This window comes from Lactuca sativa, chromosome 6 (assembly GCF_002870075.4).
Source record: "Lactuca sativa cultivar Salinas chromosome 6, Lsat_Salinas_v11, whole genome shotgun sequence".
Classification (NCBI taxonomy): domain Eukaryota; kingdom Viridiplantae; phylum Streptophyta; class Magnoliopsida; order Asterales; family Asteraceae; genus Lactuca; species Lactuca sativa.
The window spans coordinates 47,995,448-48,067,536 of NC_056628.2; the positions used below are offsets into that span (position 1 = coordinate 47,995,448).

The 72,089-nt window shown below is 37.1% G+C and overlaps 2 protein-coding genes, 1 long non-coding RNA gene and 1 pseudogene across 9 annotated transcripts; 2 read left to right on the top strand and 2 right to left on the bottom strand.

The window, feature by feature from the left end:
- Positions 1–6,105: 6,105 nt before the first annotated feature.
- On the bottom strand, positions 6,106–13,856 carry LOC111909352 (uncharacterized). 5 transcript variants are annotated; one of them, XR_006184205.2, is made up of 8 exons: positions 11,298–13,856; positions 9,522–9,614; positions 8,359–8,488; positions 8,033–8,268; positions 7,612–7,938; positions 7,467–7,550; positions 7,204–7,376; positions 6,106–6,377 (listed from the first exon to the last, which is right to left on the bottom strand). XR_006184205.2 is itself a non-coding variant. In XM_042895727.1 (6 exons), exons 4-6 carry the CDS (start codon positions 7,915–7,917, stop codon positions 6,264–6,266), a joined length of 504 nt encoding a protein of 167 aa, XP_042751661.1. In that variant the 5' UTR covers positions 7,918–8,268; positions 8,359–8,488; positions 9,522–9,614; positions 9,738–10,238; the 3' UTR covers positions 6,106–6,263. The 5 variants fall into 5 exon arrangements, 2 of the variants coding, with proteins under 2 accessions (XP_042751661.1, XP_042751660.1); XR_002856182.3 differs by having other exon boundaries at positions 7,612–8,268; XR_006184206.2 differs by lacking the exon at positions 7,204–7,376 and having other exon boundaries at positions 7,612–8,268.
- Positions 13,857–18,370: 4,514 nt separating this feature from the next.
- Positions 18,371–19,245, top strand: LOC111909326 (callose synthase 10-like; annotated as a pseudogene).
- Positions 19,246–19,894: 649 nt separating this feature from the next.
- LOC122194568 (uncharacterized) lies at positions 19,895–21,344 on the top strand. The gene is made up of 4 exons (XR_006183882.2): positions 19,895–20,132; positions 20,241–20,334; positions 20,743–20,801; positions 20,985–21,344. It is a non-coding gene; the product is annotated as an uncharacterized LOC122194568 (long non-coding RNA).
- Positions 21,345–53,537: 32,193 nt separating this feature from the next.
- On the bottom strand, positions 53,538–57,877 carry LOC111909325 (uncharacterized). 3 transcript variants are annotated; one of them, XR_008224737.1, is made up of 3 exons: positions 55,441–57,877; positions 54,356–54,450; positions 53,538–54,054 (listed from the first exon to the last, which is right to left on the bottom strand). XR_008224737.1 is itself a non-coding variant. In XM_023905131.3 (2 exons), exons 1-2 carry the CDS (start codon positions 57,713–57,715, stop codon positions 54,446–54,448), a joined length of 2,280 nt encoding a protein of 759 aa, XP_023760899.2. In that variant the 5' UTR covers positions 57,716–57,877; the 3' UTR covers positions 53,538–54,445. The 3 variants fall into 3 exon arrangements, 1 of the variants encoding a protein (XP_023760899.2); XR_008224736.1 differs by having other exon boundaries at positions 54,277–54,450; XM_023905131.3 differs by having other exon boundaries at positions 53,538–54,450.
- Between the last annotated feature and the right edge of the window lie 14,212 nt (positions 57,878–72,089).

The following is a 72,089-nucleotide window of genomic DNA, read 5'->3' on the forward strand; positions in this document are numbered from 1 at the left end:
TAGACAGGCAGGTCAGGGAAAACTTCCCAAAGATGAAAACTGCAGAAGCCCGGTTTAGAAAAGATAAGGATATTATTGATCCTGAATCTGGTAAACCAATGAAGATAAAATACTATGGCCAGCGACAAAACAATTGAAATAAATTCCTATTCCACAACACTTTCATGAGGGATATCTTGATAACATGGAATTTTGGGCCTATGATGATGAAACTGCAACCGCTGCCATCAAGTTCAAAAATAGCGAAGAGGTACTGAGGCTTATTAGTGCTAAGGATCTCCTCAGATTCAGAGAAAGAGACATTCATACCCTGGCTCGTCACCAAATCATATGCAGAAAATAGGTCATGGAGATTGCTGCTAAGGAGTTCACAGGAATGGTCGCCAAGATCATTAATGGAGGGCTATGGATGGGAGCCATGGGAAAATCTGACTTGAAGTTGTTCGAGAATCCTGAAGAGTGAAGACCAAGTCTATGCTAGCCGCAAACCAAGGGGGAGATTGATAGGCTATAATTTAGTGGTTTGGGCTAGGCATTCTCATGTATAGGTCTTGGTAGGGTGCTAGAGTGTATTTTGGTGGTTGTAGTATGATAGTGGGTGTGTGCGTCCGTACACATGTGTGCAGCTGTACACTTGTGTGCTGCTGCTGTGTGGTATAACTAGCATGTGTCTGTGTTAGTTTTTGAGTGACACGTGTGTTTTTCCAAGGTGTATTTGACGTTTATATGATATAAATGTGTGCATGCTTGGTTTAATTCATCTTCTACTACTTCTACACTCTAATTGATTGCAATATCACTTGATCACTGATTTGGATCTAATAGACTGGGACTTACACGTACTGGCCAGCTTCCTTGGGACATCATTTATGACTTAATCCATTAAGTATTTATGTCCAAAGTGTAGATCCAGGTCTTTTAAGACCTCCTAAACCTTAAAGTCACAAACTTTATGTGCTTGCATTCATGGTTGGGGTCAAGACATTAGTTTGGTACTTTTAACAAGCTTTAAGACCAATTAACACCTGCATGGTTGTGGCTTAACCATAAAGGTCTGATTTTTATAACTCTTAGTGCCTCTAGCAGCCCAAAAGGACAGCTATTATTGTCTGAAATCATTAAGATGCAAGAGTCCTCAACAATGGAGTCCAAAAGTGACCTTAAACACACCCATACACAAATCTAAGGATACAATGGCCATGTTTGGAACTTGATACCTTAAAAGAGTCAGAAATGATGCCAATCTCCTGGATCTACAAGCTCTTGGTGGATCCTTGCTCCTTTCTCTTCTAAATCACCAAAATTACACCAAAGTACTCTCAAATGGCTTCCAAATCATAAAGACACACAAAAGGGGGTTAGGGTTTTCGTGGAGGCTGTATAGAGGTAAAGGGAGGTTGGAACAAAGGCATAAGATCCTTTATATAGGGATCAAACCCTAAAAGTTAGGGTTTTAGATCCTACACGCATATGTTGCGCATACCCTTTGGTACACTGAGCATACATACATGGCCTCCCTGTCCCAACCTCTTGAGTACGATGTGCGTACCAGGCATGTTACGCCCCGCATACTGCCTTTCTCATCCCAAAACTTAAGGCCCAACTATCCTGACCCAAACCAACAACATCCCATTATATAATAAAATAAATAATATTAATACATGCAAATCCCTGATGTTACACACAACATGAGACTGGATTGCCCCCTCATGACTAGCTTGCTCCTGTGCCCACACCATAAGACTGGATTGCGCTATCGACCCTCATCTTATGGTTGTATTGCTCTCGTGTTTGTTGTATTACAACACAAATTAATACTGCCTCAACCCAACTTCACTATCTCGGCATATGCAATAAATAAATGATATCCATCAACAAAGGTAATCATACGAATCTACCAGTATAATATATCACTACATCATAACAACATACTGTACACAAGGATACATAACACAATCTAGTGGGATGACATTGGTGCCTTCGGCCTACGAGTACAGTGATGAAAACTCACCTCGAAGTCTAGAAGATAGCTAAAATGATCACTTATCCAAATATTGGCTCTACGGGTCACCTATACATAAACAAGGAAAACTCCTCAAACTACAACTCAAAAACCCCAAGTTTGACCTAAAGTCAAACTTGGTCAAAAAGTCAACAATCCAATAAAAGTCAACCCTCAAAAGTCATTCATTCGGTCGCCATGTCGTGACCAAGGGTGGTCACGTCGTGGAATAATAGAGACAAAATAGTCGTGCATCAGCCTTTGTCACGTCATGACGACCCAAAGTGTTACGTCGTAATGACGTAATGGACAAACTCAAGATTTAAGCTCTTAATCCTTTAAGCCATGCAACCAGACCTTCCAAAAGACCTTCTCTATCCTAGAACACCATAAACATATACCGTTTAAGAGATGAATGTCCCAAACACAAGTTAAGGCTAAACAATGTAAAGATGGGGGCCAAGATCGCATGCAAGAGCCCAAAGCTCAATTAAATCCTAGATCTTACACTTTTATATACAAAGGGACCCTTGGGATCCGTAAAATTGGAAACTTAATGGAACCCCAACACTCAAACTAGCCCAAAAATGAGGAAATACGCTTAAAAACTTAGATCTAAGCGCTTTACATCATAAAGCATGGAATTTGGATACTCATAAGAGTCCATAATGTATGAGAAAGGATGATGGGGAAGCTTGAAAGTTGGTTTGATGCATCCAAACTCTGTCTCTTCTTCTTTTTGGCTAGAAAACACCTAAAATGGAGCTCACATTCTAACATAATGGATTACGGATTCAAGGAGGGTGATGGAAGCTAAGTGTGAGATAACCCTAGCCCTCACTTCCTTTAAATATGGGGTAATCCCCGAAATTTGGGTTTGGCTCACAACAACTGTCATGTCGTGGCCCTTAAGGGAATGCATGTTTCTTCAACCATGGCCAAATTGTGACACAAAAGTGCCCACATCGTGACCAGGGTTAAAACCCAAAAAGAAATTGATTAGAAATTCTAAAGAAACATTTACCTGGAACTAGGTATTACAAATGTCCCCCACTTGAACTAGATTTCAACCTTGATATTCTCATCTAGGAATAACTCTGGGTAGTGCTCGTATATCTCTGACTCGGGCTCCCAAGTCTAGTCAGAACCCTTTCTGATGATGCCATTAAATCTTGACTGGGGAACCACCTTGTTGAACATGGTCTTCATCTTTCTATCCAAGATAGCTACTGACTTCTCTACATAATTCAGGTGCTCATCGACCTGAATGTCATCCAACGGAATCACCATTGAATCATTAACTACAAACTTATGAAGCTGAGAAACATGGAAGGTGCTATGAATCTGACTAAGCTCCTCAGGCAGATCCAATTGGTAGGCCACTTTGCCTACCTTGGGCACTACTTGAAAAAGTCCAATGAATCGGGGTACCAAAATTCCCCTCTTCCTGAAGTGTATAACAGCCTTCTAGGGTGATACCTTCAGCAAAACCATGTCCCCAAACTAGAACTCAAGCTCAGACTGTCGCCTATCGACATAACTCTTCTACTGGCTCTGAGTTGTCTGCAACCTCTTCCTAATATGCTGGATAAGCTTTGTCGTCTAGAGAACCACCTCATTCCTCTCCATGAGCTTATGGCCGACCTCTCCCCAACAAAATGGAGTACGACACTTCCTCCCATAAAGGAGCTTATACGGAGGTGCACTAATTCAAGAATGATAGATGTTGTTGTAAGTAAAGGTAGGAGTCCCAAATCTCGTTGAAATCAATGACACAATTCCTCAACATATCCTCGAGTGTCTAAATAGTTCGTTGACTCTGACCATTGGTCTGTGGATAATAAGCAGTACTGATGTACAGTCTCATGCCTAACTCCTCATAAAATCTCTTTCAAACCCGAGAAGTAAGCTGAACATCACAATCGAATCCGATAGAAACTGATAGACCGTGGTAAGCAATAATCTCATGTAGATAGACCTTGGCCAATTTCTCAGCCAAAGAACTCTCTCGAATGGCAAGAAAATGGGTTCTCTTGGTTAGACGATCAACAATAACCCAAAATAACATCACATCCCTTGGTCTTCCCCAACAACTTCGTGATGAAATCGATGGTACTCTACTCCCATTTCCACATGGGAACCTCCAAAGGCTGCAACTTGCTATGCGGCCTCTGGTGCTCTATCTTGACCATCCAATAAGTCAAGCATCTCTCCACATACCTTGCTATCTTCTACTTCATGCATGGACACCAATAGCTAAGTATCAATCCTCGATACATCTTCGTGGCTCCAGGATGAATCGAGAAGCTGGACTTATGCACCTCCTTCATCAATGTCCGTCGGACCCCACCAGAAACTGGGACCCAAACCTGAGCACATTGGGTCATAAGCCCGTGACTATCAGTGGCAAATATACCAATCCGACCCCTGATCTTCTCCTTCTTCGAATTCTCCATCCGCATTCCTTCGGCTTTAACCTCTCTAATAATATCCAGAAATGATGAATTGATGGTCATCTTCAAATAGAGCTCTCGAAAACGAGCATTGGCCGCCTTGCAAGTCAAAGCATCAGCAACTAGTTTGGCCTTCCCTGGAAGATAATTAATATCGCAATCATAATCATTGACCATATTAAGCCACCTGTGTTGCCTAATGTTCAGATTTGGCTGATCCATAAGATATCTCAAGCTCTTGTGATATGTGTAAATGGTACAACGGGCCTCCTAAAGGTAATGTCACCAAATCTTGAAAGCAAACACTACTGCCCCTAACTCCAAATAATGTATCGGTTATCTACCCACATGAGGCTTCAGCTACATGGATACATACGCAATGACCCTGCCCCGCTGCATGAGTACCGCCCCTAAAATTGTGATTGAAGCACCACAAAATTCTCAACACCCTCATGAAGTGTCAATACTGGGGCCTCACATAACTTTCTCATCAGGGTCTCAAACGTAGCCTGCTACTCAGGTCTGTATGAAAATTCACACTCCTCTTCGTCAGGCAAATAAAAAGAACAAAAAATTTGGAATAATCTTGAATGAACCTCCCAACTCTGAACCCTTTGAGATTGACAGTAGCTTTGCTGCTTCCGTCTTGCTCTCTTGTTCGACCCAGTCAAGCACCGGAGGTGCTCCCTTTCTCTTTACGATTGATTGGAAATCATCGGACCAATTTCATTCCTTCGTTAATTCATTCCCGTAGGATTTACCCAGTGTGCCTCCCGTGAGGCAGGTGGAGTTCATGATCGATTTGATCCTCAATGCGACCCCGATTGCTAAGGCATCGTATTGCCTCATACCACCAGAGATACATGAGTTGTCCTCTCAACTTCAGGGGATGTTAGGAAAGCAGTTTAGCAGATCGAGCAGTTCACCCTGGGGAGCACCAATTCTATTTGTGAAGAAGAATGATGGGTCTAACCATATGTGTGTAGATTATCGGGACTTAAACAAGTTTACGGTGAAGAATCGTTACCCACTTCCTAGGATTGATGATCTCTTCGACTAGTTTCAGGGTGCATCTTAGTTCTCCAAGATTGATCTGAAGTCGGGTTACCATCATATGAGAGTTAGAGAGGAGGATGTGGAGAAGACAGTTTTACAAACTCGTTATGGTCATTAGGTGTTCGTGGTGATGCCATTTGGGCTAACTAACACATCGAGAGAGAGAGAGAGAGAGAGTACAAGGAAAAAGGCCACTACCGGCGACAAAAGTCGCCGGTAAAAGTCCCAAAATTCACCGGTAAAAGTCCTAAAAGTCGCCGGTAATACTAATAGCGGCGACGCGTCGCCGGTACTGAGTCGCCGCTACAGCTTCGTCACTATTGATTAGTTTGTCGTCACTAATGATAAAAGTCGCTGCTATTGACTCTGTCGCCGCTAATGAGTATTGTGGCCGCTAATAACCTAGTCGCCGGTAAAAATGTCACCGATAATAACTTTTGTCGCCGGTAATTTTTTTTCAATTTTTTAATTTTTTTTAATTAATGATTTTGGTTGCCGTTGATAATGTCGTCGGTAAAAGTGTCACCGGTAATAACAATATTTGATTAGATATCAAAATCAATAGTGTCGACACTAATTACAAAACAAACATCCTATTAAATATCAAACATAATAATGTCAATGCAAATTACAAACAAACATCCAAATACAATTAAATATCAAAAGTCATAATATCCGAGTAGCAAAACAACAAAATTTTTATAATCTACCAAGTAGCAAAACGTGACAACATATGCAAATAAAACTCATCCTTACATATCATCATCGTCGTTTCCATCGTTTCCTTGATTATTTTGGGATTGAAAAAACGAATAAAGCTCATCCCTACATGCCGGGTCGGCGAGCATTGCACGAAGATTTTTCAACTACATAATTAATAACAATATATATAAACTTATAAGTTAGATCGTCAAACATAAACAAAAACTATCAAAATACATTGCTATTTTTAAACTAAGATAGAAAACCAAAGTACATTGCTATTTCTTGCACTTGGGACAAAAACCAAATTATCAAACTTTTTAGCAAATAATCACCACAAAACCAAAACTACAAAATCAACATACATTTTACGATGCTAAAGTAGATTGCTATTTTTAAACAAAAATAGAAAACCAAAGTACAATGCTATTTCTTGCACTTGGGACAAAAACTCAATTACCAAACTTTTTAGCAAATAATCACCACAAAACCAAAACTATCAATTCAACATGCATTTTACGATGCTAAAGTAGATTGCTATTTTTAAACTAAGATAGAAAACCAAAGTACATTGCTATTTCTTACACTTGGGACAAAAACCAAATTACCAAACTTTTTAGCAAATAATCACCACAAAACCAAAACTACTAAATCAACATGCATTTTACGATGCTAAAGTAGATTGCTATTTTTAAACAAAGATAGAAAACCAAAGTACAATGCTATATCTTGCACTTGGGACAAAAACTCAATTACCAAACATTTTAGAAAATAATCACCACAAAACCAAAACTACCAATTCAACATGTATTTTACGATGCTAAAGTAGATTGCTATTTTTAAACTAAGATAGAAAACCAAAGTACATTGCTATTTCTTGCACTTGGGACAAAAACCAAATTACCAAACTTTTTAGCAAATAATCACCACAAAACCAAAACTACCAATTCAACATGCATTTTACGATGCTAAAGTAGACTGCTATTTTACATGTGATAGTTGTGATGGTTGCGAAGGCTGTGGAATCGTCGGGAGACTAGAAGGTTTGCGGCCAATTCCTCTAATGTGGCCACGTCGCTCTCCTAATACTTTCTCGAACATAGCTCTTTCTTGAGCAGGTGTTAACTCACTTTCACCTTGAGTTTGTTCTAAAAGCTCTTTAACTAACCGATTATGTAACTCCCAAAAGTAAGTAACAATTAAGTATAAATAAACATTTAAATATATGATAAAAATTTTAATTAAATACTTACATATTGTTGTTCCGATTCAGCAGTAATAAATACACCATTCTTATCAGTATGAGCTTTGCGAAATGTTTCCACTCTCTTAAGGTTCTGTTTAACTTTAAAAATTAGATTATATTTTAAATAAATAAATACATGTATCGTACGGTACCTTCTTATAGCAAGTACTTCTATACAAGCTCGAACCCCCACGATTCACATTTGTTTGCTTTTCACGGATTTTTTTGTTCCTTTTTGAAGCAATTATGTGTTCGTCAGTTTGAAAATACTCAATTGCCTTCACCCAGTTATCAACAAGCATACCATCCGGAGGATTGACCAATGCTCTCGGGATATCTTCATACCCTCCGACCATCTTGAAATATTCTTTTGCGTCGACTTTACGCTCTCGATAACCTTTTAACAAGGCTACTTGAAAACCCTCTGTCAATAGATTAGCTTGTGCATCCTGGTACATTTGATTGAGATCAAACTTTGTCTACAAAAAAAAAAAGTTAACCAAGTAAAAAACAATTATAGTTAACCCTATAAAATATATTTAAATAAATAATTATCGCTAAATGTTGTAATACAGTGTCCTTTAAATCAGGGGAAACTCTTTTCCAACTCTATTTGTCAAAAAGGACCATCTGCCACATTGTTTTTCCAACTTCTCAGGAAAACATGTCTCCCGGCTCTCCTACGAGATTAAATTTGATATCCCTATCATATTGCATGCCAATTGGTTTCCCTTGGTTCTGTAAGATTGCTTTTTCAAACTTTATATTTTTAGCTTTTCCTCGAACTTTCCTTCGGGCACGTTCCTCAACTACAAATGTAATTAAAAATTATTAGAAACGGTATTTAATTTATGATAATTGAACAAAAATAGTAAATAAAAATTCATGATAAGACTTACCGTCCTGCTCGTGCTGGTCAGGACCTCTACCACCTGGGAAAGGTGGGTCCTCAGCTCTGTCTCCCCCATGTCCATGACCCATGACAGCAGCCATGGTAAACATAAACAAAAACCACACTTTCATCATTTCCTGAAAAATTATAAGATATACAAATACAATTTTTATTACAGATACACATTACATAGAAATAAACATTTAGATAGGAATAAACATTTCTATTTAAACTAGAAATCCAAATAAAGTTCATATTACAAACACATTACAAATACACATTACATAAGAACTATTCTAATCAGAATCTTCCTCATATCCTTCAGTGTCTTCTTCGGTATCATAATCAGAATTGGTTTCATAGTAATCAGTCTCGCAATCAGAAACATAATTTTACATAATACATAAGAACATGGAATTCACATACTTTTACATACATATTATGTTGTTGTGTTGTTCTTTTTTACCGTCGAGATTAAAATATATATAAGTTTTTAAACAATTTTATAATTTTTTTTTGTGTTTTTTTTCAATTATAACAATAATTTATTTTTATTTTTTTTTCCAATTATAGCATCCTTTAACTTATGTTTATGGTAACCGATTATTATTGGTTATAGAAATATAACCTTATAAATTAATTTGAAGATTATAAGTTAACTATATAACTTATTGGTTAATTAATTTGGAGTTAGCTTGGGTAGAAACTAGAAACTTTCTAGCTTTTGTATATAAGTTTTTATATTTTTTTTGTTTTTTTTCAAATTATAACAATATATTTTTTTTCAATTATAGCATCCTACTTATACCAAAACCACATACTTTTACATAATACATAAGAGGATGAAATTCACATACTTTTACATACATATACCACATATACACCAAATACAAATACATACACATACACACAAAATAACATCCTACTTAAACCAAATACACATAATTTCACATATAGATAATAACATCCTATTTATACCAAATACAAAAGTTTCACAATCATATACCGCATTTACAACAAACATACATACATTCATATACATATACCAAATACATATCATTTTTACCAAATACTCATATACCACATATACATCAAATACACATACATTGGCATATATACAACAAATTCACATATATTCAAATTAAAAATGAAATTAGCAAATAAACTTACCTTTCTTCAAGAAATGGAGTTAGAAATTGGTCCCAAAAGCTTTAACCACACCTAGAGAAATTTGCTTGGAACAATGTGGGGAGAAATTTGCTTCTAATCGAAAACAACACCACCAAAAACAAATATATGAACAATTTATTACCATTCAATCACTAGATGAAGCTAAAAACCGAAATTAACATACAAATTGAAAAGGAAATTACAAAATCAACTTACCTTTGTTGAAGAAATGGAGTTAGAAATTGGTCCCAAAAGCTTTAACCACACCTATATTCTTAATAGGACATAATGTGGGAAGAAATTTGCTTGGAACAAGCAAATAGAAGTGAAAATCGAAAGAAGCTGGAAATGGCGAAGGAAAGAAGCGCAACAAACAGAAAGCAAATGGAGAAATGAGGGTTCCTCGTGCGTTTTTTTTTATCTGCGAGAGGCGATAGCGGCGACACCTTTAGCGGCGACAGGTAGAGCTTTACCGGCGGCTTTTAGCAATAGCGGCGACAAACTGGAGGGAAGGATACCGCTTGTTTTTTCGTTAACTATTAGCGGCGACTTTTTTTTAACTCTTTAGTGGCGACAAATATGTCACCGGTATTAGGTTAGATAGGATAAGACACCCCACCCGTTGGATTAGATATCTCATCGAACGGTTCAGATGTAACAGAGGGGGAAAGCACTGATCCGGGTGCCACCCCTTTACCGGCGACACTATTACCGACGACAAAGGGCTTTAGCGGCGACAATATCTAGAGTCGCCGCTAAAGCCCCTTGTCGTCGGTAATAGTGTTGCCGGTAAAGAGTATATTTCTTGTAGTGAGGGATCTTTTATTTTTTAATTATTAAAATAAATAAATAGGTATTAATTTTTTTTCAAAAAAAAAGAGGAATATATTTTTTTCAATGCAAAAATGGTCCCTTAAAAGTAAAAAAACAAATATACCCTCATGTGAGAGGCACATGAGGGGGTTAACAGCATCAAGTTAACAGAAGTTAAGTTTAGGGACCTATTTCATATACAAACCACTCTAAAAGAACTGTAAATCCAAAAAACTTGGGGTTTAAAACTCCAAAATTTTGCATACCACAGGGATCATTTTTGCAATTTTGTCTTTCAAAATTAACTACAACGAAATAGTTGCGAAAATTCGGCCGGTGTTCTTATATATGTAGCACTGCCCATGCCTAGACGTGCAATTATATCAATATTAAAACAATGTCATGTGTTTTTTTGAAATATAAATTTTATAATGATTATATAATATTTTCAATCCCTTTTTTTTAATTATGGCATAATAATTTTTTTTTTGTATATTATGTATATAAAATAAAGTGCTGACATATTTGTATTGAATTTATATAATACTATTGTTACTTTCCTTTGTTTATGACATTTTAGATGTATCTATGTTTAAAAAAAAGGTGGAAGCTAGGGCTTAAATAGAACATTTTAGATGCATGAGGATTTAAAGAAAACTACGACAAAAAGATTAACCATTGATGTCTTCTAGTTAGACGTTAAAAATTAATTGAATAAGTAATGAAACTGGTAGAAAAACTGCCATCGACTAATGTAGATATATGAAAACGTAAATGATATTCACCACAGATATAGATTAAAACAACAGCGTATATAATGTTCCGCAAGGGTTCCAATGAATTAGCCCCATGCACGATGATCTTGGACGAGCATAGTCTCGAAATTAACAAACATAGGAAAGCAAATTAATTAACAATGACACAATCTTCTACATTCTTTAAGGAATTGAAATATGAACTTGCCTGGTTACTTGCAGAACCAAAAATGGTTGTCAAGGAAACGGATTCGTTAAGTAAGCACACCACTTGTCGATAAACGCCAACTCGTCTGGATTCAATCTTGGAAGTTCACGATCTTGAAGAGCGATGATTATCTGTGTAGTCTCACCGAGAAGTTGAGCTGCAGCTTGGACACTCGCCTCCCTTTTCTCTATGACGCTTTCATGGCATTTCATTAGAATGACTTGGGGTAAATTGGTGAGACAAGCAGCTATTATATCAGCGATCATTGATGATACATGTGAAAACAGTTCCTCTTGGTTAACCTCCTTAATGTTGTCGTGGTAGGAGAGCAAGATTGTTTCAGTGATACGATACATTGAATTGGCACAAATAGACTTGTATTTCCAATTATCATTTCGGTCTGTGATATCCATATTTTCCACGTTGAGGACCTTGTTCTTAGCTTTATCCCTTAACCATTGAAGAATATCTCCCGGTGTATTCACTTTGGACGTAGGATTTGGCAGTTTAGTTCCTAACCATTTGTGGTAGACTTCAACTTCTACCCACAAAGTCTCAGCTGCCTTTTGAATGCCTGCATGATCATGATCGGTAGCATTAATGACGCTTTCTTCCACAAGTGTGACATATAAAAGACCCTCACTCACACCATTAAGCAAGCAATCGACCATGTTCTTTTGGATGTCAGGTAGAGACATGGCGATGGATGTTAGTGTTACCAAAGGCAAAGACCAACAATTGACATATTCTTCTGAAAGTAAAGAAGGAACATGATTGCTGTCGAACTTTCCAAGTCCTTCAAAACCTAGAGATTCTGATAGAAGCTTCATAAGATTCTTGGGTTGTTTTTCTGCCTTTTGGATCAAGCGATTCACAGATTTTAACAAGCGTTTCAATGTTCTCTCTGTAAATTGTATGTCGTTTTCAAGTTGCAAAACATACCCCCTAAGATCTTTATCTTTTCCTAGTTGCTCCTTAGGCTGTTGTCCCGATGTATGATGTGATGGGCTAAACATGGCCTTTAACCATTTCCAACAACCGCGACAACACAAGACACATATCAAAAAGAGAATTATAATCATTGTTATCATCTTGCATGCTACAACGACTGTCTTCTGAAATCCTATACAAAAAGAATGATACTTTGGATTTTCAAATGCTGGATCACAATCTTGCATTTACGGCTTCCGGATGGGAATGGTATTCTACTATGTTTCCAATCATATAACTTCTGAGTCCAGTAGCTCTCTACTTTAGAGACCTTGATCTGCTTCCAAATCCGATTAATTGACAACTCAAAGCTTAAGGTAGCAAAACATCTGGCAAGGGGGGCAATTGTACCCAGTATCACTCCGACAGATTGTATAATGAAAATCACTAACATTGACCACTTATAATCCGATGTATCCTGCTTTTCATATCCTAGATACGGAAAATTGATAATAATAGCATAAATAAGGAAGCCAGTGCTTGCAACACATATTACCCCAGCAGCAGAGGTTGTAGCAGAGCAAGCTGTCATAAATTGAGGGCTTCCGGTTCCTGCCATGATCCAGTAGTTGCTCACATACTGCTTTAGCTTCTCAACAGTTAATCTTCCAGCTTTCAGCTCTGGATCCTTTAAAGCTGTTTGATTAGCTCTTTGGTAGTTCAATTCTAGAATCTGTTTGGACTTTAGAATTGCTAATGCTGAACATGCATATATTATCAGCAACATGAGTATCGGAACCACACAACCGACTACATAAATAAATCTGTCAAGGATGGATATTTTATAGGGGTAGAATGCGTCATCAGGAGTAAAAAATAGAATTCCCGTGGATATCTGAATGCAAAAATTGACAACCAAGGAGATTACCAGAAGAGCTAAAGCTATGATGTTTGAGACAAGTCCCTTATTGTCCTTGATTGCTAGAGAAGGCAATAAATTCGCCATCATGGTGCACATAAAACTCATGCTTCCAAACTTTGTTGCCTGGTCCACAAGACTTGGCATTAGATTATTTGGATCCATGGGTAGCTTTATTGCCACAGCTATCACAGTGAGAGACGCAGCATTCAGAGTGAAATATTTACATGGAAACCATAGCTTTCTGTTTCGCAAACCATGTAATAAATCAGCCACCATTGCAAGGACACAAAGTAGAGATGCTAATGCTATATACATCCCAATCCACGGCATAGGTTTGCTGTACTGCTTTTGCTGATGTGACTGGTATACTAGATTCCACAGGGAATATAGGTATTCTGTTGTAGTATTTGAGCAAGTCGCCTCAAGTACCTGGAATTTGTGATCCTCATCGTTGAGATCCATGATAATGCTCCTTCAAGGGAAAGGAATCGCTACGGGTTTTCTGATCAATGGCACTTGTCTATGCCTAAGGGGGAGATGCAGAGCAGAGAGTATGTCTTGAGAATGACTTAAAATGAAGCTGGTATGTTTCATCCAATAATTCTATGAATAACTTTAAAACACACGGAAAATTTCATCGTACGAAACACAATGAGTGTTCACTTGGAAGATATGGAACAAACTACCAATTATTTTCCTCAAAGCACGTCGGCCACATATCCCTTCAATGATAACTTCCTATGACCACAAAATTACAATGCTACATGAAATAATATTTGTATTTCTAGACCCACTGGTATTGTCCATGTCGTTGTATTGGATTCAACCTTGATATGAGTGGGCATGAAAACAAATAAATTGACAAGAGTATAATATATTTTAGGGTACACGAATGGTCTATGTGGTTTGTGGTAATTGGTAGATTTGGTCCCTATTTTTTTTAACTCATATCATCCCTATGGTTTAGTTTTATTGCGAGTTTGGTCCCTGCTTAAGATAAAAAGACTGTTGTACCCTTTTTGATTTTATTTTTACTTTTTATTGAATTATTATTATTTTTTATAATAAATGATAATGCAAATGGGCCCTACCCCCCCCCCCCCCCCCCCCCCCGTTATGTTCAACTGCTGTAAAACCTCATCCGTCCACCAACACCATTAACCTTCGATTACGCCACCCATATAAGTCAGAAAAAACATAGGTCTGTATACTAGATACAAAAACAAGAACCATATATATCCATTATCTAATAAACAAATTACAAATCAAAGATCTTTTCTAGTTTTACTGTAACATCCCCTAAAATCTTAAAATTTTAAAATTTTCAAAAACAACCATTATCCATAATTGTTTACAAGAAAAGTCAATGTTTCAAAAGTAAAATCATATCAGAGTGTCCTAAAATTCAATACCATGAAAATAGGAAGGTGTGCACGATCAGGCCTTTGCTTTTCCACGATCCTTTGAAGTACCTGAAACAATAAACTAAAACTATAAGCCAAAGCTTAGTGAGTTCACTCAAAGTACCATCACACAACATAACATCAAAGCATGCAAATATAAGCATTCAGCCTAACTGGACCGCCTCGGAGGACCTACAACCTATCTGGACTATTCTACGGGCCTTCGACCTGACTGAGCGCCTCACATGTCCTATAGCCTATCCGGACAGCCCCGGGTGTCTTTGCCTTCAACACCAAGTAGGACCGTCTCAACCCAATCACAATATGTCGACATATGTAACAAAAAAACATAAACACTGAACCAACAAATACTAATTAATAATATACTAGCATAACACTATCCTATAACCATGATACATAATCTAGTGGGTCGGCATTGGTGCCTTCGACCCACGAGTAGAGTGAGGAAAATTCACCTTTCAGCACGAACAAAAGCTGAATAGATATATGCTTCGAAAACCAGCTTTACCCGACACCTATTATTTAAAATATTGCCTAACATAAAATTAATATCAAATTAACCAAAATACCGTTTGGTCAAAAATTAGTCAAACTCAACAAACCAGGCGAGTCGACCTAGCCTCGTATGCGGGGTGTTCCCAACTGAACGCGGGACGTACTCAAACACGGACCAAAATATAAGAACTTGACCCCGTACATGCGGTGTACCACCTGGTATTCCTAGCGTACGCAGATGGATGCCTTCCCAAATCATTACGTGCTTAATAGTTAAGCCCTTACGTCAAAAATACAGATCCAAGTCCCAAATGTTGTCTTTGACCATAAAATGTCCAATTTTATGGTATTGCGTGGCCATTAAGTGCTTAATGCTAAAAACTCCAACATGTTAAGCCATTAAGACAACCAAACTCATGCATGGGGAAGAACTAAGAGCCAAGATCATATTTTTATGCTTTTAGACCCCTCAAAGCGTCTGAAAGATTGGAGTAGCTTATACTCAAAATACTAAATTAATGGGACCAAAATTGCAAACTTCAAGGCTAAACTAAATCTTAGCATAAATTCATCAATCAAAGAGTGCCTAAAGGTGATAAGATTTTGGATCTAAGGTGCTCTACACTTCTAGGGTGATTTTCTTTTCTTCCTTCCTCCTTTAAGAACACCAAAACACAAACATCAAACTCAAAATGGCTTCAAAGGGACTATGGTTTGCTAAAGAGTTGAAATGGGGCTAGGGGCTGATGAGGGAATGAGCATTAGGGAGATAATGATGAATATAAAGGGTCCAAACCCTAAAAAATAGGGTTTGAGGATCATGTACGCACACCTCGCATACGCTATGTACGCCCAACATATGTGACTCGAGCCAGAAATTACAAAATGACACCATGGGCCATTTTGCAACATTTCTCATACACAAGGGCAAAATTGCAATTAATTTTCATACTAAGGGTTAAAATTTGAAATACCACATCATCAGAAGGAGATATCTATTGACGGGGTGGATCTGGTCCGTCAGAAGAACATCCGAGGGAGATATAGCTCATTTATAACGCATGTAGATCCGGGCTAGTCAATTTAGAGATAATAGGGGTCGAAAAAGACTTTTCGACAAAAGATTATTTAAAATAAATAATCTTAACCAAGTTGTAGAATATGTCTCAAGTGTTCCTTACAAATAAAGAGCGTCAAAATCCGAGTTATAACGAAGAAATTATGACCCGTCGAAGTTTCACGATAGAACCGGCGCGACACCGGGAAGAGTAAACAGTGAATTTACTATAGAGCAACTTTTAGCCTTAGCAATATAAATGAAAGTCGTAGAAGATGTTAAATCGAGAGCATCCATAAAAAGAACGCCCAAATCTGATTTTGTATGAGGAAGTTATGATTTTTTGAAGTTTCGGCTTAGTGGTGTACAGCCTGAAGTTCGAGTATTAGATCGAGCGGTTTTAAGCTGACACAACCTAAACGAGAATCGAATATCTCGTTATTAGTAGCGTAACGATAAAAAGACAGATGGAAATGGACATCGGATGAAGAAGTTATGAGATTTCAACGGACAAATCCTGTCCCGGCCTGTTAAAAATATAACTATAAAAATAAAGTCAAAATTAGCCGAGGGAGTCTAAACGAAAGTTGTAGAGTATGTCTCCACCTACACGTGGATATAAATAACGTCAAAAACGGAGTTCGTATGAACGAGTTACAAATTATAATAGCATATTTACGTATTAAAATAAAGTATAAATCATATATACGTACACACACACACACACACACACACACACACACATATATATATATATATATATATATATATATATATATATATATACATATGTATATATCATTAGAAAGGTATCGACAATGCGGTCATTATAAGACTAATGTTGAGTTCTTTCGACATTAGGTTAGTACAAATATCGTTAAATCTATTTAAAATAATATTATAAAGGGGTTTTTAGTTGTTTCTATAACTATAAGGTCATTAAGTAATTAAGGATGATAGTTTTTGAAAATTCAATTAGTATACATAAGAGCCTCTAGCTCTCATATTTTGTTGCACCATTCTCTTGATTCAAGAGGCTTACTCTTCTTATCCCCCGAGCATTTCGGTCCCTCATGATTCGACTTCTCTTTTTGTAGTTTTAGTCACTACTAGAAAATAGCCCTTTAATGACGCGCAAACAATGACACGCGGTGATTTACGATACGTAAAAGCGTGCGCCCTAAAAATAATGTCATCTCTTCTAAAATTTGATGGATAAAGGACGCTCTTTTGTGCGTGCCCTAAAATTAATGTCCAACAAAAAAAATTAAAAACACGGAGGGCACTTATTTAAAAATGGGCGTCGTCTAGAAATGTAGCTTTATATTTTTTTTTTAATGAAAGGCGCTTTCTCTTCTTTTGCAGTTGGGGGAAATGAAAATCTCAAAAGTTTCAAAGGCCGCCATTGTTATCATCTACCTTATTTCCATCGTTTTAAGCGGGATTTCACCCGCCTATTGTATCCCAAAAATTAGAACCCCTGCCTCTTCCAATTAGTAAGAAAAAGCCCTAGGGCCTTTATTTTCATAGGAGAATTGCTCTTGCTTTCATGATCAAATGCCTCGCGACGACAATGAGATAGTGTGAGATCTATGAGAGATCCAATCCAGAGCATGCCTGTGATTGTGTGGCCATCCTCGGTCAACTCACACACTTTGAAACCCTAATCTCCTATCTTCTCACCCACCAGGGAGCATCATTTACAAGCTGAAACCCTATTCACATATGAAAAAAAAATCATCCTGATACCCTCGTTCTCAAGCTCTTTTAACTCCTTCATTCTTCTTCTAGTGGAGTTATTTGCCAAACCAGCAGCTCCCTCCGCTACACCACCACCAACTCCATAATCTTCATCGCCATCCATATCTCTTCCATCCCCGAGTTCAATCTCTACACCAATTGCTTTATCACATGCACTTGTCGTTGATACTTCTCAGTATGTTCCTTCATTATCTTAATTTCTCTGGATGCCCTGAATCGATTTGGACCCTCAAATGAAGATGGATAGCCTACTACAACGAGACGGTACTTTATCGTTCCCATGACTTATGGGCAGAAAATGAAGATGAAATTTCTACCATTTTCTATCTCCATAAAATCTTTCCAGGTATTTCTCCTCCTTTCTGACTAGGATTTTAGATTTCTTATCAAAGAATTTGTCATGATTCATAAAACATTTCCCCTCTATTTATTTCAGATGAATAGGATAATTTTCTAGAACAAATAGGCCATGTTAATACTAGAGATGTGGAACTTCAAGATAGTGCTACAGATGCATTGGAGCTTCGATTTTGGGTGTCTTATCGTGGACACACTCATCCAGGATAGGTCAGATTCCCTCATCCACATGTTTTAAGTTAAAGTTTGATTATATTATGATCATGATTATTAAAAACTACCTTCTTTGTATATAGTGTGTAGTATGATGTATTATAGAAGGGCTTTGATGCTTCAGAGTTATTTAGAGAACATATCACTATGAGGTAGGTACTCTTTAGCCTAATAGGATTATTAGGAAAGATTCTAGACCTTTATGCTTATTATATGTATTTGTTTGTTATCTTTTCTGTTCTCTGTCAACAGTAGCTCAACCTCAAGCAGCACTTTCACCTCAAGGTTTTCAAGAGTCACGTTGAAGCTCGAGCACAAGCTGATTTGAAGTTCACATATGTTGTTTCATGTCAAATTTGCAGACAACAAAAACAACGTAAGGAGAAAGAGGCCACTGATATTGGTCTTTTGTTGCAAAGGTATTTACATTGAGTTTACTTGATTTTTTAGGTTATGGGTTTAATTTGTTTTTATATCCAGGAATGAGGCACTTCGAGTTTCTTTCATACATGTTGAAGAGGTTCCAGGTGGTGATGGAAAGATCACAAAGTCATTTTATTTGAAGCTTGTGAAAGCTGATATCAATGGAAAAGACTAGGTATCCGTTACTTACTACATGCAAAATCTTTTATATATGAGTTCATTTTCATAACAATGTAATCTGATTTCTGTTAGGAAATATATTCCATAAAACTCCCTGGCGACCCCAAACTTGGAGAAGGAAAGCCTTAGAATCAAAACCATGCCATAGTTTTCACACGTGGAGAAGCAATTCAAACCTTCTTATAAACTTAAAAAGTTGAAATTATGATTTTTTTTTAATTGATTGGTTTTTATATATATTGCAGAGTCCGGATGGGGGGATTAGTAGTAGATCTAGAATACTGGGTAATAAAACATTCAATGCAGTTTTAAATACTCAATTCTTAGTCTAAATTGGAGTATTTACTATAGTTCCAATGGTTATGTGTTTCATACTTGAACTTGGATTACTCAAGGTTTTTTCACATTCACTTGACAGATATTAAGTATCACTAATAGTTACATAGATGAAATTTGATGTTTTGTGATGTTTAATTTTACAGACCATTTTCAGCTTCATTACAATGCAACTTCAGCTTTGCTCTGTATTCTTCACATTTTCGTTAGGAACTAGAACTCATTATTTTGGAAGAACAATCTTACATGGTGGTGCTAAGTACAGAGCAACTGGTAGAGGCTTTGTTGTATAGCATATAATGGTTGTTAGCTTATTTTATTTATTTATATAATATAATGTTTGTTAGTTTACATTAATAAGTAATAATAATGTTAATAAGTAATTGTTTGTGTTGGGTTAAAAGTTGGGTCTTTTAAGCTAAAATAGTAAAATAGTAACCAGATGTTACACCTCAGTAGGTCACTTCATCCCAATTGTTTGTTTTTTTTGGGTTAAAAGTTGGGTCTTTTGCTTATATGTTTGGGTTTATGTATGAAATTGACCTAATTGATGTATGCTTACTAACAAGGGCATGTAGCGTGGGTGGTTTAGGGTGCACCAAGCCTCGCCCCTTTTCAACCAACTAATTAATGATTAAATATATTTTCCAGATTGTTCCTTTCTCATGTGGGGAAAAGTCAAAGGTTTTAGATTCCACCTAAATCTTCATGGAATTGTAACGATAGAATCTGCTTCGGTAAGTATACTTTCTAATTTCCTTAATTATTCAAACAAAAATTAAGTCATTAGCTTTATAAATATAAAATATTAAATACATACACCTGCATCTTGTTTCTTGTTTCAGCTTATAGAAGATCATCCTCATTCGCCTTCAGAACACATGGGGGCTGAAAATCACATGTCAAATGGCAATTCAACCCCTCTACTACACACATACAGTAAGTAACATTTCTGAATATGATCATATGGCATTGTTTTTACTTTTTATAACATGTAAGAATAAAACACTGTTTAAAACACTATTTGTTTTTCAAGGGTTCCACTGTTAGTTTTTATAGTTTTTTTTACAGTTCTTGTAATTTCATTTGTATGTTACAAATATTCAAGTATTATTATTTTTTTTGTAAATTTCTAATAATATAAAGTTATTGATAAACTTTTTGTAAGCGTTCAGTTTTTTTATAATTTGTAAATCAAAATTTTAACTATTCCTTTGTTTACAATATATTTATAGTTCTTTGAATTTTTTATAGTTTGTACAATTTTTTTTTTAACTAATTTGTGTAATTCTAGAATTACAGTTGCCAGATTTGAGACTTCTAACTATAATCTTTCCTACACCACAGAAAAAGGGGGACAACTTGGGACATGCAATTGGATTTCTAAATAGGAAACTTGGATCCTGGTAAGAAATTTAGAGTGTTTTAATTCAATTTTTTACTCCATGTTTGGTTATCTCTATAGGGCCAAGAAACGTCATACAATGCAAATGGAATAAGGTTTAAAAATTTAAAGTATTTTTCCCTTTTTATCTATTGCTTTCGTTTAATTTGATACTACAAAAAAACCCATTTTCTTGGTATTTTAGCTACAACATCAATTGAGGGATTGAAGATGTCAGATGCAGATTTAGAGTTGTATTTCCATTGTATGACCTGCAACAATAGTCCTCACAGTAAGGCCAAAACAAGGAGGCTGCAAACTCTTTGCTATCACCCTCAATTGAGTCCTCTCTAATCCATAAATTTTCTTGGAAATCCCAATTCTATCACTGGATAGGTTAGCTAATTAGTTGTATATACCCTGTTTTAAACTTGATTTTAGGGATTTACAAGTATTTAACATTATTTCAGGGATTTTGTATACTCTTGACAAGACTAGTTTGCTTATCCATTGTTGCTATTTACTTTTCTCATGTCATGGTAATAAGTAATAACAATCTACTCTCTTTTTCTCTTTTTATTAAGTAGTAACATTATTTCAGGGATTTTGTATACTCTTAATTTTGTTTGAAATGTGATGCTATTTTTTGCTAATATTTTTTTGCTAAGACAGAGTAGATTATATGAATGCAAATTCATACACTGTAAGAAATAGAAATGAATGACATTAAATTTTATGCAACGGATTGTATTTTCTGTATATGGTATTTTATTTCTATTATGAGACATTAAATGCAAATTTAATTTAAAATTTAATAAATATATAAATTTATTTTTTTTAAACATTTAAATTTATGATACGCAAAAATGTGTGTCATCTTCATTTATGACATGGTCTTTCTTGACAGGGGTTTTAATGATACGCATTGCGTGTCATAAATGTGCGTCGTAAATGCGCGTCGTCTATAGACGACGCGCAAAAGCGTGTCGTCTCTCGTTATGACATGGCCTTTCTTGACACGCATTTGTGCGTCGTCTGAGCGTTTTACGGCACGCAATGCGTGTCGGAAAAAGCTGTTTTTCTAGTAGTGAGTATAGTAAGGTGAGCGCTGAAGCGTTGCACGAATCTTTCTTAGAAAGATTCAGCGACGAAGTTCTGTACCTGCAAAGCCCGACTCCTAGCTAAAATCCCCTTGTAAGTAAGTTATGCTTACCCTATTTTAAATATAGTTTATATTTAAAATTAGTAATGTTATTATGAACTTATAATAAATATTTGAGTTATTATTATGACTTATATAAGTGTCGTTATAATATCTTTTTAACTACTCGCGGTACAGGGAATCTGGTTTAAAGGGCCACATAGGGTTGTTGGATTTCAGAAGTGCTATATGCCAAAATGGTCCTGCCCTCCGGTGTTTTATGTTTGGCCCCTGTCTGTATATAGTGGTTGGAAAGTATTATTTAAACGCTTATATTATAATAATAATAATAATAATAATAATAATAATAATAATAATAATAATAATAATAATAATAAGACTAATAATTAGTCACGGTAAATATTAGACTAAAATCTAGTGGTAATGATACTAGGTTTCGTCGAAGGAAATTATTTTAAAGTAAACGAAGTGTTGTCCGAGTATTGAGTCACCACCTTATCAAGTGAGTGCATAGTCACTTTCAGCTTACACATAGATATGAAGTATTTTATATAAATTATGTGCTATGTGTGTATATTATCTATATACATGCTATCTATGTTGGATGAAAAATTATATATATATATATATATATATATATATATATATATATATATATGTTTTAAATGATTTAAACTGTATATGTATTTTATATCTACCAAATGTGTTGGGTAAAACATGGGTAGATGTAATAGTTGTTGTGTGACAAAATAAAATAATGAGATACCTCGTTATAGATGTTATTGATGATCCAGTCATCTAGTGGAGTATAGATGACGACCACGGACTATTCTAGACAGTCCAATGGAACGCTAGCAGGCTCGCAACTAGTAGGTGTTTATTTGAACTGCGTGTTAAGTTATACTGAATGGAATTATGATGCAGTAGACATCTTTTGAATATAAAAGGTACCCATAATTTTGTTATTTTGATTGTAAGGGTACCTATAATGTAATGAAATCATATGTATGAATGCAAATGAAGCTTTTGGTAATGAAATATGTAATTGTAATTATATTGAAATCTAAAATGTTATTATAGTGAACAACCAATGTCAATAATTATAATGAACAAACAAATTGAAGGCAAAGTACATCTGTAAAGTGTATGATTCAACAACCAAGAATCAGTTCAAATATTTAAAGCAGAAAATATATTAAAGGGTAATATTGTCAACAAACAAACACCCTTAAAAAAGGTGTCCCATTCAGCATCAAAAGAGCATCAAAAGTTGGATAGTTTTGTCCCTTAGTCTAGTACAACATTACATTTAATAACAAAAGATTCGGCCATCACATGCTTACCTAACACTTACACCCCACATGCATACATAATAAAACAAAAGAGTTCAACATCAAACCTACAATCAAGTCAAATTTATAGGTTTTTCTGAACTACAACCACTACCATCCTTAGGCACCACTTTTTTCCTCACGCATAGTTTAGTGATTCTTTCTGAAGCTTTCCTCTTTCTCAATTGAACTGCACTTTGAACTGGTCTTGCAGAAATGGATCTTGGTCTTGGAGATGCAGGAGTGGATCTTGGTCTTGGAGTTGCAGAAGTAGATCTTGGTCTTGGAGTTGCAGGAGTGGATCTTGGAGTTGCAGAAGTGGATTCTGGAGTTGGAATTGGAGTTGGAGTGGAAGATCCAGGATCACCTGTTGTTGGAATTCTTTTTGTTGGGCACCCATTTTTTATGCCCACTAACAAAGCATATTGAACACCTTTGCACCTGCTTTACTCTTGATATTGTGTGTGTGCTTGATATCTCCCTTTCTGCTGCACTTTTCCTCCACTTAGTAGATGGCCTACCAGCTAGCCTTCTACTCTTTGGGGGTAAAGTCTTGGTGTACTCACTTTGTGCCCATAAAGAGCTATCATTCAAAGGATGAATAATGTATGCATAGCAGGTAAGATAAGTTGCCTTACTGTATCAGCTAGCTACATATTCCTGTAAGTTTAAGTTCATGGATGAAATTGCAGCCACTCCATGTACATAGGGTATTCCAGTCAACTGTCATCTACTGCATCCACAAGTCATCCAGATCAGGTTAATTGCATACATGTCATTACATAATACCACCTCAAATTGTTGATACTCACAAGGGTACACAGCCCAGAATATGTACATAAACATTAAATAGGTAAGAACACATGAACATGTATAAACATTAACAAGTAAATACAAACAGTCTTACCTTTGTTTCTCCTTCAAATGTACTATTTTCTTCCTAATGCTTAGGCATATAGTTAAATCCCAAGACTCTCCCTTACTCCTCTGATGGTATAACCTCTATATCACATAAACCCTTATATCCTCCAACATTGCTATTATTAGTTTATGTCTAGCCTCAACTATTTCAGCATTAAAACTCTCTGAAATTCCATTTTCCACAGCACCAAAAAATACTCCTTCCTCTTGAAAAGCTCTGCAATAACATTTAGGGTCCCTCTCCATGAGATAATCAAATGCTCCCCTGTCTAATTCCTTGATCTCTTGCATAGCAGCTTCATGACTCTGTTTTTTGTGGTAGCCTTCACAGCTCTCCAAAATGGCTTGATAAAATGCTCGCCTTTGAACCTGGAGTTGAAGTTGGCTAGTATGTGCCTATCACATAATCTATGCTCAGCATGAGGAACCCTTTCCTTGATAGCTTCAATTAAACCATGTACAATTTACAATATTAAGTAATAATTAAACTATAAAGTTAAGAGTAAACATGAGTAGTACCTTGTGTCCATCTGATATAAGAGTAAGCCCATTTTCGTTGCCTCTGTCAATATCATGCATGAGTAGATCAAGAAACCATTTCCAAGTTTCTTTGTTCTCAATAGTTACAACAACCCAAGTTAGGAGGAACATGTTGTTATTGACATCCCTACCCACGACAACTAAGAGTTCACCCTTGAAAATTCCTTTGAGGAAGCATCCATCAATCCCAATGATTTGTCTACATCCTTCTACCCAACCATCTCTTACACCTTTTAAAGCATACATACAACCGTTTGAACATTAGACTTCCATCAAGGGTATGGTCAACTTCCATATTCACAGTTGATCCTGGATTAGCTCTTTTGATTTCTATGCCATAGTCCCATAACCTACTATAATGCTCTTTTAGAGCGCCTTCTATCTCAGACAATGCAAACTTTTTTTCATTTCTACATTGTTCAATGCTAACTATGATGTTGTATGTGCTTGCGATTTGAGCTTTCATCTTCCTCAAACTAAGCCTGGGGTTTTCCAGAAGTACATTGAAATATTGTTTCACTATCCATTTGTAAGTCACTAACCCTATTTTAAAAACTCGGCCACAGTTATGACTTGATATAAGTGACTTAATCTGAAAAGTCCTTTTCTCTTGCATCCAAGAAGCCCACAATCGAAAAGGACATGTAGGTTCTTTATCTTTGCAACACTTCACTAAAAGTCTATTTTTATCATTCTTTTCATACCACAAATCATAACCATGCTTAACAGCATAGTTGGTAAGACATTGTTTAAGTTCAGTATAATTGGTGAATTTCATACCTAACACATGAGCCATTGCATCCCATTGTTGCTTAGAATTGTGTACAGGGTATACAGGTGGTAGTTTCTCAACTTTAGACTCTTCTTCCTCTTCAACATTTGGGACAAGTTTGTTCAAAAACCTGTCTTTCTTCTCAATAGTTGGTGTTGCCCTTTTCATCGAAAAATCCTCATCATCCACCTCGTGTTCTCAGCACTCTTTATCCAGTAACATTGAATCAACATCTTCATCTGCGTTGGAGTTGGTATCATCTTCAACTTCATGCTCTTCCATTTCAATCCAGTCAAACAGGGGTTCATGAAAATGGTCCACATACATAGTTACTTTCTTTTTCTCATGAAGACACTCAAGAAATTCATGGTAATCACATTCGTTCTACAATGTGGCCAATCCTTGACATAATGTTTGGCCATCTGGACAATAGTATACATCTTTGCACATTCCTCTAGTAATCACGTTGAGGTGAGCAATGAATTCAGCATACCCCTTCTCCTTAAAATTGGCGTACTCTCCTTTTTATCTGGATCAAAATAGATAAATGGTTTATTGATGAACATCCCGTTATACGGGACTTCAACGACCGGTGTATCATCTTCAGCCATCTGATCGTGGATTGATCGAAGTAAGAACAGTGGGTGGGGACGATCAAGTGAGAGTGAAGAGAAATTGATTGGGGATTCATCTTGCCCTAACTTAAGGAGACGAAATATACATTAAATGCCACCTAATAATCCATGTAATGGCCTAATAACCACGTAACACCCGTGTATAACATGTATTCACTTTTTAACCGGTTAAACAGGTAAAAAAAACTATTTTTAAACGATAATAACAACCTTAGTGACCTAATGCTCACAAAAAAAAACTTAGTGACCTAATGCGAACAAACTGTAAACCTAATTACCCTCCTAAGTCATTAACCCTATAACATTAGGCTCCGTCTCATTTTTGGTTCATTCAAAACCTCAAGATGTGTCGCACAATCTTCTTTTTGTGATCTTATTTATTTATTGTGGTTTTTTTATCCTTTGAACTCAACATGTGAGCACCAACCCTTTTCTTTTTTCTGTTTTTTGGCTGCTTCATGCACTTCAAAGAGGGGCACCATGCACTCTGTTATGCAAAAGCTCCAAGTGCGTCATTACTCAACAACATAGGTCATTATTTTTTCTCTTGTGTATCCGTTTCACTTACTTGGTCACCAAGAACAAACACACACCTATTTCTGCTTCATGCAAATCATTGGCATATGTTAGTCACACAAGTAAGCCATATAACGCAAGTAATCTTTTTTTTTGTTCTTATGTGTTCTTGATCTTAATTGAACGTAACATCTACACCCATCATGATGTAGAAGATAAAGCTTCTTCTTTGAACAAGAAAATAACACTTAAGTTAAGTGTTATTTTCTTGTGATGTTTCAGAGAAAGAAAGAAAAAGATGGATAGATAAAAGAAGAAAGACTGCATATTTCTTTGTTCAACATCCAAAAAAGTACCTTAAATAGGCTAACATCCAACCAACTAAACAAGTCATCAACTCTACATTTCCTAAGGACTCGGTAAAAGCGGAAACAAAAAAACTGACCACACTAAATCAAATTTATATGCAAAAAATAACTAAGTCCATGACCAATTTACCCACTTTTGACTAAAGTCGGAAATAAAGTCTATGATAACCCCTTAATTCTGATTTGTCCATAACCCGAACATTCTCGACCAATAACCACATGGTTTATCATCTTCTTCACAGTTATACATCATCTTCTTCACGGGTAGAACAACCTCTACTAATGACGTGTCATTGGCACGAACGAAGAGTCGCGCTCAGATGTGCCAGATAATTTCACAAGGCAAGTCACGCTTAGCGGAATAAGCCTGACAGAACCTATTTCCTGCGGATGCCACGTGTGCCTTCTACTCTGCGACAAAGTATAACAACTCCATGCGACAAGGTTGATAAGTTAAAAACTAACTTGAAGATCGATTAGATCTTTAAAACAGGTAAAGTAATGAATCAGGAAATAATACAAACACAAGAATGGATCAAAGATGTCGAATGATTAATCAACAATCCTTAGAAGAGCTCGATAAAGAACTTCTTCTGTAGAGGATTAAAGGGTTTACAAGAACGATAAAGAAATCTGTAAAGCTATCGTAATTCTATCAATCGTATTCTAGATCGTTAACCTAATATGCATGCAAGCACATTATTATATACTAAACCCTATCAGCTCACGGTTGGACATGCCCAAACCGGAGTGCAAAACTTGGACTATTAACCGAGCCCAAAAGACGCAATACAAATAAATCTGCTACCCAACAATCTCCCCCTTTGCGTCAAATTGGAGCGAGATCATTACTTCTTGCTTGGGCCAGCAGCAGCAGGAACCTTCTTCTTTACAGTCTGAAACAGACGAGAAATAAGGGCGAGGATCGTCTATCTGAATCGGATGTACCACTGAATCATGTCATCAAAGTATTTGATATCATTCGTTGTATTTTCTTTACACCTGTGGATGATCCCCAACACATGCTCAAGACAAGTAGTGGTATAAAGATGTTTATCCGCTAAGGCAAAGAGACATTTCTGTCCTTCAGCCCTAGTGAACATGACCGAGTTTCGCCTTGGGTCAATCTTTCCCATCTTCATCTGGTTTAGATCACTGGCCGAGCCAACAGGAGAGATCTTTGGTTTCTTCTTGAAGACAGTTGCAATCTCCTGATCCATCAGGGCGACCTCCATGATATAGCACACCAACATCCTTTTGAGATGGTCAATGATCGGACCATATTCGGCTTCATTAGTCAGAAGAAAGTTGTGCAGAACGATCCAGTCATGAGGGTTGAGGTTCGGTAGATCTGCTAAAGAGATGAGATGTTCGGTTTTTGCAGACCCTCTGATCACCCTGAACCGAACGTTGATAAATCTCCCTTCAGTATAAGGCTTCAGAACCCGAACGTTGATGATCTTCTGAGCGCTCTAGGTTTGGTACTGGGGTTGAGCGGCCTTCAGATAGAACTCGATTAATTCCCGATCAACCTCCGGATGAGGATGAGGGACCTCGGCAACGTTGGCAAAGGCGTGAAAGATGAACGCCTTTCGGGTTAAGGGCATGTCGAACTGCGAGTCGACCGAGTTGTAGCAGTCAAAGGAGATTACCGGTTCGAGCCATAAGATGCTCGGAGTATCGATTGCCTCCTTTATCATTCTCTCTCGAGTCCAAGCAGGGAAAAGAGTCTTCCTGCTCTCGAGGAGGTCGTGGGCTTCTTTCTGTTTGCGTTTAGCTTCTTCAGCTTCTCGCGCCACACGAATATTATCATCTTCAGCATTGCGACGACTTTTGCGTTTCAGCAAGTCGGAAATAGTTTCTTGATCATCTTCCTCTTCATCCTCAGCTATCTTCTTTCCTTTATCCTTCACACCCGAACCAGAGGTTTGACCTGTAGGAGGAGGGTCGGTTGTGTGAGCAGCTTTTGAGGAAGGAGGTGGTTTCGATCCGGACTCCTTTTCTCCCCCTTGTTTCGGAGTGGACACGAAACTAGGTAGCCCTTCAATTTTACTTAGCAGATCTAGGGCAGGAGCGAGTTTCTCTGCAAGGGTTCGCCTCACAGAATGGTTCAGGATCGGGTCGTGCGCTTCCAGGATGTTGGATATGGCTGAGTGTACATCCGAAACACACGTCGTGATGACCTCCCGTTCGGATCGAAGAGCGTCAATTTGTTGCTGAGAGTGGGAAAGCTGAGCACTCTTGACCTTGAGGGCTGTGGTTTTACTTGCTAGCACGTCCATCAACGAGTTTTCGGCGGCCAGATCCTCTTGGAGTTTAGAGAGGCGCTCGTCGATAGAGGCACGAAGGGCCGAGTTGTCGTCACTGATTGATTGGCGAAGGGTGGCAAATGACTTCAACTCCGTGGAGACAAACGTGGCCAACTGTTGAACAATCGGTTCCAACGTTGTCTTGGTAGCATCGACACTCTCCTGTAAAGATTGTAACAGGGTAGAGGCGTCAGAGAATAGTTTATCGACTTTTTCGGTCGCTGCCTCACAAGCTTTCGTCGAGGCATCTATGGAGGCAGTGGCAGAAGCGACTGAATCTTGCTGAGCCCTGGAGAAGGCATCAACAATCTTCTGAAGAGCAGCTTCAGAAAGATATGATTGAGAATTGGAGGAGGAAGCAATGAGCAAGTCGACCTTCTCATGCAACTCCTTAAGGTGCTTCTTTGTTACTGGAGCATCCTCATCATCATCGCTTTGCACCTGAAACGGACTAAAATAGACCGAATCAAATGTCATGTTCTCCCCACCAAGGAATGGATTATCTCCGTCAGAGGCATGACCGGGAGATGGGGGTGGTGGTGAAGCTGGTGGTGGTTCGGTTGTATGGTTGGGTTCTGGATGGGTTGTTTCGGGTGTAGGTACGGTTTGTTTTTGAGTAGGGATGGGTTCGGGTGGTTGTTGGGTTTCGGTTGTGTTTCTGGTTTCGGTTACTGGTGGTGGTTCAGGTGCATCGGTATGAACCCCCGTATCAGATACGTTAGTTGTAACCTTTGCAGTAGCTGTTGTTGTTGTATCAGTGAAAATGGGTGGTGGTATAGTGAATGAGGTTTTGGGAATATGGGTAGTGGGGTTTATGGTGGGAATGGAAGTGGGAATTTGTTGAGTAGGAGAGGGAAGTGGAGAGGTATGGATTTGCATGTCAGGGGTAGGTGATCTGGGTGGTGTGTTGCCCCTTGGAGGTGTGTTGCCTCTTGGAGAGTCGTCTGAATCCGAACTCTCACCCTCCGACTCACTTGAAGAGGAAGCGATAATGAGCTTTCGCTTTGGTTGAGTCTTTCGCCTCTTCTGCTGCGGGGACTGAGCAGCTTTAGTAGCTTTCCTCTTTTTAGGAGAAGGGCCTTTAGCCCCTTTGGCCACTTGCTTCCCTTTATCTGCCTTTTTGCCTCTTGAAACAGGCTTATCGGCATCATGAATGGACTTGAGCATCTCCTGCGTGAGATCCCTCGGACCAGACCTCTTGAACTCCTTGTAGGTCCGGATGATTTTGCTGTCAGCTGGAACATCAGCGTACATGGTCTCCGGGATGGAACCAATGAAAGGGAACTTCGATGCATCTGAGACGATAATCTTCGTGGTATGGAATGTACCAATCGAAGACATCGATGCACGGGCAACAGTGGGAACATCGTGCTTATCCATCGCCCACTTAGTAATGATGGTCCAAAACCTGGCATACGACACCTCAGAATGTCGTGAAGAAGAGGATAAACTCTGGATGAGTTGTTGCCAGAGAACCAACCCATAGTCGATGTTGACGCCGTTGTAAACTCCATACAGAATGGACAGGAAGAGTCGACTGGAGCCGTCTGAACCGGAGCTCCGTTCTGAAAGACCCTTGAAAAGAACAGTGAACATGTCGTTCCACTGTGGCGGCAAACACGACTTTTTAAACTTTGCGACGGAGGTGAGCACCTCCGTGTACCCCATATTGTAGAACATATTGAAGAGATGGCCCAACGGAATTGTCTCCGGATTAACCCTTGAAGGGTCAGCTGCAAACCCTAGCAGTGAGCCAAATCGTTGCTTGGAAATTGAGGCTTTGTGATCAGAAACCTCGAAAAAGATCCTATTGACCGCTTTATCATAATGTGCAGTCGCATAAATCTGCGACAAAAGCTCCATGGGCACTGATTCCACCCGTGAAAGTGCAGGTGCTATCGGCGAATATTTCAGGCACTCGATGATTGGGAACATGTAGGAGTCGTATGCCTGAGGGGCTAAATCGATCACCAAACACTGTTGAGGGCGAATGGGAAGGATGTGGGAAGTAGCGTGAACGGACGATTAATCTGCCATTGTTGAAGTTGGGAAGAAGATGATGAACAGTTAGGTTTCAGGGAATTTTTGCTCTCTTGGGAATTTTGATGCAGTAAAGAGGTAAAAGAGAGATGATGTCGCCTTATATACTGGGGTTTAAGGAGAGAGAAATATCTTCCCAAATCTTCTATCGAAATACGAAAGGTTTTCCTGGAATTTGACTGATGCGTGACAGTTAAGGTAAGCGATGATCACGCATGAGAGAGAGTGTCAGATTCCTTGGAACACGCCTCCCATCAAGCGCCATTTCTGATAAACCGTTTCAAATCCACACGCGCCTTTCTGTGCCAGAGAGGAACCGTTTCAAATTCGCACACGTGTTTGCGACGTCAGTTAAAGATTGGACGTTTCAAATTCGCATGCGTCCCTTTTTACCGCCGTTTGATATTAAATCAATTAGACTCCCGCCTGAGTCAGCAACCCTTCATCTTATCCTTGTAACGGCATCTTTTGAATAATACGCCCACGTGGATTAGTTTTGACCACGTCTTTATAATTAATCACCGATCCAATGAAAAAGCCTGTAATTATTAGAACCAGAATTTTGGAAAATCAAAGATTTTCGTGCTAAGGGTGTAAAAAGAAAAGAAATAAAACAAATCTTTTTATGAATAAATGTGATGTCAATAATGACACGAAACAAATGATCCCGGGCACGAATCTCTTCCTTCAAAGTCAAGAGAGACCTTAAAGTGTTAGTGTGGTTTCCCGTTGAATAACGATCAAACACTTATTAAGAGGTGTTGAAAGGCTTCTTTTAATTAGGCTCCTTAGGGTAGCTTTAGCTTTGATTCAACAGTCCTAATCTTGAAATAAGATAGAAAGTGAACAAAGTACTTGTGAGACCGGTGTAGTCTGTTGAACAAGTAGGCATGAAATAATTTTAAAGTAGCTGGTAAATATAAAATCTAAAAAAAAATTAAAACTGGATCCCAAGGGAAGAAATGTTATGGTGTTTAACAACTTCATAGGAATCACACAAAAAAAAAACTTGAGATTTCATGAGGATACGTCCGTCAATTCATTAGTGAAATCTTGAGCAAATTAATTGTTCACCGTCAATTCAGATTTGGTATTGAATTTTGGGTTTCACTCAGCTCGTAGTGGCACGAAACTAAGATCATAAACACAGTTTTGGAGTAACCATAAACCTCAGTGGAATTTCTGAGAGTCTCAAGGGTTACATTGATGAAACGAATTTAATGGAGAAATGTAATGGAGATGGTGTAAGAAAGAAAACTACCTCTGCTATAAAAGTAGGACCAAGCAGAAAACTCTTATCTCATGTGAGAAGAGAGTTAGATAGCTCTTGATTAGAATAAATGTGATAGCCTAATTGGGAAGACAAGGTTTGTGTATACCAAGTCATTAAGGTTGTTATTCAGAATCTGATGAGACTTTGGGCACATACAACAGCATGCTTCTAGGGACACTTAACTAATCCATCAAAAATTTCCCCATAAACGAACGAACACACATATAAAAATTAAAGACAATAAGCAAATGAAAAAAAACAAAATATTTTTGGAGGTTTGAGATATATAAAAAAATGATAAAAAAAATAAGAAAAATAAGACTAAGAATAAGACTAAGAAAGAAAATGAAAGAAAAAAAACTTTGGAAAAGAGAAGAAAAACAAAAAAAAAAAAAAAAAAAACTTTGGAACCGAACCCGAGCGTTCGGTTGGTTTCGGTTTTGAAAAATTTTGAAAAACCGAACCCGAGCGTTCGGTTGGTTTCGGTTTTGAAAAATTTTGAAAAACCGAACCCGAACGTTCGGTTGGTTTTAGTTTTGAAAAATTTTGGAAAACCAAGGAATTTAGACTTTCAAAAAGGAAATACTTTTGATAATAAGATAAACAACTTTGTACAAGAAATTTACAACCAAGAAAACTACCTTTGGATTGAAGGGCGAGTACAGATGATTCAACCGAACCCGAACGTTCGGTTTATTTCGCTTCTTACGTTTGAGATCGAGAGGTAGTTTGTGGTACTGATTCTGATTCCATCATACCTAGCCCTTGTAGAATTTTGTTGAATGAGGCTTAAGGAAGAGCTTTGGTAAAGACATCAGCCAATTGATCAGTGGTTCTAACAAAGTGTACTTCAACGTTTCCATCTTCCACATGATCTTTGATAAAGTGATACCTCAGTGCTATGTGCTCGGTCTTGGAGTGTTGCACTGGGTTATGACAGATCCTAATTGCACTTTCAGAGTCGCAATATAGTGGGATCTTTTTCATATTTAGTCCATAGTCTCGGAGTTGACTTTGGATCCAAATCACTTGAGAGGTACAGGATGCAGCTGCAATGTATTCTGCTTCAGCTGTAGATAAAGACACACAAGTTTGTTTCTTTGACTGCCAGCTAACCAACTTCCCATCAAGGAATTGGCAGACTCCAGTGGTGCTTTTCCTGTCTACTCCACATCCTCCAAGCTCTGCATATGAGTAGGCCTGAACGAAGAAGCCTGAGTTGGATGGATACCATAGACCTAAGGAGGTAGTTCGCTTGAGATATCGTAGAATGTTCTTCACTGCAAGCATGTGAGGTTCGCGTGGGTTTGCCTGAAATCTAGCACAGTAACAAACAGAAAACATTATGTCAGGCCTGCTAGCAGTGAGATACATCAGTGAGCCTATCATTTGACGATAAAGCGTAATATCAACAGCCGGTTTGTCCAAGGATGGAGTGAGCTTGGTGCCGAATGCCATTGGAACTTTAACTTTGGAATCTCCCATCATGCCAAATTTTGCAAGGAGAGTCTTCGTGTAAGCTTCCTGATTGATAAGGATGCCTTCGGGTCTCTGTCTAATATTTAAACCAAGGAAAAATTTAATAGGACCCATTGAACTCATTTCAAATTTAGTCTCCATCAGCTTTCTGAATTCAGCTGTTAGGCTAGGATTCGTTGAGCCAAAGATGATGTCATCGACATAAATTTGAATGATCATAAGGTGGTTACCTTCCTTCTTGCGAAAGAAGGTTGGGTCAACCGAACCTTATTTGAATTTGGACATCTTTAAGAATTTAGTCAGCGTTTCATACCAGGCTCTCGGAGCTTGTTTCAATCCATACACGGCTTTATCCAGAATATAGCAATGATTTGGATACTTTTCGTTCACGAATCCAGGAGGTTGCTCCACATACACAGTTTCTTCGAGTTCTCCATTGAGAAATGCACACTTGACGTCCATTTGGTAGACCTCAAAGTTTTAGTGGGCAGCATAGGCTAGAAATATTCTTACTGATTCCAGCCTAGCTACAGGAGCGAAAGTCTCTTCATAGTCAATCCCTTCCTCCTGACAGTATCCTTTCACGACCAGACGAGCTTTGTTTCGAATTACGTTTCCTTCCTTGTCCATTTTGTTCCTAAAGACCCATTTAAGACCAACAACCGAGGCATCTGGAGGAGTTGGAATAAGGCGCCAGACTTTGTTCCTTTCGAATTCGTTCAGTTTATCTTGCATGGCTTGAACCCAATCGGAGTGATCAAGAGCAGTATTAACTGTCTTTGGTTCAACTTTTCATACGAATGAGTTAAACATGCAGAATTCGACTTTTGAAAACAAGGAAGTCTGTTTTGCCTTGAGTTGCGATCGAGTCAGAACTTTTTCAGATACATCACCAACAACTTGAGAGACAGGATGATCTCTGGTCCATTTGATTAGAGGAGGGTAGTTTGGATCAAAGGTTGGATCTAATTCAGAGTTTATCATTTCTTCCGGTTCGGAGTGGCTTTCATAGTCGTAAGACATATCAGCATGCTCCCCCTCGATAGATGATCTTACAGGAATCTCTTGAGAATCTTGAGCTACAGTGGTTTCTTGTGGTGCTGAGCTTTCGGGCGTTGATGCACTTTCGGTTGGTGAAGTGCATTCAGTTGGCAAAGTGCTTTCGGTTGTAGTTTGAGAACTTAGCTCCCCCTCGACTTGTGAGCTTGGCTGGGATGATGATGGTGGATTCTCCCCCTCGACTGAAGCATTGGGTGATGGAGGCTCGTCAGAACTTGATCCTCCTTCATTCATTCTCCTTGCAGCGTCTTCAACAATTTGCTTCATGTGATCTACCTTGTTGTCTGTTGCACTAGCTTCAGAGAGAGTGGCTTTCTCTGGTTCATCAAAAAGCTCCATGAACTTCTCGAATAGATTAGCGATCGATGCTGTGACTTGGCCAGTTTGAGGAAAGATTTCTCCAGCTGTGTCTTCGTTGGCCTTTAGCTTTTTGACATAGCTATCATCAAAAGTCACGTAGTAATTTTTTTCCATTTTCCTCGAACGCTTGTTTAATACCCTGTATGCTTTAGAAGTGAGAGAATAGCCCATAAAAATCCCTTCGTCGGCTTTGACATCGAACTTGTTGCGGTGTTCTTTGGAATTGAAAATGAAACACCTTGAACCGAACACATGGAAGAACTTCACATTTGGCTTCCTGTTGTTGATGATCTCATAAGGAGTTAGAGTGAAGCGCTTGTTGAGATATGACCTATTCTGTGTAAAACAAGCAGCAGAAATAGCATCAGCCCAAAAGTAAAGAGGTAAGGAAGCGAAACTTAGCATGGTTCGGGCGGCTTCACACAAAGATCGGTTCCGTCTTTCGACAATCCCGTTTTGTTGAGGTGTGTAGGGAGCTGAAAAGTTGTGACTAATTCCCTTTTCTGCCAGGAATTCTTCGAATTCTCTATTTTTAAATTCCAGACCATTGTCGCTCCTGATGTTGCGAACAACCTTCTTTAGCAGTACTTCAATCTGCTTGATGAACACCTTTAGCTTATGAGTCGCTTCAGATTTAAGCTTCAGAAAGAACACCCATGTAAAACGCGAAAAGTCATCAACAATAACAAGAATATACTTGCTACCACCGATGCTTTCGATAGATGATGGACCACACAAATCAATATGAAGTAATTCTAGTGGTTCAACAACTTTAGTGTTTATTATAGATGGATGACTTTGACGACTCTGCTTCCCCATTTCACATGCAGCACACAAATGGTCTCTATCGTACTTGAGCAATGGAAGACCTCGAACATGACCTCCAGTGACAAGTTTGTTGATGTCTTTAAAGTTGAGATGAGAGAGCCTTCGGTGCCACAGCCAGCTTTCATCAGATTGCGCTTTTGATAACAAGCAGATAGCTGAGTTTCCTTTGATGGGTTTGAGGTTTAGAGGAAACATTTCACCTTTACGCTCCGATTTGAGAATAACTCTTTTCGTCTTCTTCTCAATTATTTCAGAACCCTCATCGTCGAATGAGACTTTGAGACCGGTACCTCCAACAAGCTTAGATACACTGATGAGGTTGTGTTGTAGCCCTTCCACATATGCAACCTTCTGTATCATGAAATAACCATTTGTAATCATTCCATAGCCTTTTATGGTGCCGAAGGAGTTGTTCCCGAACTTGACGTTTCCACCATTTGAAAGAGACCTGTATTCCCTTAGCTCTTCCTTCCTTCCTGTCATGTGACGCAAGCAGCCACTATCAATGTACCATTCTTCGTCAAACTGCTCGTCACTGATAACCTGCAAAGATTAAGCAGATTTAGGAACCCAAAGTTTCTTGGGTCCTCGTGAGCCTTTCACAGGAACAGGAATAGTAAGAGAGATGTCAACAAGGTATGTTCTTTTTATTAGTGTTGTTTCATCTTTCCTTTTGATGGTGAAAACTTTAATTTTATTGGGATTTGTCACTGTTGGTTTGGACTCTGGTTTAACTGATGAAACCTTTGATTTTCCTTTTGGTTCAGTTGATGATTGAGGTTTTTGAGGGTGAACATAATGAGATTTAGAATGTGGTGGAGAGGAATTAGAAGCATTTGAAGAATTAGAAGAATTAGAATGAGAGAGCTTAGATTGAGATGACTTCTTGGTTGAAGATTCTAGGTGACCCTTTTGCTTTTGATCATCAGTAGGACCAACCCTAGAGTTTTGATTTCTTTTGATTTCCGAACCGAACCTTTGCTTTCGGTTGATGTACTTCTCTGAACCGAACTTCTGCTTTCGGTTGGGATCATTTTCTGAACCGAACCTTTGCTTTCGGTTGATGTTTTTCTCCGAACCAAACCTCTGCTTTCGGTTGTTATTGCTCTCTTGTGTTTCAATAGGACTCTTCTCTGACTTTAAGTTCCTATCTTGATGTGAGAAATAGGCATTCTGAGATTGCCAAAACTGTTTTCTTTCAGAGAGAATCTTCCTGTATCTCTGATTCCTTTGACGTTTTTGATCTCTCATTTGCTTTGGTTGATGATGGATGTTAGCTTTCGGTTTTTGTTTTTCTTTAGCTAGTTCACTCTGAACTGATGAAGTTTCACTTGGGGATGTGACTTCTTTTGTAGGAATTTCTTTTTCCTGAGGAATATCTTTCGTACCACTAGTACTTGGCACATCGAAGCTATCAGGTTTATTCAAAGGTTCTGGCACATATCTGCCTTTGCTTTTCCATGAAGTTCTTTCAGACAAACCTACCGTTTCATCAGCATTGTCAATGGGAGCTGACCAGAAGAACTCGTCATAGCCATCAGCATTGTCTTCGTTTACAATAGCTGTGAGTTCAGCAGTCTGATGTTCGGTTACGCCTGTGACCTTGTACACTTGATTTGGAGTGGTTCTTACTTTCTGATATACTACTACCTTCTCAGCAAGAATCGGGGACATTTGTTGGGACATACGAGCGAACTCCACTGAATTTTCTGAAATAAGATTCTTGTGGTTTTCGGGTTCGCTTTTGACAAATTCTGAACAGTCAACTGTATCCTCTACAAAAATTTCACTCATATTGTCGTCCTCATTAAGCTCAGATGCATTTTCAACATCAATTTTATTTTCTGAGCTCAAGTTGGCGTTTAAAGAGTCAAATTTTTGTATGGTTTTGGTTCTCAGTTTCAGTTTATCATTTTCATCCAAAAGGTTTTTAAGCATGTCCTTATGGTCCTTGGACTTAATAAAAGATTCGATTTTGTCCAGTCCATACATGTACGTCGGATTAACATCCTCAGATGAAATAACACTCTCACAATTATACGCTTCAGCATCAATTTCATCCTCCTTAAACTCAAGGAAGGGTAAAATCATGCAATGAATCTTTTGTCCTATTTCACAATCCAAATGAAGCTGAGTAATATTAGTGTAAAGACGTTTTGCAATCAAACAAAAAACATTTCGCTGTTTCAAAAGCTTTAAATTGTCTCTTTGCAAATAAATGTTTTCGTCTTTTATTTTGATTAATTCCGACTCCTTCAGTTCGATCCACATCCGCCGTTCCTCACTCTTCGAAGACACCCTGCTTAATTGGTCAGTTAGGTTAGAATTGGTGACTCGAGTTTGAGTTAAACTACTATCTAGATGAGAGATTCTTGAATTAACACTTTTTAATTCTTTTTCATATGAGCTTTGTGGGACTTTAAATGAGACAAAAACTGATTGTACCTTCTTGATCAGTTCATCGAGCTCGTTGAACTGTACGCTGAGCGGTTTGGCTGTAAAGCACAAGTTCTGTTGCTCCTTCGTGTCATCATTCCCACCATCAGTGTTATATCCCCTCATCTGAGATACGTCGGACACCATCAAGCATCTTCCTCCATTGCTCTCTTCTCTTTCCACATAAGCCTTTCCATGAGACGGCTTCCTCACTTCATCATCTTCAGAGTCGGTTGACCAGACCTCCACGCCACCGAACTCATCATCAGCAACCGAACCCTGCACAATTAGAGCATTCATAGAAGGGTTAGCGGTAGATTTCTTCTTCCTAATTTCATCCAGCCTTTTTTGCAACAAAGCTTCTTCATCCTTTTCCTCATCCTTCTCTGCCATCTTTTTGAGGACACAATCCTTTGCATAGTGGTTCTTTCCACCACAATAATAGCAGCTCACGCCCGAATCTCCTTCAGCCTTTGGTTCCTTCTTTGACTCTTCAGCCTTCGGTTCATTTTTGACCTTTGCAGAACTGTAACTCCCCTGCCAATTTCGGTTCTTGTTAGTGGGGAATTTCTTCTTGATGAACCTCTTGGGGTTTAACACCATCATTGCATAGTCCTCGGAAGTGAGTTCATAGTCATCCAAGTTGAGGTCTTCGTCCTCCATCACTGCTTTGCTTTTGGACAAGAGGGCCAACGAACCTAGGCTTGAAACCACATTTTTCTCCTGTAACACGATCTTTTCTTGAGATTTTAGGATGCCCACCAGTTTCGCCAAAGAATATGATTTGAATTGCTCGTGTGCTTTAACTGTGGACACAACTGCTCTCCACTCAGATCTGAGTCCATTCAAAAACGTAACCTTCTGCTCAATAAGCTTCCTTTCGATGTCGTGTTTGATCATCTTGCTAAGAAGATGATTGAAGCGATCGAACGTTTGAGTCACAGTTTCTTCGGCTCCTTGCTTGAATTCACCAAACTCAGACAAGAGTAAGGTTTGAATGGAGTGTTCAAGATCTTCGTCTGTATAGTACAATTCACGTAGCCTGTCCCATATCTCTTTTGCAGTCGTGCATGAACTCACCAGCCTAAAAGTATCGGATTGAAGAGCAAATCTGATCAATCTTAACGCTTTGATATTGCACTGAAATTTATCTTTTTCGTCTTGCGCAATATCATTAACGTCTTTCAGAAGATCATTATACTCCTTTTGAGTTTTAATAATCCTTGAAGTTGCTGAATGAGAAAAAGGTCCAGTAAAGATTGCTTCCCAGATGAGGTATCCATTATCTTCAGATCCTATAACATAATCTTCAAAGTTATGCGCCCAGACTTCATAATCATGGGTGTACAAGATGGGAATCTTCGTTGTTGATCCAATGCTGTTCGAAATATTAATGGGATTGGATTGCGACTCGTCCATAATTGATCGAATAACCTGTTCAAAGATCAGACTTGTAAATATATCGAATTAGGGCAAAATAATAAATATCGAGATACGTCAATTATGAGATGACGGCTCAATAAATATCAATAAATGCGGAATAACCCTAATCGAAACCTTTTTCACAGAAAAGAAGTGTATCGATTACACAGCCTCCTGCTCTGATACCAATTGATAAGATAAAAACTAACTTGAAGATCGATTAGATCTTTAAAACAGGTAAAGTAATGAAACAGGAAATAATACAAACACAAGAATGGATCAAAGATGTCGAATGATTAATCAACAATCCTCAGAAGAGCTCGATAAAGAACTTCTTCTGTAGAGGATTAAAGGGTTTACAAGAACGATAAAGAAATCTGTAAAGCTATCATAATTCTATCAATCGTATTCTAGATCGTTAACCTAATATGCATGCAAGCACATTATTATATACTAAACCCTATCAGTTCACGGTTGGACAGGCCCAAACCGGAGTGCAAAACTTGGACTATTAACCGAGCCCAATAGACGCAATACAAATAAATCTGCTACCCAACAAAGGAAGATGCTAAGAGCATTATCACATGAACCAATCGTTGTCTCTGACAGATCAAGGAGCAAGATTACCCAATCAGCGTCCAGATCTTGTCGGGTCTGACGCCTTTGTCCTGTACGGACCAACAGAAGGCCTTAGTATAAAACGCCTCCCCCGGTGCCTTGGAAAATAAGTTGCTCTTTATCAGTTCACTCTAGAATACACCCAAGTCTATCCACTGACTTGAGCGTCAGAGCGTTTTCCCAGGAGCCTCCTTGATGTGCACAAAAGTACCCACTAATTTTAATATTTATAACCTAACAAACTTAGACTATCTATGCACTTATAGGCAGTGTACCTAGTCAGATTACAGTATAGCTTAGGTAAGTCGGATGTCGATCACAGGGAACGGTTGATTAATTTAATATATTTAATTATAGGTTATAGGTCACACGAAAAGAATAAAGAAATAAATTTCAAACTAACAATTAATTAACTACTCTCGATAAACTAATAGGAAAACAAATCTCTTCAGGTACTTTGGTTTAGAAAAATTACACCTTAAAAACATAGACAATTGCATATACAAATTCATTTATTCATGTTCACCGATTCCTAAAATGATTAGATTCGTGTTCACTATAACTAATCCTTTAGCAAACAAGTCAATTCAAACAGTGATCAGTTGGTTAAACTAACATGCTTCCTAGTGTTCAGTTCGTATCAAGCAAGACTTGTAAATATAGTTAATCGAATTATTAATTCAATTTAACCTCTTGTTGATGGTCATCAAACAAGGCTCACACATTAACTTACTTATTCTCAAGTTAATCCTAGTTTCACATTCGTTATTTCTAGACTTATAATCTCGATGGTCATCAAAAATCATAAGAGACAAGCAAATCAAGCAGATGTTCATGCAACTTAATTCAATTAACAATTAACAGAAAATAATCATCATTAACACATAAGGGTCTTTTAACAAGCTTGGTAAGATAAATTAAACATAGACAAACAATTTAATCTAGCAATTAGTCTAATAATCAAAGCTTCATTAAATCATAAACACAAAGTAAAAGGTTTTTAAACCCAAATCAGAAACTAAATACAGAAAAGTACCACAATGGAATGCTAAACATGGTCACGTTAACAACCCATATGATTACCGACATGTATCCGCTCTCCAACCCTTCCGATCTCCGCTCCCGTTAGCTTAACGGCCTTCCGGCCGCCTTCTAAACCCTCAAAACGGCTTAACAGAAGTTAAATATCGACTAAACTAAGTTGGAAGTCGAATCCCCCCTCCTGGTTAGCTGAAAATCGACTTTTATAGCCTTTGTAGCCGACTTACGTATGTTGGGCGTACATGGGATTACGCGGGGCGTACTAAGGATAATTACGCGATCAAGTTTATCCGGTGCAAGTCTGTATGCGGGGCGTACCCTTAAGGTATGCGGGGCGTACTTGGTTTCTCAACATTCTTTTCTTTCTTTTAGCTTCTAAGCCCGGTTTCCGCTTCAGTCTTTTCTTTTGTGCTTTATCGACAACGAATAGCTGCAAAACATAATTCAAAGCATTATAAGTACTTTTTAGTTCTAAAAGAGAATAAATAAGGCCAAAATATTAAGATAAAGTGCATAAAATATATATATATATATATATATATATATATATATATATATATATATATATATATATATATATATATATATATATCAAAATACCGCACACTTAGCCTTTGCTTGCCCCCAAGCAAATTTACTTTTATTTTACCAATATCGCACTAAACAATCCATTTAAAACTCAGCCATTATGCCAATACCTCAACACATACATTTGTGTCTAAAATTTTCCTAAAGTACCCCCCATACTTTAAATACTCACAATCTTCATAAACACTCGCCCACTTTTTCCGAACAATGCTCATTTTATGCAACCCTCCGAATCCATCCGCAGAAAACCTCCTAACCTCAAAGTATTTTTAGTTGAGCAACCTAAGCATACATAATCTAGAATTACAATTTTTTTTTTCGATACCACTATGGAGCTTCTTTTGGAATTCTTCACTTCCTTGATAATTTGATCTTTGATTTCTTTGAATTCACCACCTTATTTGAATTGATTTATGGTATCTTCAACTTTTTGAATTTCTTCAGAATTTTGATCTTTTGATCTTCACTTTATTTGCTCCAAAATTCTTCAAACTTTTTTTTTTCGTAATTCTTTTTTTTTGTTTATATTACATGTACCTCACTTTTTTTTTCACTCAAAACCTACATGCTTAAACAGAGGTGCTCAACCTCAACCTTTATTGGTTAATGATAATAATTTTCCTGGATACATTTCAGGTTTAGGCTGCTAAACATATTGCATCCCTCAAACCAAGCAAGGTTATGTTTTTGTTCTATGATTTCACTAAAATAAGGGAAGCCACAAATGCACTATAACGTATATTGGCTCAACTAAACATTTGAGTTCTCATCGGATTATCTCATACAATATTAGCAAAATTTAAATTATCACTAGATTTTTCTAAATTAAACTATTATTTCAAGTTTTTTAAATTTTTAAATTTTTAAATTTAATTTACTTTTACCGACCCCCTACCCCACACTTATTTCATACAATGCCCTCATTGTATGCTAAAACAAATTAAGAACATAAAAAGGGAGAAAAAGGAACAGACTCCCCTGGGTAGTTGTGGCGAGATCGAATGGGGCTGCTACAAGTTGCTCCAAGTATTACTGAAAGACTGAAAACCGGAACTGCTGCTTCTGAATTTGCCGAAAAATAAAATCAAGACCGCCATCTTCAAAAATGTGGTGCAAAAGATTGCAAACAAATGCAATGTGTAATAGCCATGACGTGGGAAAGTGTCGACCACGTCGTCTCGTCAAGAATGACATCCTCTTCTCGCGATGAAAAATCCCCCACAACATATGAAAATGTCAACCATGTCATGGCAGCCGGGATGATACGTCTTCCACGCGTGAAAATAAAACTCTATGGTGTGGAAACTGCTCATCCATATCATAAGAGTCAAATCATCATAAAAATGTCAATCTTCAAAACGATCGCTCAATAAATAAATATGCACCCCACACTTATGACAAATTGTGGGTCTTGACTATAATCTTCAACTCTCAAACGGCTCTCTCTAGCAACAGTCGAACCTAGCTGCTGAACTTACTGCCAGCTTTCTAAGGGCGAAAATTCCGCAGAAATCTAAACAACCAAAGAGCATCAACATGGAAAACAAAAGTAAAACAAAATAAATCCAAGTTTAATTACATACCAAATACTAAAAAAAACTAAACTAAACTAAAAATAACACAAAATAAACAAAATAAAAAGGATCACTCATCATCTCCATCATCATGTGGTTGTGTCCCAGAAGTACCGGCTCCATCAAATCGTGACTGGAATGGTGGTGGGTAGGGAACCGAATACTGAAACCCCTAGTGGGCAAAGAATGCGTTCAACGCATCCCCATACCACCGTTGTTGCCTGTCCACATGTGCAACATACTCGCTAAGGCGGTCAATGCCCTGAGCCAGGTAGCGCATATTAATCTCTGGCTCAGGTCCCTGCTGCGCTCCCCGAGGAGCAGGTCTACGCCGCTGGACCCGTCTCGGCTGTGGCTCGGCGGCACCTTCCTCATCTGCCACATCATCTGCTCGAACCCTCAAGACACCATCTCCACCCCGCTCTAATACACGCATCGACTCTAACAGCTGAAGACTCATCGGCCTCATGTCGTGAAACACCATCGATCTCGTGATCTCACACGTCAGCAACTTATATGATCGAGCTAACCGCGTGACAAAATGCCCTCCGCATATCGGGCTATCCCCCCGAAGTCCCCTGGCTCTCCGTCCCAAATATGCAGCTAACGCAACTGGAAGGTTCAGGTGCCTCCCTGGAGTAACTAGTGCCCATAGGAAATACAAGTCCGTCGAAGGCACTCTCTCACTATTCTTGAGTTGCGTGAGAGACATAGAAATCAACTGGTGCAACATCCAGTACGTAGTAGACCGAATCATCCCCCCTCGTGCGGTAGATGGTGTATAAACTCCTCCCGTAATCTCGGCCCAAAAAGTGTTTTCGTTATAGTCTTCTGTCCGGTCCGTGAGACAGTCAGCAAGGAATGTCGGGAAGTGGACACTCCTCGTCTCATCGGCTGTGTAAACACCCACCCGAATCGCAAGCTCTATCACGCTGCATTCCCGGCTCACTCCTCCCAGTCTGAAAGCAAAGGCTATCCTGTCATCGAGTGCCTTCCGAGGATCATAGGAAACTGTAGCGTAGAACTCCAGCAAAAACTCCCGATATACAGGCTCCTGGATCCTGAACAAACGCGCCCATCCCTGACACACAAACAATTCCACACCACTCGCGTCCGAGTGTGTGTATTGCAAAAATTCCTGGATCAAAGCAGCAAGTCCAGTCCTGGTAGCCAATTCCTAATCAAATGATGGTGCAATATCAATCTCTTTGGTGAGAAGCAAGCTCAAGTTGGTGACATAACGTGCCCGGGTTGCATCGTTCAGCGTTTGCGGAAATTGTAAAAAACGATGATCGGTCACATCCTCGGGTGGGTTGGTCCTTTGCGTCCTTCGGGCCATAATCTGCACATATTAACACAAAACACAAAACCAAACAAAATATCACAACATTAATAATATTTAAACCAAAAAAAATTGGTCCTTGGGCATTATATGTACGCTGGGCGTACGTCTAGGCTCACGAAATTGTATCCCAGTCCGTTTGCTTGTGCTAAAGTCATAATCCATATCACAATTTTTGTCCAGATTAACCAACTGTAAGCAATAAACATACATGGCGCATACACATGGGCATATTACTTCAAGGTCCAAGATAGTAAAAAAAAAACGGGACCTCCAAAAATATATAAATCAATCCCCGAGCTCAAATTGATGGGTCAATCGAAGTCAATCTAAGTTTACAGGGAAACTTTACAGGGCAGTCAATCGATTTTTTAGGGCGTATGTGGCGTGCGACCCCAAGCTTTAATCGATGGATATGGGACGGGATTAAGACAAAATTAGGTCCTAGGGTTCAGTTCATTGGTAGAAATCGGTCTATTCAAGTCATAAACAACCACAAATTTGCGAAATTGGCCCCTAATTCGAGAAACATATAAACCCTAGCTTTCGAGCAAAAGCTAAATGCAGCCGATTTTATCAATTGAAACATAAATCCATGCCATTGAGTAACCAAAATACTTACTTGTGTGTCGGATTTGACAAGAAGAGAAGCACAATCGAGATCTTGGAAAGACTTCGTCCGTCACAGTGTGTTCGAAGAAAGGAGAGGATTGAAAGAATAACACAAAACAGTCAAAGGGTCAAAAGATATACCTGGTCGTCGTATTACGCGGGGCGTAACCTCAACACCCTGAAATGTTCATCCGCGATCTGGGCACATTACGCATGGCGTAATTAAACTTACGCGGGGCGTAATTGTATTTGGAAATTTTCCTTTTCCTTTAATTTAACTTCCTTTTCTTTTTAATTATTTAATCTAGGGACTTTAAAACCTTATTATATTTTTTTTCTTTTTAATTTCTTAATCAATTCAGCAACTAATGACTTCACGATGAGTGATCAAAAATAATAAAAAAATAAGACGTCACAATCACTGATCTTTGTCAAGATCAAACGACAATGGTTGATTAAAAACCTTTGCATGCAAGAATTGGTTTGCGAAAATACCCACTTTCGGGACCCGTTAGAATATTTCATTTGTTTTCCTTGCACCTTTAACTAAAAGCGGAACAAGAAGTGACCTAACTAGTCAAGAACAGCAAGAGCTCGGTCTTCCACTTAACCACCACAATACGCCTTGCTATACTACGCCTTATGGATTGAGTTGGACAATTCAACAAAGTAGTAGGCTAAGCAGGTCAAGAATTCCCTAATCGCTTTCATTCTCAAAACCCATGCAAAAAGTTAAGTCAAGCAATGTGTACAATCCCAAATTCCTACAAATAAAAACAAGAACCTTCCCAGCAAGTGAAATGATATCAAAGAAAATCAAACTAAAAATAAAAACTAACTAAAAACAAATAACGAATAATCAAATAAACTAAATTAATGACAAGCCGTTCCCCGGCAACGGCGCCAAAAACTTGATGTGCACAAAAGTACCCACTGATTTTAATATTTATAACCTAACAAACTTAGACTATCTATGCACTTATAGGCAGTGTACCTAGTCAGATTACAGTATAGCTTAGGTAAGTCGGATGTCGATCACAGGGAACGGTTGATTAATTTAATATATTTAATTATAGGTTATAGGTCACACGAAAAGAATAAAGAAATAAATTTCAAACTAACAATTAATTAACTACTCTCGATAAACTAATAGGAAAACAAATCTCTTCAGGTACTTTGGTTTAGAAAAATTACACCTTAAAAACATAGACAATTGCATATACAAATTCATTTATTCATGTTCACCGATTCCTAAAATGATTAGATTCGTGTTCACTATAACTAATCCTTTAGCAAACAAGTCAATTCAAACAGTGATCAGTTGGTTAAACTAACATGCTTCCTAGTGTTCAGTTCGTATCAAGCAAGACTTGTAAATATAGTTAATCGAATTATTAATTCAATTTAACCTCTTGTTGATGGTCATCAAACAAGGCTCACACATTAACTTACTTATTCTCAAGTTAATCCTAGTTTCACATTCGTTATTTCTAGACTTATAATCTCGATGGTCATCAAAAATCATAAGAGACAAGCAAATCAAGCAGATGTTCATGCAACTTAATTCAATTAACAATTAACAGAAAATAATCATCATTAACACATAAGGGTCTTTTAACAAGCTTGGTAAGATAAATTAAACATAGACAAACAATTTAATCTAGCAATTAGTCTAATAATCAAAGCTTCATTAAATCATAAACACAAAGTAAAAGGTTTTTAAACCCAAATCAGAAACTAAATACAGAAAAGTACCACAATGGAATGCTAAACATGGTCACGTTAACAACCCATATGATTACCGACATGTATCCGCTCTCCAACCCTTCCGATCTCCGCTCCCGTTAGCTTAACGGCCTTCCGGCCGCCTTCTAAACCCTCAAAACGGCTTAACAGAAGTTAAATATCGACTAAACTAAGTTAGAAGTCGAATCCCCCCTCCTGGTTAGCTGAAAATCGACTTTTATAGCCTTTGTAGCCGACTTACGTATGTTGGGCGTATGTGGGATTACGCGGGGCGTACTAAGGATAATTACGCAATCAAGTTTATCCGGTGCAAGTCTGTATGCGGGGCGTACCCTTAAGGTATGCGGGGCGTACTTGGTTTCTCAACATTCTTTTCTTTCTTTTAGCTTCTAAGCCCGGTTTCCGCTTCAGTCTTTTCTTTTGTGCTTTATCGACAACGAATAGCTGCAAAACATAATTCAAAGCATTATAAGTACTTTTTAGTTCTAAAAGAGAATAAATAAGGCCAAAATATTAAGATAAAGTGCATAAATATATATATATATATATATACACATATCAAAATACCCCACACTTAGCCTTTGCTTGCCCCCAAGCAAATTTACTTTTATTTTACCAATATCGCACTAAACAATCCATTTAAAACTCAGCCATTATGCCAAGACCTCAACACATACATTTGTGTCTAAAATTTTCCTAAAGTACCCCCCCATACTTTAAATACTCACAATCTTCATAAACACTCGCCCACTTTTTCCGAACAATGCTCATTTTATGCAACCCTCCGAATCCATCCGCAGAAAACCTCCTAACCTCAAAGTATTTTTAGTTGAGCAACCTAAGCGTACATAATCTAGAATTACAAATTTTTTTTTTTCGATACCACTATGGAGCTTCTTTTGGAATTCTTCACTTCCTTGATAATTTGATCTTTGATTTCTTTGAATTCACCACCTTATTTGAATTGATTTATGGTATCTTCAACTTTTTGAATTTCTTCAGAATTTTGATCTTTTGATCTTCACTTTATTTGCTCCAAAATTCTTCAAACTTTTTTTTTCGTAATTCTTTTTTTTTTTGTTTATATTACATGTACCTCACTTTTTTTTTTCACTCAAAACCTACATGCTTAAACAGAGGCGCTCAACCTCAACCTTTATTGGTTAATGATAATAATTTTCCTGGAAACATTTCAGGTTTAGGCTGCTAAACATATTGCATCCCTCAAACCAAGCAGGGTTATGTTTTTGTTCTATGATTTCACTAAAATAAGGGAACCCACAAATGCACTATAACGTATATTGGCTCAACTAAACATTTGAGTTCTCATTGGATTATCTCATACAATATTAGCAAAATTTAAATTATCACTAGATTTTTCTAAATTAAACTATTATTTCAAGTTTTTTAAATTTTTAAATTTTTAAATTTAATTTACTTTTACCGACCCCCTACCCCACACTTATTTCATACAATGCCCTCATTGTATGCTAAAACAAATTAAGAACATAAAAAGGGAGAAAAAGGAACAGACTCCCCTGGGTAGTTGTGGCGAGATCGAATGGGGCTGCTACAAGTTGCTCCAAGTATTACTGAAAGACTGAAAACCGGAACTGCTGCTTCTGAATTTGCCGAAAAATAAAATCAAGACCGCCATCTTCAAAAATGTGGTGCAAAAGATTGCAAACAAATGCAATGTGTAATAGCCATGACGTGGGAAAGTGTCGACCACGTCGTCTCGTCAAGAATGACATCCTCTTCTCGCGATGAAAAATCCCCCACAACATACGAAAATGTCAACCATGTCATGGCAGCCGGGATGATACGTCTTCCACGCGTGAAAATAAAACTCTATGGTGTGGGAACTACTCATCCATATCATAAGAGTCAAATCATCGTAAAAATGTCAATCTTCAAAACGATCGCTCAATAAATAAATATGCACCCCACACTTATGACAAATTGTGGGTCTTGACTATTATCTTCAACTCTCAAACGGCTCTCTCTAGCAACAGTCGAACCTAGCTGCTGAACTTACTGCCAGCTTTCTAAGGGCAAAAATTCCGCAGAAATCTAAACAACCAAAGAGCATCAACATGGAAAACAAAAGTAAAACAAAATAAATCCAAGTTTAATTACATACCAAATACTAAAAAAAACTAAACTAAACTAAAAATAACACAAAATAAACAAAATAAAAAGGATCACTCATCATCTCCATCATCATGTGGTTGTGTCCCAGAAGTACCGGCCCCATCAAATCGTGACTGGAATGGTGGTGGGTAGGGAACCGAATACTAAAACCCCTAGTGGGCAAAGAATGCGTTCAACGCATCCCCATACCACCGTTGTTGCTTGTCCACATGTGCAACATACTCGCTAAGGCGGTCAATGCCCTGAGCCAGGTAGGGCATATCAATCTCTGGCTCAGGTCCCTGCTGCGCTCCCCGAGGAGCAGGTCTACGCCGCTGGACCCGTCTCGGCTGTGGCTCGGCGGCACCTTCCTCATCTGCCACATCATCTGCTCGAACCCTCAAGACACCATCTCCACCCCGCTCTAATACACGCATCGACTCTAACAGCTGAAGACTCATCGGCCTCATGTCGTGAAACACCATCGATCTTGATCTCACTCGTCAGCAACTTATATGATCGAGCTAACCGTGTGACAAAATGCCCTCTGCATATCGGGCTATCCCCCCGAAGTCCCCTGGCTCTCCGTCCCAAATATGCAGCTAACGCAACTGGAAGGTTCAGGTGCCTCCCTGGAGTAACTAGTGCCCATAGGAAATACAAGTCCGTCGAAGGCACTCTCTCACTATTCTTGTGATGCGTGAGAGACATAGAAATCAACTGGTGCAACATCCAGTACGTAGTAGACCGAATCATCCCCCCTCGTGCGGTAGATGGTGTATAAACTCCTCCCGTAATCTCGGCCCAAAAAGTGTTCTCGTTATAGTCTTCTGGCCGGTCCGTGAGACAGTCAGCAAGGAATGCCGGGAAGTGGACACTCCTCGTCTCATCGGCTGTGTAAACACCCACCCGAATCGCAAGCTCTATCACGCTGCATTCCCGGCTCACTCCTCCCAGTCTGAAAGCAAAGGCTATCCTGTCATCGAGTGCCTTCCGAGGATCATAGGAAACTGTAGCGTAGAACTCCAGCAAAAACGCCCGATATACAGGCTCCTGGATCCTGAACAAACGCGCCCATCCCTGACACACAAACAATTCCACACCACTCGCGTCCGAGTGTGTGTATTGCAAAAATTCCTGGATCAAAGCAGCAAGTCCAGTCCTGGTAGCCAATTCCTAATCAAATGATGGTGCAATATCAATCTCTTTGGTGAGAAGCAAGCTCAAGTTGGTGACATAACGTGCCCGGGTTGCATCGTTCAGCGTTTGCGGAAATTGTAAAAAACGATGATCGGTCACATCCTCGGGTGGGTTGGTCCTTTGCGTCCTTCGGGCCATAATCTGCACATATTAACACAAAACACAAAACCAAACAAAATATCACAGCATTAATAATATTTAAACCAAAAAAAATTGGTCCTTGGGCATTATATGTATGCTGGGCGTACGTCTAGGCTCACGAAACTGTATCCCAGTCCGTTTGCTTGTGCTAAAGTCATAATCCATATCACAATTTTTGTCCAGATTAACCAACTGTAAGCAATAAACATACATGGCGCATACACATGGGCATATTACTTCAAGGTCCAAGATAGTAAAAAAAAAAAAACGGGACCTCCAAAAATATATAAATCAATCCCCGAGCTCAAATTGATGGGTCAATTGAAGTCAATCTAAGTTTACAGGGAAACTTTACAGGGCAGTCAATCGATTTTTTAGGGCGTATGCTTGGCGTGCGACCCCAAGCTTTAATCGATGGATATGGGACGGGATTAAGACAAAATTAGGTCCTAGGGTTCAGTTCATTGGTAGAAATCGGTCTATTCAAGTCATAAACAACCACAAATTTGCGAAATCGGCCCCTAATTCGAGAAACATATAAACCCTAGCCTTCGAGCAAAAGCTAAATGCAGCCGATTTTATCAATTGAAACATAAATCCATGCCATTGAGTAACCAAAATACTTACTTGTGTGTCGGATTTGACAAGAAAAGAAGCACAATCGAGATCTTGGAAAGACTTCGTCCGTCACAGTGTGTGCGAAGAAAGGAGAGGATTGAAAGAATAACACAAAACAGTCAAAGGGTCAAAAGATATACCTGGTCGTCGTATTACACGGGGCGTAACACAAGGTTACACGGGGCGTAACCTCAACACCCTGAAATGTTCATCCGCGATCTGGGCACATTACGCATGGCGTAATTAAACTTACGCGGGGCGTAATTGTATTTGGAAATTTTCCTTTTCCTTTAATTTAACTTCCTTTTCTTTTTAATTATTTAATCTAGGGACTTTAAAACCTTATTATATTTTTTTTCTTTTTAATTTCTTAATCAATTCAGCAACTAATGACTTCACGATGAGTGATCAAAAATAATAAAAAAATAAGACGTCACAATCACTGATCTTTGTCAAGATCAAACGACAATGGTTGATTAAAAACCTTTGCATGCAAGAATTGGTTTGCGAAAATACCCACTTTCGGGACCCGTTAGAATATTTCATTTGTTTTCCTTGCACCTTTAACTAAAAGCGGAACAAGAAGTGACCTAACTAGTCAAGAACAGCAAGAGCTCGGTCTTCCACTTAACCACCACAATACGCCTTGCTATACTACGCCTTATGGATTGAGTTGGACAATTCAACAAAGTAGTAGGCTAAGCAGGTCAAGAATTCCCTAATCGCTTTCATTCTCAAAACCCATGCAAAAAGTTAAGTCAAGCAATGTGTACAATCCCAAATTCCTGCAAATAAAAACAAGAACCTTCCCAGCAAGTGAAATGATATCAAAGAAAATCAAACTAAAAATAAAAACTAACTAAAAACAAATAACGAATAATCAAATAAACTAAATTAATGACAAGCCGTTCCCCGGCAACGGCGCCAAAAACTTGATGTGCACAAAAGTACCCACTGATTTTAATATTTATAACCTAACAAACTTAGACTATCTATGCACTTATAGGCAGTGTACCTAGTCAGATTACAGTATAGCTTAGGTAAGTCGGATGTCGATCACAGGGAACGGTTGATTAATTTAATATATTTAATTATAGGTTATAGGTCACACGAAAAGAATAAAGAAATAAATTACAAACTAACAATTAATTAACTACTCTTGATAAACTAACAGGAAAACAAATCTCTTCAGGTACTTTGGTTTAGACAAATTACACCTTGAAAACATAGACAATTGCATATACAAATTCATTTATTCATGTTCACCGATTCCTAAAATGATTAGATTCGTGTTCACTATAACTAATCCTTTAGCAAACAAGTCAATTCAAACAGTGATCAGTTGGTTAAACTAACATGCTTCCTAGTGTTCAGTTCGTATCAAGCAAGACTTGTAAATATAGTTAATCGAATTATTAATTCAATTTAACCTCTTGTTGATGGTCATCAAACAAGGCTCACACATTAACTTACTTATTCTCAAGTTAATCCTAGTTTCACATTCGTTATTTCTAGACTTATAATCTCGATGGTCATCAAAAATCATAAGAGACAAGCAAATCAAGCAGATGTTCATGCAACTTAATTCACTTAACAATTAACAGAAAATAATCATCATTAACACATAAGGGTCTTTTAACAAGCTTGGTAAGATAAATTAAACATAAACAAACAATTTAATCTAGCAATTAGTCTAATAATCAAAGCTTCATTCAATCATAAACACAAAGTAAAAGGTTTTTACACCCAAATCAGAAACTAAATACAGAAAAGTACCACAATGGAATGCTAAACATGGTCACGTTAACAACCCATATGATTACCGACATGTATCCGCTCTCCAACCCTTCCGATCTCCGCTCCCGTTAGCTTAACGACCTTCCGGCCGCCTTCTAAACCCTCAAAACGGCTTAACAGAAGTTAAATATCGACTAAACTAAGTTGGAAGTCGAATCCCCCCTCCTGGTTAGCTGAAAATCGACTTTTATAGCCTTTGTAGCCGACTTACGTACGCTGGGCGTACGTGGGATTACGTGGGGCGTACTAAGGATAATTACGCGATCAAGTTTATCCGGTGCAAGTCTGTACGCGGGGCGTACCCTTAAGGTACACGGGGCATACTTGGTTTCTCAACATTCTTTTCTTTCTTTTAGCTTCTAAGCCCGGTTTCCGCTCCAGTCTTTTCTTTTGTGCTTTATCGACAACGAATAGCTGCAAAACATAATTCAAAGCATTATAAGTACTTTTTAGTTCTAAAAGAGAATAAATAAGGCCAAAATATTAAGATAAAGTGCATATATATATATATATATATATATATATATATATATGTATATATATATATATATATATATATATATATATATATATATATATATAAATACACATATCACTCCTCCCAGAGAACGGCTAACAGGCCCTTCCTGTTGTGACCTTGCAGGCTCATCAGAATAATCACAGGCACAAGGCGTAATCGTCTGGTGACCAGGTCACATCATCTACCAATCATCACCTTGGCAGTTTTCTTCTTTGCCTTCTCTTCTTTCTTTAGCCAAGTTTCATCGCCATTGGATTCCGTACCAACACAACCATCATCTCCGCCTTATTCTGCAAAAAAAAAAATGACAACCTATTTAATCTAGACTAAAAAACAAACATGAAACACAATATGTTTCATATTGGCCCTTTTTCTCTTGTATAGTACCAACCAACACAAATCTGGGTTATCTCAAATCTTCTTCCTTTCTTCAACCTACCTATACTCGCTTGCAGGTGTACAAAATTATCGTTTTCGAATCACACAGATCGGTTTACTATATTCTTTTATATGATGCTTATTATAGATTGAGTGCTTACTATATTTTGTTTTGTGTATCTAACTTATCCATTTTTAATCAGATTTCATTTTATATGGTTAATTATATTTTAGTTTTTAAATATTTGTTATTTATTACTAATTAATTATTTCTATTAATTATTTACTAACATTAATGAAATATAAATTTTATAACGATTATATAATATTTTCAATCATTTTTTTTGTAAATATGACATAATAATTATATTAATTTTTCCGTATATCATGTATATAAAATAAATACCTAACCTATTTGTTTGTTTGTGACATTATAGATATAATGTATATTTAACAATATGAATGAGAGGCTTATAGAGATTTTAGATGCATGAGCATAAATTATTTAAATTAATTAAAATAATTTATGAGAGAGATTAACCATTGTTGATGTCATTTAGTAATTGAGGTTAAAAATAATAGAATATGTAATTAATGAAGTGGTAGAAAAATGCCATCCACTGATGTAGATGAATGAAACGAAAAGATAACTTCACCACAAATATAGATTGAAACAACAACATATATAATGTTTGCGCAAGGGTTTCAATGACTTTGAAGCCCCATGCACGATGACCTTTGACCAACACAGTTTCAAATATTAACAAAGGAAAGCAAATAAACAATGACATAATCTTCTATATTCTTTTAAGGAATAGAAAGTACGATAAATCTATATGAACTTGCCAGGTTACTTGCAGACCTAAATGGTTGTCAAGGAAACGAATTCTCTAAGTAAGCACCTGACCACTTGTCGATAAACGCCAACTCGTCTGGATTCAATCTTGGAAGTTCATGTTCTTGAAGGGTGATGATTATCTCTGCAGTCTCACCTAGAAGTTGAGCTGCAGCTTGAACACTCGCCTCCCTTTTCTCTATGACACTTTCACGGCATTTCATTAGAATGACTTGGGGTAAGTTGGTGACACAAGCAGCTATTATATCAGCGATCATTGATGATACATGTGCAAATAGTTTATCTTGGCTAACCTGCTCAATGTTGTCGTGATAGTTGAGCAAGATTGTCTCAGCGATACGATACATTGAATTGGCACAAATAGACATGTATTTAGAACCATAACTTCGGCTTCTGATATCCATACTTTCCACCTTGTTGACCTTCCTCTTAGCCTTATCCCTTAACCATTGAAGAATCTCTCTCGGTGTATTCACTTTAGACTTAGGGCTTGGCAGCTTAGTTCCTAACCATTTATGGTACACTTCAACATCTACCCACAAAGTTTCAGCTGCCTTTTGAATGCTTACATGATCATGATCACTAGCATTGAGGCTTTCTTCCACGAGCGTGACATATAAAAGAGCCTCACTCACACCATTTAGCAAGCAATCAACCATGTCCTTTTCGATGTTAGGTAGAGACATGGCGATGGATGTTAGAGTTACCAAAGGCAAAGACCAACAATTGACATATTCCTTTGGAAGTAAAGAAGGAACATGATTGCTGTTAAACTTTGCAAGTCCTTCAAAACCATGAGATTTTGATAGAAGCTTCATAAGATTCTTTGGGGGTTGTTTTTCTGCCTTTAGGATCAAGCGATTCACAGATTTTAAAAAGCGTTTCAGTGTTTTTTCAGTAAACTGTAAGTCTTCGTGAAGTTGCAAAACATACCCCCTAAGATCTTCATCTTTTCCTAGGTGCTCATTAGGCTGTTCTCCCAATGTATGACATGATGTGCTAAACATAATGGCCTTTAACCATTTCCAACAAGAACGACAAAACAAGACAAATATCATAAACAGAATTGTAATCATGTTTATCATCTTGCATGCTACAAGGACTGTCTTCTGAAATCCTACACAAAGAATGATACTTTGGATTTTCAAATGCTGGATGACAATCTTGCATTTGCGGCCACCGGATAGGAATGGTATGAAACTATATTTCCAATCATATAACTTCTGAGTCCGGTAGCTCTCTACTTCACAGATCTTCACATGCTTCCAAATCCATTTTATTGACAAATCAAAGCTTAAGGTTGCAAAACATCTGGCAAGCGGGGCAATTGTACCCAGTATCACTCCGATGGATTGTATCACGAAAATCACTACCATTGACCACTTATAATCCGACTTATAGTCCTCTTGATGTCCTACACGTGGAAATCGGTAAATCATAAGTGAAATAAAGAAGCCAGTGCTTGCAGCACATATTACCCCTGAAGCAGATGTCGAAATAGAGCAGACTGTCAGAAATTGAGGGCTTCCGGTTCCTGCCATGATCCAGTACTTTGTCACATACTCCTTTAGCTTCGCAACAGTTAATCTTCCATCAGGCAGCACTAGATCCTTTAAAGCTGTTTGATTAGCTGTTTGGTATTTGGATTCTAGAATCTGTTTGGACTTTAGAATTGCTAAAGATGAACATGCATATATTATCAGCAACATGAGTATCGGAACCACCCAACCGGCTACATAACTAAATTTAAAAAGGAACGGTGTTTTATATGAAAAGAATGCACCTTCAGAAATATAGAATAAAATTCCCGTGTCTAATTGAATGCAAAAATTGACAACCAAGGAGATTACCAGAACAACTACAGCAATCATGTTTGAGACTAGCTCCTTGTCGTTCATGGTTGCTAAAGAAGGCAATAAATTTGCCATCATGGTGCACATAAAGCTCATGCTTCCAAGCTTTGTAGCCTGGTCAATAGCACCTGGCATGAGAGTAGTTAGATCCATGGGCAGCTTTATTGCAACACCTATCACAGTGAGAGATGCGGCATTCAGAGTGAAATATTTACATGGAAACCATAGCTTTCTGTTTCGCAAACCATGTAATAAATCAGCCACCATTGCAAGGACACAAAGTAGAGATGCTAATGCTATATACATCCCAATCCACGGCATAGGTTTGCTGTACTGGTTTTGCTGACGTGACTGGTATACTAGATTCCATAGGGAAGATAGGTATTCTGTTGTAATATTTGGGCAAGACGCCTCAAGTACCTTGAATTCCGGATCATGCTCTGATCTTCCGTAGATATCCATGATCATCCTCCTGGTTTTCTTATCAATGGCACTTGTGTGGTATGCGTAAGGAGGTGCAATTAAGGAGAAGCGGAGTGCAGAGTATGTCTTCAGAATGGCTTAAATTGAAGCTGATATGTTTCCTCCAATAATGCTATGATGGATCACTTGAATGATCTGGAACAAACTAGTAATGACTTTTCATAAAGCATGTCGGCCACATATCAGTGAACTTTAAAAGGACTGAAGTGGAGGATAATTTCCAATGACTTTGACCACAAAATTTACGATGCTACATGCAATAATTAATGCTTCTATTTTCTATTTTTAGACCCACTCGTATGATCCACGTAGAAGTCCTTGGTATTCCGGGGTATCTCTAAAATTTCGTCTAGAAGCCTAAATTATTTTTTATATTGCATTGCTAACCCGGAAATAAATATGGCTACATTATATTATAAATCAAAATTATTTACGGTCCAAATATAATAGCAACTCTTTTAAAATAGCCAAAAATGTTTAAGCTCAATATTGTAATGAAATAGGAGAAGAAGAGATATCCCAATAATATCTTGTACTTATTTGATAAAATAAATAAATAAATAGATAAAGAGCCTGAATTCCCTAGCGGATCCACTTAGATAGCCAGGGTACAGCCTAAAGAGTACGGGCATATCTTCTCTAATAAACGAAGGGTTTTTTTTTTTTTTTTGCCACTTGTTACGCTCTCATTCATTTTGCCACATGTCATTTTGTCGTTATTTTAAATTAATTTTTAATTCATATGTAATTTTATGGTTTTCCTATTTTATTAAATTTCATATGGTAATTAAATTTAATAATAAATGCATATCAATTTCATTAATAGACTTTCCTTATAATTTCAAAATTTTAAAATAAAATGTCATTAATTTGTTTTGATTATTTTATCTAAATGATTTGTTTAAAATTTAAAAAAGAAAAAAAAAAACACTCTAATTTTAGTAATTCAATATTTTTCTTATTTTTCTTATAAAGTCAATTTCTCAAATGTTTATACATATTTAATTGTTTTAAATACACCCATGTAATACATGGGGCTCACACCTAGTATGCATATATACATCTTCAGGTTATGAAAACAAACGAATTGACAAAAGAAGAGATATCAATGATCAATATATGCAGTCCGTGATAGTGAGGAAGCTTTATTTTCTAATGTAGTTCAAGATTACCATCTCTTTAATAAAAAATAAAAGGTAAAATGGTCATTTACTCAGATTATTTTCTAATATAGTTTTAAGTTTACCATCTCTTTATGTATAAAACACTTTATCCATTATAATAGTGAAGCTTTTATTTTTTTGGTGTAGTTTAAGTTTATCATCATTTCTATACACAAGGGTAAAATGTACTTCAAGTTTATCATCATTTTGAGAGTTCATTTTGGACCAAAAGAAAAATAGTTTTTATGTATATAATACTTTATCCATACGGACTCCATTACCCGTTCAACCACTTTACAAGGATAACATGGTCCTTTACTAAGTTGATTAATTTGGTCATTCTTTTTGCAGGATCTTGTACAAGGAGAATGATTATACAAACAAACAAGTTCGATTGCATGTATGTGTCTTCCTGGAGCCCTTTCTTTTTGTTTTATGTATGTACAACATCAAGAAAACAAATTATCATGGAATTTTTGCATTATGATATAATTTCATGGTCATTGATGTCATGCAGCAAGTATTTTGGGATTATACTGCAACAAAGGTGCTAACTTTGGAGTATCTACCAGGTTTCAATGTGAACTCTATTATCTTTGGGTTTGTTTAAGAGTAAATTGCAAAATTGGTCTCTATGGTATCTCAAAAAGTGAAGTTTAAATCTCATTTTTTCATTGGCATGGTATGTCCAAAATTGAAACTTCTATGCAAATTTTGTCTCTATTGTATCCCAAAAAATGTAGCTTGAATTCGTTTTTTAGACAGAAGTTAACTTGAGTGACCAAATCTGCACTTTTTGGGATACCACAATGACTAAATCTGCATTGATGTTTCAATTTTGCTATTACTATTGAAAATAGGTTGCTATTATGATTTAAACTTACAATATGTTATATAATCATGAAAAAAACAAAAATAGACTCCTATTATTATTAGAGTTTAATGTATGTAACTATAACAAAGAATTTCATAAAAGTACATTGTTATTTCTCAACATTAACTCTTTTTTATTCAAACTTCAGATGGAGGAATGTTGTACATAAATTCACATCTTTTACGCGTTATCATAATTAATACTCATTAATATCATTCATTTTTACTTTTTACCCTTTGTTGTCAACATTGGAGGGCATTTATGGTATTTAACAATATATAAATATATCTCTAGCGGTGAGGAATCCATAAGCTAATCAAGAAGGATATGCTCCAGTTGTTGAAGTTTTTGAGAATTATAGATGAAACTTTAGATACCTCTTTAAAAAAGTAGATTGCTACTAAATTTTTAGTATTGTGCATTTAATGTTGGATACATATATGAAATTTATGGATTCAATGTATGTCGAATATTGTATTTTATATTTGTTGGTTTTAAAATATGGATGTGATGTATGTTTTAAGATTTTTTTTTGTTAAATATATAGTTCTTTTTTAATTTTTCATGAATTTATAAAAAATATTTTTATAATGCCAAAATCCATTGGTAATAGACAATATGTTGGTAATCCATTAGCGAGTTATTTCATCGGTAACTGTTTCAAACACATTCCGTTGGTAATTTGTTGCAAAAATATTTATGTCGGTTACTAATTACCAATGGAAGTATCTGTCGCTAAAACTTGTCGTATCTGTCATAAATTCGTCACAGCAATTACCAAAAAGATACTGGTGCATTTGGGTCTGTTGCAATTATGTCTGTAAAGCCTGTAGCGATGGATTACTGACGGTTTTGGTCATCGGTAATGCCATTTTTTTGTAGTAGTGTCACTGGTATGATCCATGTTCTTGTATGGCGACTCAATATTGATATGAGTGCGGGCATATATATATATATATATATATATATATATATATATATATATATATATATATATATATATATATATATATATATATATAGGGTTATGTTATTTTGTTTTCACTATCTATTGTGTGCATGTATGACTGATTCTGGACCAATCATTTTAGTTATTTTAAGAAAGTAATTAATGAATATTACATGTTGAAGATATAATGAATATTAATTACATCTTCAGCATTTAATATACATTAATTACTTTCTTAAAATAACTAAAATGATTGGTCCAGAATCAGTCATGCATGCACACAATAGATAATGAAAACATTTGAACCTAACTCTCTCTCTCTCTCTCTCTCTCTCTATATATATATATATATATATATATATATATATATATATATATATATATATATATATTTGCATCTTCTTTGTGGGTTATGAAAACTAACAAATTGACAAAAGTAAAACATATCTTAGATAACTCCTCTAGCTAGGCATATGACGAGAAGGTTTATTATGTGGCATATTCAAAGTTATGTCTATTGTGTGTAAATTGCAATTCAAGAAAAAAAAATCCATCTACTTTTGAAACATGCTCAAATTGAAACATACTCGAATGAAAACATAAAAATCTAGCTAATTAGAGAAAATTCTAATCAATATCCTTAGCACATGGGCATTCGTCATCAATAAAAAAAAATTTACATGTCACAATTATGCCTCGTATTGTGACATTTTTTATAGCAAGAAAACAATTTTATTAGGCAAAAAAACTAGCAAGTACGTTTGTCAATGAGGCGGGTTTGGAGCGAATCACTCTGATTCAAACCCTTTAAAAATTTTAAAAACATAACCCACCCCGATCCAATAACCGCAGGGTTTTAAATAATCAAATTCATATCCGTACCTACCGATTCAAATAATACCCGACTCATTAACACGACCATTTTTCAATGTTATAATTTCACAATTTTGATGTGTGCCACGAAGTAATATTTATCAAAAAAATAAATATATAAAAAAAATTATACTTAAACAATTTGTACATTACATGATACTCAATATCCAATAAAATAAGAATTATATTTCACTTAGTTGCATTCTTTAGTGTTATATATATATATACATACATATATATATATATATATATATATATATATATATATATATATATATATATATATATATATATATTAAGTGAGGCGGGTTATAAATGAAGCGAATCGACAATGATCCATACCCAACTCATTTAATAAAAGGGTAAAAAGGTATGGGTCGTAAACGGGTAAACGAATCGAAAATTAAAATCCAAACCCGTAAAATTGTTAAGGGTTTGGAGCAAATCAGGGTCAAAAACCCATTCCATTGAAAGGTCTACTAGCAAGATATTAGGGGTACAAGGCCAAAAGACGTTGTAAACCAGGGTTACAACACCAATTCTACTTCCATGGAAGCTTTCTATCGAATTTAACCTTCCATTTTAACTGCCAGAACGCCTAATGCACCTCGACAATCAAGAATAAACACCTCTGAATCTTGTTAAAAACCAAGTTGTTTCTTTGCTTCCATGCAACCCAAAAGAATGTGTTGAACACCGTGTCCAACACCTCCTTCATGTTTTTTTCCAATGCTGAATTTGCAGGATGGGCTATGCTCACATGTGTTCCTAGATAGAAAAACAAATTCAAGATGCGGTAGAATAATCAGACCTAAGTTTGGTGATAAGCATCAACTCTACTAGTCTATAGCAGAAGGGAATAAAGGCAATTGATTCCTTCATTTGTGAGTCTGCAGCCTTTTTGAGTGGCAACAATGTTAGTGGGGACAACACCTGATTTTGGTTGTTATTCCCTAAAACAAAAAGGAGTGCTTATAGTACCACTAGAGAAAAGAAAGGACTACTTATAGTACCACTAGAGAAAAGAAAGGACTGCTGTGACAACCCGAAAACTTCTACCCGGTACATCTAGTCAGTTAATTAAGTTAAACTCATTTTTGTTAACTCCTAGCACTGATTGAGGGCTCAATTAAGCATGTAAAGTCTGGAGTACAACCAAAGTTAGAATTAGGGATGGGTTGGTTTAAGATTTAGGGTTGCAAATAGGCCAAACACTCCATCAAAAGGAGTGTGTGGCCACACACATGAGTGTGTGGCCGCACACCCGAGTGTATGGTTTCAAACACGAGTGTGTGGCCGCACACGAGTGTGTGGCCGCACACCCATCCTCCAGCCTCACACTCATCATTGTTTATATAGGGTGACCCCTTCACTCATTCCTTTCATTGGGCTGCACTCTACTTTCTCTCTCTAAAAACTTCATCCAAGTACACTCTAAGGGCCTCAAAAACGTGAAGAATTCCATCATTTAGCTTGTTATACAGGTAAAACACTTAAATCTAAGCCCGAAACTCTTCATGTTCTTCGTGTTCTTCATCACTTGAAGGTGTACGGCCGCACACCTTCATAAGGTGGCCATACACACCTCAAAAACCCTCCAAAGTGAGAGTTTTGGCCCTCTATCTCTTAGTTGGGCTTAGTTTGAGCCTTGAAACACTTGAAAATCGACGTTTGGAGCATAAACAAAGAGTGTACGGCCGCACGCTCCCGTGTGCAGCCGCACACACACCCTGGCCGCACACTCTGGCCGCACACACCCTCTGGCCGGCCGTAAACTCCTGTGTGCAACCGCACACACAACCTGGCTGCACACCCATGGTCCTCCACACCTTAAAGGTGGCCATACATCCACCTCATGCAATCCTTTAGGGCTCTAACACTTAGTACAAGTAGTCCTAAGTTCCTAGAGTGGTTCTCCATCACATTTAGTGGTGAAATACCTCCATTTGACTACTTTATGTGTCATTGCAAGTAATTTAGGATCAAATCATGTTCAAGGCTTCACTTGAACATCTAGCGTTTTGTGTCGATCCTTCATTCAAATCACCCGAGGTGAGTTCATACTGATGGGTTTTGAGCAATACATCAATCCTATGGTGTACATGCAAACCCTAATAGCTTTTGGATCTAGTTTGTCTAATGAATATGCAATTGAATATCCAAAGCTATAAACCCTAGATCTAGCATATAATTAATCATATTAACATAAGATTGGGGTTTAGATCTTACCTTGATTGTTATGTAGCAATAACAATCTCAAATCCTCCTTTGTAATGGCTTTAGAAAGCTTAGAGTCACAAGTGTCACTCCTCTAATGGCTCACAAACACCAAGAGCAAGAGGATGAAGAATGATAAGAGAGGAGGCACCCAAAAACGTGTAGAAACCCTAAGGAATCAGTTGGCCACATTTTTGGTGCCCTAGGGGTCCTTAAATAGTGAGGCTATTAGGGTTATCTAACAAGGAAACCCTAATTTGACTGCTTAGGCCCTAAGCAACCCATGGACTCCCTCCTTAGAGGCATTGGATGATTTCTAATGGGTTTCCCCATATAATTCGTCCACTCCATCCTCTATGGAGTCCATTCGCCCAATATTCAACTATCACACAATTGACATTTCTAGCCCCCTTTATTTAATTAATGTCTTTTAGACACAAAATCAATTCTTATTAATTATTGACTAATATTAATTAAACAATATGATTTCTCCTTTACTATATTATTCTTATAATATATTAATAAATCATAATTACTCCTCTCTCTCCATAATTCATCCTATTAAGTTGCTTTGGTGAAGGCAACCCAAAAGGACCATGCACAATCGGGTCAAGTACATACCAAAATAGTTATGGACTTAGACACTAATCCAACTGTCTCCCACTTGGATAAGTCTAATAACTATTTTGCGTATGACTTCAGATCCTGATCTGCAATCGTAGCTTCAAAAACCGCTGTCAACTCTGATCCTATCAGAAGCGTGTCCTTTAGATAAGGGATCATATATTCCTCCATTCTAGATATCGTATAGACATGAGACATGGATTTCAATCATTCTCTCTATACTGTTTCCCGATTTCCGATTTATGACGACTGTCAACAGAATACAATTGAACACATTAAATTAGTCACGGCTTGGCCAAGCGCTTAGGTGCCATGACTAAATCATCGAGGGGCCCACAGATATCGCTTTCATCCCACTTTGGATAAAAGGAACGGATAAACTTTGATTCAATGCTTTCTTGCACTAACTTACTGAATCACACACAACAATATGTTTTATGACACCAAGTTACTTGTGTGTTTACATATTATCAATGTGTAACCGACTCGCAAGATACAACTCACACATCTCGGTTTCAAGAATATAAGATATTATCGTCTCACCAATCACTCGTGATAAAATCCATGAAGTGATCCAAGTGAGCGTGGGTTTAATCCAATGCTCAAATCATATTCATAAGAACTCATGAACGTTGCAGCAAACATTTGTTTATGTCTAATACACTTTAGACAATCCACACACCAATTCACGATAGTCTTCATTCATACCTACTTCCAACATATGAACGAATGTGGTCCGTTCGAATAATTTGATTGTTCTGAACAATTTTAATTATTCCGGAAGTCAAAACATGCAAAGTGAAACACAAGAATAATACTAATCCCATATGGCCCCAAACTCTGGGTATAAATAAAACATTTTATTTAATCACCATATTGATTACTCATTATTTGTTGTTTCGGGTAATCAACTTCTTACTTGAATTATTACTACACTTGTCCCATGCTCTCAGCATGCACACAATGTTTACCTATGGTCCTTACTTTATGAAATAGATCAAATGAACACATTTCCACTCATACTCATTTCACAACTCCCAATCCTTATCATAAATATAAGAATATCAAACTCTTGTTACTTATGCTAGATTCTAACATTTTATGCAATGATTCTTTCGTAAATTCATAGCTCAAAATCATCAAGACTTGGCCAATCTCTATCAAAAACAATTCTAGAGATACGATGTCTCTCACTCAAAGTACATTCCTTTAGACATCCTTCTTGCATAAAAGTTTCTAATCTAGTCATAGATTCTCAATATCCAACTCCCAATATGGAAACATTTCCATATTTTCCATATGACAATTCATTCTTAATAGAATCTTATCTATTCATAATAATGTCATCCAATACCATACTTCCAACTACTCACACGCGACCAATCCTCAGCGAGCTTTGGATCGTCCTTTGATAGTTGTTTAATTATTTTAGTAAAAACCAATTCTAATCCTTTTTCCCTCTAAATGCACTAGACATTTGGAAAATTTTAGAATGGTCAAATATAATAGCACTGGCAATCAATCCTATACCCGAAGCGTATGGGGCACGATGCATAATGTCTTACATAAAGATATGATACTTTATCAATCTTTTTCCATAATATTTTATGTGTCTCGTTCTTACAATTCGAACTATGAAGAGGGATACCATAATCATAATCGAAATTTAAGAACACACTATGTACCCTTTGACTAAATTTATTAAAATTTCTCAATCTAAGCTTTAGATTTTGAAACGAAGTACAATATTCTCTCCCTTAATTATAGCAAAACAACTTTTCAACCCTTACGACTTTGCAAAGTATAACTCTTATTTTCTATAATTAATATTGCTAACTTGCAACACTTGCCTTAATAATCATACAAGCACAACATTTATGTTCCTACTATCATGATGATTATTATCATATAAGCATAACACTTATGCTCCTACTAGCTTTGACATGTTTTAGAAAACAACTGAACTTCCAGAAAACAATACTTATTGAATTTCTGAAGTTCATATTTCTAATACCTAATGTTTTGATAATCATTTATCTAAGTTTCTTAAACTTATACACCTTTGCCTTAGATAGCTCATATGTGTGTCTAAACAATTCAGACTAATTGCCAAATCTCACAATTCGAATTATGGAAAGAGATATCGTTACCACAATCGAATTCGAGAATACAATTTTCACAATCTTCTTAAAATCTCTCTTAGTGAAAGCATTTCCTCACAATCATTTTCATGAAGGAGGGAATCTTATGACACTTAAATTTTAATGGTGTATGTGTTCCTATCCATGTGAATTTGTCAAAACCAATGTTTGCGACAAATCCAAACTCATATGGACTAAACTTTCTCAATCTTGATTTCTTGCCTTATGGTAACACGAGTGCCCACCATGTCTTCCAAGTAGTTAAGCAGCTCACCATTTCATATCAATGTACTTTTTATTGATCAAGGTGCTTGTCTTTCATGCGTTCAAATGAGAACTCATAGAACTCACATGCTCAATTAACTCAATTGGAATGACACAGAAACAAAATAATGTCAACACGATAGGTCATAAACCTCAAGTCGTGTGCTAGTGATGATTGATAAGGTTTATTCTTGATTAGTTCTTGAAACTTTTCAAAACCATTAAGACTCTCACTAACTCCTTGACACAAATACTCAAGAGTTAGTGTATCTTTTATCAAGACAAAACACTTCTTGAGACTTATCACTCAATTCACAATCTTAACTCTGAGACTTGTTTTTGGAATGAAGTATGATTGACTTCTTGATTTAACCATTTCTTCAATTCTTGATTCCTCTTCTTAGACATACAATTGTACTAAGACTCACTTAGAGGATCAATTGAGATATGGTTCTTAATCATTAAGACCTATCATAAAACATGATAAAAAGTACTCTCCCTTCTTCTTAGAATAGAGAAACTTTTATCTTTCTGCCTACTTGATTCTTCTTATTCGTTCTACTATTGATTCAAAAAATTTTCAATCAACTCGGAATTACACTTAATCTCATAAGTGTAATCATATTTACTTAACCTTAGTAAATCATGACGAATATATTTGTTAGTCTTGTGGTGGGCTTGATCAACACACAACCTTGTGTACTCGATCTCCTAGTTCTTCACTTGACACTTTGTCAACGAATTAGTTTAATTTCCAAATATGAAATTTCTCATTCATCATGCAACAGGGTTGTATGATTCCAAGTTTCTGTCCAATTGAAACTTGGGCGATGAGAAACTCTCCCTATTTGGTAAATTCTTGACATTTCCACAAATAACATAATCCATTATTGCTAATAACAGAAACATTCAAACATCAATTTTTTCATACACGCCATTGCAAGGATACATAAATAATATAAAATCAAAATTTATTTTATTGCAGAAAAATTTGTCCTTACAATGCAATTCAATTGAAAAACTATATTAATACATATTTCTTAGCAATCTATTCTAACTCCAAGTAATAGCTTAAGAATCTAATCTTCAAGCAATGTGATCGAAATCCATTTCTTCACGATTAGATTCAGCTCACTTCTTCCCTTAAGCTTCTTTTCTTTTCTTCGATCCTACAAAACATCAAAATGTAATCTTATCACATCATGTATCAAGAATCTAGAATAGGAACTTAAAAGAGTTAGTTAATAGATTTTACCTAAAGTAGACCATACGTTTTGACTCTCCTATCTCTTAGATCTATTAGGTAAATAGGGCAGCTTCGTCTTCAATGCCCCTTCTCTTGGCAATAGAAGCAAATGGGCTTTCTTGGAATGGCACAAGGAACTATCTCAAAATTTACCTTTTCTGGATCTCCAATGTCACCATTTTCAATGTCCATTGAAGTTTGGGAGTTTGATTCACCAGACAAATTTGCTCGACCATTCCGCCAAATCATTACTGATTCAGCAGCTATAAGCAAATAGGTCAAATCAATGGGGGTTATGTCATGATCCATCATATAGTACTCTCTTACGAACTCACTATATGATTCAGGAAGCGACTGAAGAACCCAGTCAATAGCCAACTTACCTGAAGTCTCGACACCCAACATCCTTAACCTATCAATGTGTGACTTCATCTCTAAGACGTTTACACACACATGTTTCCCATGTTTACTTTCCAAAAGGGCTTGAGTGAGCTTGAACTTTTCAAGCCTTCGAACTTGTGGGTTAGGGAGAATAATTGGAGGAGGAAGTGAAGCATGATCTCTTGTTCCTCGATCGAATCGTGGAATATCATCTTCATGTGGAAAGCTTGTTCCACGGGATTTGGGAAGACCATAGTTGTCATACTTTGACATCTACAAAACATGAGAAAATTCAAGTTAAGTTGATTAGAATCCTCGATGTGACAACCAAATGAAACATCGAGGCTAGGATCCAACACAATACTCTACAACCTAGAAGAGGGATGACATAATCTAGTTGCATAACATTTGAAGGTAGGTAAATGACGATTTACCAATTTCCACCATGAAAAACAAAAAGGAAATTTAATTTTTAAATCTATTGAAAATTCCTAGATCTTTTGAGATTCATTAAAATTTTCAATGGCATGTTTAAATCTCGATATGCCCTTCGATTTGTGACTGGGATGCCAAGGATCACAAAACACGGTGTGAATAACCATGCAAACTTACATGGTGCCCCCAATGTTACAGTCACCTATTCGATGTGTCGGTTAACCACACACGCTCCACCGAACTATGACGAACAATGAGTCACCTTTTGCTACATTTGCTTAGAACCATTTAGTGTGTCGGTTAACCACACACGCTCCAGTAACGTCTTCGTAAGGGCACAAAGTGTAATTTCATGGAATTGCATCAATTCACTTTTTACCTAAAGTAACTAAGATTGGGAATTTTGTAAAAGTATTTAGTTACTTTTATACTTCATCATACTAATAATGGAAGGTTTCTGTCCTATCCTACCCGTTAGGCTAACGACCCTCCACTAGTCAAGAGTGCGGTGGGTAAGAGTGGATACTCATTCAATCGCCATTTTATAGACAATTTCCTTAAACACCCCTTATAGACCAACTTCGTGAATGAGGCCTACTAACGATAAGACCGACTGTTTACTCGTGAATGAGGCCTACTAACGGTAAGACTGACTGTTTACTCAATTAATTAATAAAACCATAAGGGTGTGATTTGAACTTTTCAAAACAATACTAGGGTTTTAGAATTTAACATTTCTAAATTAAACTCTTAATCAACTTTTAAATTCCAAAACTTGAGGGCAAGTTTTGAAACATTTCAAAACATTAGGGTTTAACTTATTTAAATTTCAAAAACAAAACTTTTAAGTTCAAATTTAAACTATAAAACCTAAAGGGATTAATTTGAAACTTTTCCAAACTTTGTCAAGAATATTCTAGATCACAAAATTCAAATAAGGCAATTAACAATTAATTTGTGGTTATCTAATTTGACCTAGTCCAAATTCTTGCAAGATAATTCACCAAATAATCCAAATAATTAAATCTAATCATATAAGGAAATAATTATCTAAATAATATGAATTTATCTTTAATTTTTGCAAAGATAATCACCCAATATCATAAAAATCTGATTTATATCAATAAAAAACGTTTTGGTAACTATCCTACAGCCAAAAGAGCACAAAATCCCGATTTTCCCTTTTTCTGACCAGCCAACTCGTCGAGTCAGGCATGGACTCGGCGAGTTCACCATGGACTCGGCGAGTTCATGTATGGACTCGGCGAGTTCAGCCCCCAGAAACCCTAAATTTCGATCTTTAAGCAAGGATAATTCACAATAGCATCAAATACATCAAACAAACAGTCATGGCTCTGATACCAATGATGGGTTTTGAGCAATACATCAATCCTATGGTGTACATGCAAACCCTAATAGCTTTTGGGTCTAGTTTGTCTAATGAATATGCAATTGAATAACCAAATCTATAAACCCTAGATCTAGCATATAATTAATCATATTAACACAAGATTGGGATTTAGATCTTACCTTGATTGTTATGTAGCAATAACAATCTCAAATCCTCCTTTGTAATGGCTTTAGAAAGCTTAGAGTCACAAGTGTCACTCCTCTAATGGCTCACAAACACCAAGAGCAAGAGGATGAAGAATGATAAGAGAGGAGGCACCCAAAAACGTGTAGAAACCCTAAGAATCAGTTGGCCACGTTTTTGGTGCCCTAGGGGTCCTTAAATAGTGAGGCTATTAGGGTTATCTAACAAGGAAACCCTAATTTGACTGCTTAGGCCCTAAGCAACCCATGGACTCCCTCCTTAGAGGCCTTGGACGATTTCTAATGGGTTTCCCCATAGAATTTGTCCACTCCATCCTCTATGGAGTCCATTAGCCCAATATTCAACTATCACACAGTTGACAGTTCTAGTCCCCTTTATTTAATTAATGTCTTTTAGACACAAAATCAATTCTTATTAATTATTGACTAATATTAATTAAACAATATGATTTCTCCTTTAATATATTATTCTTATAATATATTAATAAATCATAATTACTCCTCTCTTTCCATAATTCATCCTATCAAGTTACTTTGGTGAAGGCAACCCAAAAGGACCAAGCACAATCGGGTCAAGTACATACCAAAATAGTTATGGACGTAGACACTAATCCAACATATACCCCTACGCTTTTTCCAAGTTTTTCATGTTTTCAGGGGGGAATACAAGAAAAAGTACAAGGAAACTTGTGCTCAAATATATTATTTGGTTTAAGATAATATATTTTCAGTGTGCTTTTAAACACGGAGAACAGTTTTACCAACCGATTAAGAAATCAACACGTAGAAACAGTTTTCAAAACTAGAACAATGAACTTGTGAATCATGTAGTAAAATGTATTATTTTATAAAGGATTCATGCAAATCATAAACAGGATTTTCTGTGTTATTACTTGTAAATTCGTTAGGCTAAGTTTGAGACACGTCCTTAGTAACACTCCCACAGAATCAGAGTGTAGGACTAGCACTTGTGACTAGAGTCTCTTGTAGGGAAAGTGTGACTGTTGTGTATAGATCTATAACGGACTGATAATCCCGTACCTCACATCTAGCTACAGTCGGACTGGCAGGTTTGCGGGTGACAAATTCATTAAGGATACAGGCCGTTGCGGGCTATATCCAGTCAATTATGGTCATGAAACTCAAAACTTAGGTAGCAGAGATTTACTTTTGTAATAATGAATCAAGTGAACTAACATCAAAGTAATCACCGATTTAATTAATGGAGGGTATTAATAATAATACTTTCAGGACTTAGTTCATCACGGTTTTCTTTTGTTTAGTTTTATTTATGTAATAAGGCTAATATACCTCTCTGGGTGTAACCAGGGTTTTTAAAAGAAAATTGCTTTTATCAACACGAGTATGGTAGATACTTGCAAACCTCAGTTTAAAACGGATAATCAACTATCAACCTTTAAGGAAAATATAGGATTTTCCCGGGATAAACCAGTTATTCAAAACAGATCGTTTTACAACCAACGGATATTCATATTCATTCCATGACACATTGGATTGTACATGTTCTGTACGAACCTGGAAGTCATGGAATGAACGGGTTTTCAAACACGCTTTTCATAAGAAAATATAGGATTTTCTTGAGGAACACTTTTCAAAAGGAATCAAAGAACACTTTTC

Bases quoted from the DNA above. Each gene is read 5' to 3' on its own strand.
- LOC111909325 (XM_023905131.3), bottom strand. From the start codon at position 57,715: ATGATCATGGATATCTACGGAAGATCAGAGCATGATCCGGAATTCAAG.
- LOC111909352 (XM_042895727.1), bottom strand. From the start codon at position 7,917: ATGTACCAGGATGCACAAGCTAATCTATTGACAGAGGGTTTTCAAGTA. The intron at 7,551-7,611 runs GTACCGTACGAT...AAAGTTAAACAG, and splicing joins GAAGTACTTGCTATAAGAAG to AACCTTAAGAGAGTGGAAAC. The intron at 6,378-7,466 runs GTAAGTATTTAA...TTAATTATGTAG, and splicing joins CTGAATCGGAACAACAATAT to TTGAAAAATCTTCGTGCAAT.